The sequence below is a fragment of the Mobula birostris genome, chromosome 6 (genome assembly GCF_030028105.1).
Source record: "Mobula birostris isolate sMobBir1 chromosome 6, sMobBir1.hap1, whole genome shotgun sequence".
In the NCBI taxonomy this organism is placed as follows: domain Eukaryota; kingdom Metazoa; phylum Chordata; class Chondrichthyes; order Myliobatiformes; family Myliobatidae; genus Mobula; species Mobula birostris.
Genome location: NC_092375.1, coordinates 30,631,201 through 30,703,289, shown reverse-complemented (window position 1 = coordinate 30,703,289; position 72,089 = coordinate 30,631,201). Strand labels below are relative to the sequence as shown.

General features: G+C 40.4%; 1 protein-coding gene across 1 annotated transcript; it reads left to right on the top strand.

Moving 5' to 3' along the window:
* The first annotated feature begins 12,856 nt into the window (after nt 1-12,856).
* Nucleotides 12,857-71,858, top strand: LOC140198898 (zinc finger protein 654-like). Its single transcript, XM_072260107.1, has 9 exons — nt 12,857-13,007; nt 23,478-23,623; nt 42,631-42,712; nt 42,899-43,034; nt 58,065-58,267; nt 58,506-58,642; nt 60,858-60,999; nt 65,230-67,705; nt 71,771-71,858. Exons 1-9 carry the CDS (start codon nt 12,882-12,884, stop codon nt 71,776-71,778), a joined length of 3,456 nt encoding a protein of 1,151 aa, XP_072116208.1. The 5' UTR covers nt 12,857-12,881; the 3' UTR covers nt 71,779-71,858.
* The last annotated feature ends 231 nt before the right edge of the window (nt 71,859-72,089 follow it).

Here is a 72,089-nt window from a genome sequence, read left to right as displayed (position 1 = left end):
GCAAAGGTAAGCGGTTTGTGGTCTGTGAACGCGGTGAAGGGCCTACCTTCTAAGAGGTACCTGAAATGCCGGATTGCCAGGTATAGTGCCAATAGCTCCAGTCGAAAGCACTGTATTTGAGTTCAGGTGGTCGTAGGTGTTTGCTGAAGAACGCCAGAGGTTGCCAGCGACCCTCGATGAGTTGTTCCAGCACTCCACCGACCGCTGTGTTGGATGCGTCCACCGCGAGGGCAGTAGGAACGTCTGTTCTGGGGTGCACTAGCATCGCGGCGTTTGCCAAGGCTTCTTTGGTTTTAACGAAAGCGGTTGCGGCCTCTTTGTCCCAGGTAATGTCCTTGCCCTTACCCGACATTAGAGTGAACAGGGGTCGCATGGTTTGGGCTGCTGAGGGGAAGAAACGGTGGTAGAAATTCACCATACCCACGAATTCCTGCAGGCCTTTGATTGTGTTGGGTCGGGCTGTCTCCTGGTCGAGTGAGCTCAGCACATAGTAGTAGCGAGTGGACTCCGAGGTTATCTGCCGAACGTGGAATTGTGCTTCTGCTTGTTCGAACCATAATTGGGGTCGCAGCGTCCAGAAGCTTGGCAGTTTTAACGAAACTGCGTGAACAGATGCAGTGTCGGTCATCTCTGGTCCAAATATCGTTTGGGCCGTCGGGGTCACCAATTGCAGCGGTGTGCTACACACAGCGCTAGAATAACCACACGGAGCCGGTGAGTTAGAGTTGCGATGAAAGAGATTTATTCAAACTTCGCAGCCTGCTTTAAAGCCTTCCCGTTCCCGCCCTCCCTGGGACGGGACTGCTGTGGGGAATGCATATTCCCAGACCCTTTCTGCACGCGGGATTTTCCCCCGCTGGTGAAGATGGTCTGGCGCCCTTTTTGGGGCCGGCCCTCTGCCTGCGCGCGCCGTTGTGAGCCGGTTCGTGTGTGCCAGAAAGTGGGTCGCCACAGTAGGGTGCTTTTCTGCTGAGAGATTCATGACCGGTGGTGTTCCACAGGGATTGCTCTTGGGGCATCTGTTGTAGGCAATACGTAAGTTACAGGAGAGTTACTGGCATGGTTCGAGCATGGGATGATTGGTAGGAGGCAGCGAATGGGAATAAAATAATCCTTTTCTGGTTGGCTGCCAGTGACTGGCAGTGTTCTGCAGGGGTTTGGGTGGGGATCTCTGCTTTTTATGCCGTTTTTCAATGATTTAGATGATGGGATAGATGGCTTTGTTGCCAAATTTGCAGATGATGTGAAAATTGATGGAGAGTAGTGTTGAGGAAATAGGCTGTAGAAAGGCGTAGACAGATTAGGAGAATGGGCAAGAAAGTGGCAGGGGCAAATGAAATACAATGTTGGAAAATGCATGGTCATGCACTTTGGCAGTAGAAATAAATGTGCAGACTATTTTCTAAATGGGGAGAAAATCCAAAAATCTGAGATGCAAAGGGACCTGAGAGTCCTTGTGTGGAACACCTTAAAGGTTTACTTGCAGGTAGGATTGATGGTGAGGAAGGCAAATGCAATGTTGGCATTCATTTCAAGAGGTCTAGAATACAAGAGCAGGGATGTGATGCTGAGGCTTTATAAGGCACTGGTGAGGCCTCACCTTGAGTATTGTGAACAGTTTTGGGCTCCTCCTCAAAGAAAAGATGTGCTGGCATTGGAGAGGATTCAAAGGAGATCACAAGGATGATTCCAGGAATGAAAGGATTACCATGCGGGAAACATTTGATGGCTCTGGGTCTGTACTTGATGGAATTTAGAAGGATGACAGGGGATCTCATTGAAACCTTCTGAATGTTAAAAGGCCTAGATAGAGCAGATGTGGAAAGGATGTTTCCCATGGTGAGGAGTCTAGGACAAGAGGGCACAGCCTCAGAAAAGAGGGGTGTCCACTTAGAACAGAAATGCAAAGAAATTGCTTTAGCCAGAGCCCAGTGAATTTGTTACTACAGGCAACTGTTGAGGCCAGGTCATTGGTGTTTTTAAGGCAGAGATTAATTAGTTCTTGATTGGACATGGCACCAAAGGTTATGGAGAGAAGGCTGGGGAGTGGGGCTGAGGAAGGGGAAGAAAAGATCAGCCATAATTGAATGGCAGAGCAGACTCGTTGGGCCAAATTGCTTAAGTCTGCTCCTATGTCTCATAACACTGGACAACAAATTTTTTCAAAAGTGTTGCTTCCTCAGAATTTGTTTTTGTTTATGATAGACTGCTTGAAGATGAACACAAATATAATTTCAGACTGCTTGTATCACATAGGAATTTGGAGAAACAACAAATTAACTTTTATTGAATATAATGTGTTTAATTTCATAATGGTGCTGATGCTTTGCAATATTCAACTGTTAAAAATATTTCGGACAACTCAATAATCAGTTGATATTGTAGAAGATTGCCAAAGGATACAACAGAATATAGATCATTTATGGGTGGAGAAGTAGCAGATAGTACTTAATCCAAGCAAGTGTGAGGTATTACACTTTGGAAGGTATGTATAATGTAATGGTAAGATCTTTCAGCATTGATGTACAGCAGGATCTTGGGATCTTATTCCAGATTCCACTGAAAGTGCCACAAAAGTAGATAGGATGATTTTTAAAAAGGCATTTGGCATGCATGGCATCATTGGCCACAGTATTGAATTCAGGCGTCAGGAAGTTGTGTTGCAGCTATATAAAACTTCGGTTAGACCTCATTTAAGAGTATTCTGTGCAATTCTGGACAATCCATGACAGGAAGGATGCAGAAGCTTTGGAAAGGGTACAGAAGAGGTTTATCAGGATGCTGCCTGGTTTAGAAGTTATGAAACATAAAGTGTGGTTGGACAAAATTTGCTTTACTTTTACTGGAGGCTAGGAGGAAACCTGATGGAAGTTTATAAGATTATGAAAGCCATGGATGCAGCAGACTGTCAGAAACTTTGTCCCAGAATCAAAATGTCAAGACTAGAGGACTTGCAGTTAAAGTGAGAAGGAGAAAGTTTAAAGGAATTATGTCAGGCAAGTTAGGGAAGGTGTCGAACAGGCTGCCAGGTGGAACGGTGGAATTGGAGATAATGATATCATTTAAGAGCCTGTGAGACACATGAATATACTGGGAATGGAGGTAGATTCATCATATACAATTAGAAGAGAATTAGTTTAGTTCAGTGTTGTATTCTGCAGACACATTATGGACTGAAGTGCCTCGTCCTGCGCTGTACTGTTCTACGTTCTATATACAACTGCTGCAAACATTTTTTTTTACCAGTGCTGTAAAAAGAATATGACCAGTATGTTATCTTTTAGTTAACAAATTATCTTCAAGCCTTTCTGTGTCAGAGAAATGAACTTTAAAACAATGAAAACTGCTTTTATTGAAACATACAGTGTTCTTGCAGCGTTGACAGGCTAGATGCATTGAATGTTTTTCCTTGCTGGAATTCGAGAGCTGGGGTAATAGTCTTGGAATATTTAGGACTAAGACGAGAGGAAATTGCTTCACTTAGCATAATGATAACTTGGAACTGTCTGCCACAAAAGTTACTGGATGCTCAGTTGCTGAATATATTTAAAAAGAAGCTAGATAAGAATTAAGACACGACAGACATCAAGGGGGATCTAGAAATGGCAGATGAACTGAGTAAGTATTCTGCATCAGTCTTCACTGTGGACACCAGTAGCATTCCAGAAATTCAAGTCTTGGGGAAAAAGTGAGTGTAGTTGCTTTTACTAAGGAAAAGATGCTTAGGGAGCAGAAAGCTCTGAAGATCGAGTAGTGAATATTGCACTGGCTTTGCTGTGACTTCTAATCTTAATCCATTATTTTTATAAAATTTATGCCTGATACGTCTGTAGTTATCCCTGCATTTTCAGAACCTTTATTTTAGTTTGTCTTTCCATTCCACTGTAACTATACCCCTTTGATGAAAGCTCTCATAATGATCATTTCTATCTCTTCAATCTCCTCACCAGATTCTCAAGTAAGATTTTTAAATAATATCTAACCTAGGAGATGTATTTATTTTCACTTTAATTGAAACTGTGAATTATTTCTCAACAATCCTAAGGTAAGGACAAATTCGGCATGTCTTTGTGGGCTGAAGGGCCTGTATTGTGCTGTAGGTTTTCTATGTTCTATGTTCAATGTTCTAATCTATATTGGAAATAACTCAGAAACTGTGTCGCTTGAGTGGCTGATGGTTTGTTTGAGGTGTTGTCCAATCTTGGCAATTTACTTGGAAACATTTCATCACCACATGAGGGAACATGTTTGCAAGTAAATTGCCAAGATTGAAAAACAACTCAATCCATTCTATACTTCTAATGTTTAAAATTTTAATTAAAAATTTTGCTTGTTACATTCCTATTTGTTGTCCGTGTTAATTTGACAGTGGGTTGGCTCATTACTATCATTATGATATCACCATTTCAGGATGCCAGGGATCCTTTCTCCTAAAGTTTGACATTAACTGCAACCAGAAATGGTAAAACCAAAACCCACAATTCAGTGGGTAATTATAGGCAATATCTTTTATTGTCAACAATGTTCTGCCATTGATTGCAAGATTAAAGCCAAGAACACAGTTCAGCAAAGTTCTCCAGGGAAGAAGATGACCTTCTGGAACCCTAGAACTTAATTGTCTTAATTGTCTTCTGACATGGAACAAGCTACTCATCTGAGGGTAATTAAGGATGTGCAAAACACAATGATTGCTACTGAGGTTAACGTTCCATGAACAAGTTAAACAATAGAGGCCTCTTCAGCCTTCCAGACGAAGATAAAATAAAACACTTGTGTTAATTTGCAATGGCAGTATTTATTTTTCAAATCACATCATTGATAATCACGTTGCATACTTATTACTGTATCATAGTTTGTGGGATCCTTCTGTGTGCTGCTTTCCAGCAGTGACCAACAACAAACAAAGTACTATCTGCAAAGCACGCAAAGGCACATAGGATGAGGTGTTCATCTTTAGTCATAATTCCTTATGAGATTGAATAAAACAATTTGGCCTATTGAGACTAGGCCGGCTCTCAGCACAATCCCATCATTGACGTCTACCCTCTTACCCCCCTGTAACCTACCTTCTCACTGGATCCTCATACTACAATGAAGGGGTGATTTACAGTAGCAAATTAATTGAACAACCAGCACACGTTTGGGATGTGGGAGGAATTGAGGGCAGTAGGGTGTACCGTCATGCATTTGCAGGGAGAACCTGCAATACCACCAGGGGCCAAAAGCAAATCTCAGTCACTGGTCCAGTGAGACAACTGCACCATCTGTAGCACCACAGGATTACGTAAGTGCAACCTATTTTGTGTTTAAACAGCAATGAAAGCATTTTAATGGGGTGGAGCGGGTGGTAAATTCTAACCTCCCCCATCAATCAATCACCCATTAGCACTAATCTTACATTAAAAACATTTTTTTATTCTTCCCACCATTCTCATCATCAACTATTTGCCTATGTGTTAGGAGCAATTTAGTGCTACATAATGGTTACTTTTGTCAATATAGAAACTGGACCTCAGCTGAGTTTGATAGCTACCAATGAATCTTTGCTTGTTGATGAAAGTATGCCTAACCAATCAGAAGGCAAGATGGGAACTAAATATAGCTTCAGAAGTGTTGAAAATAATGTATTCGATGCTGCCACTGGTAAGTTGAAAGATGAAAAAAAACACGAAGTAAATTTATCACTGTTCTATCTGCAGAGAGGTGTGGTGAGAGCAGAAGTGAGTGAAACTTTGGGGATGTGAGTGAGGCTATTAGCACAGCAGAGGGAAGCCGTGCTTCCTGAAAAAGGAGCGCATCCCAGATATCCTGGAATGGAAAGGCTCATTGTTAAGTTTTGTAACCCCAAAACGTCAAAAAAAAGGAGTCTGGAATGTGAGTCCAACTTCATTTTTACTTTAAGCAAAGTGCACGCGTATGATGTGGCAGCGTAATGACGTATGCTATTTACATATAACCCGCGATACATGATGTAAACAAAGAATGCTTAATCAAACAATATATTTACAGTATTACTCAAATATTACTGAAATATTAAATACACAACACTCTTCACTGCTTAGATATAAACTCCGACTCAATATAGAATGCATCTCAGCCTGTATACATACAGTGTGTACACATGGTATGTAAAACACATGCTATAAAATACAATTACTATATAGACATCTACAGATTAGTTAAATTCAAATTGTCCCATTCAGGCCTAAATCTATGGAGGATTTCTTACTCTTGTGGAATAATGTCTTTCCTGACAAGGGAGGCAACAAGTTCTGCAGATTCACCACCCTTTGGCTAAAGAAATTTCATCTCATCTCCATTCTAAAAGGATGATCTTCTATTCTGAGGCTCTGTCCTCTGGTCACAGACTCTCCCACCATAGGAAACATCCTCTCCACATCTAATAGATCAAGGACTTCCACCATTTGCAAGGTTTCAATTAAGTCATACCTTATTCTTCTGAATTCTTGTGAATACAGGCCCAGAGCCATCAAATGCTCTTCATCTGACAAGCTGCTCAATCCGAGAATCATTTTTGTGAACCTCTTTTGCACCTTCTCCAGTTGCAGCACATTCTTTCCAAGGGGCCCAAAACTGCTCACAGTACACCAAGTGAGGCCTCACCAGTGCTTTATAAAGTCTCAACATTACATCCTTACTTTTATATTCTAGTCCTTTTGAAATGAATGCTAACATTGCATTTGCCTTCGTCACCAGACTCTACTTGCAAATTAACTTCTAGCGAATCCTGCACAAGGACTCCCCAGTCCCTTTATGCCTTAGCTTTTTATTTGTATTTTCTCTCCATTTAGAAAATAGTCAACCCTTTATTTTTTTTTCTACCAAAGTGCATGACCATGCACTTTCAACATTGTATTCCATCTGCCATTTCCAGCCATTGCTGCTCTGCCATCATCCCTGCCAGTGTTCTTTTCCAATAAATTCTGGCAAACCCTCTCTCATGCCTGTTTCCCTTTCCTCTACTGTAATACTCATGCATCTAACTTTAACCCCCTTCTTCTCAAATTTCAGGCTGAATGTGGTAATATTATGATCACTTTCCCCTGAAGATTCTTTAACCTTAAGCTCTCTAATCAATTCCTTGGAATTTCACAAAACCCAATCCAGAATAGCTGATCCCCTTGTGGGATCAACCATGAGCAGCTCTAAAAAGCCATCTCATAGGCATTCTAGAAAGTCCCCTTCTTGGGATCCAGCACCAACCTGATTTTCCCAATCTACCTGCATATTGAAATCCCCCACGAGTACTGTAACATTTCCCCTTAGACATGCATTTTCTATATCCCAATGTAATTTGTAGACCACATCCTAACTACTTTTTGGGGGTCTGTATACAACTCCCATCAGGGTCTTTTTACCCTAGCAGTTCTTTAGACCCATCCACTATGATTTACACCTTCTGACCCTGTGTCACACCTTTCTAATGATTTGATTTCATTTTTTACCAACAGAGCAACGCCACACACACAATAAATGGACATTAAGCTCCAGCTGTAACTCACCTTCTTTCAGCCATGACTCAGTGATGCCTACAATATCATACATACCAATCTGTAACTGTGCATCTACCTTATTCAGTATACAGTCCAAATGTAATACCTTCAGTCCTATTTTCTCCCTTTTCAATTTTGTCCACTTTTTACATTGCAATTCATCTTGTTGACTACAATTTTGCCCCATAATCAGTCTCTCATTTCTCGGAGTCTCACTACACAATACCTCTGTTTGTAAACCAACCACCTCATTCTCAGCACTATCCGTCTGGTTCCCATCCCCTTGCCAAATTAGTTTAAACCCTCCCAAACAACTCTAGCCAACCTGCCCCGAAGGATATTGGATCCCCTCGGGTTCTGGTGTAACCTATCCCTTTTGTACAGGTCATAACTTCCACAGAAGAGATTTGAATGATCCCATAAAACTGATCCACTGCTCCCTGTGCCAATTGCCCAGCCACACTTTCACCATCCAAATCATTCTATTCTTACCCATACTACTGCATGGCACAGCCGGCCATCCGGGGTAACTACCCCTGGAGTCTTTGTTTTTTAGCTTTCTACCGAGCTCCCTAAAATTTCTCTCCAGGATCTCCTCACCTTGTCTGCCTATGTCATTGGTGCCAGTATGCACCAAGGCTTCTGGCTGCTCACCCTTGCCCTTGAGAATGCCATGGACCTGAACCAAGGTACTCCTGTCCCTGGCACCAGGGAGGCAACATACCATGTGTGTGTGTCTCTATTGCGCCCACAGAATCTCATTTCCATTCCTCTGACTGTAGAATCTCCTACCAACACCGCAGTCCTCCACTTCTCTGCTCTTCTGAGCCACAGCACCAGAGTCAGAGACCCAGTCTCTGTGCCTCCACCCCCATTAGGTTATCCCCCTCAATAGTATCTAACGTTGTATATTTATTATTGAGGGAAATGGCCACGGGTGTACTCTGCACTGGCTGTGCATTTCTCCTCCTTCTCCTGGCAGTCACCCAGTTACCTGTCTCCAGCAACCTAGGGGTGATTACCTCCCTGTAGCTCCTGTCTATCACCACCTCAGTCTCCCATATGAGTCAAAGATCATCCAGCTGCAGCTCCAGTTCCTTAATACATTCTCTCAGGAGCTGCAGCTTGCTGTACCTAGTGCAGTTGTGCTTACTTGGGAGACTGGAGGTCTCCCAGACTTCCGACATCCCACACACAGTACAATACACTGCCCCTGGAGCCATTCTCACTACACTACTATTCCCTAACAGATGTCGAATGAACAAATGAGAACAGAAAGAGAGAAACTTGCCAGATACTTTACTTCACCCAAGCCTGATGAGCCAAGGCCATTCTAAATACTGGCACACTCACAAGAATGGCCTTTTAAATCTCATGCATTAGGCAACTCCAGTGAAGGGCAAGCTCGTCCTAGCACTGGTAAAAATGAGGGAACTAGAGTTACTGCTGCCCATCCCAGCTATTTTGGGTGGTCATGTAGGTCTACAACAGTGTGGGGGTACTTTCTGGTTTTCCTTCACAACATCCCTGTCATAAGAGGGAGACAGATATTTACATTAGGTCAAATATGTAAAGAGGAGTATCATCTTTTGTACATTTTCAGGTATTTCCTATTCCAAGAGTAATTAGGACAATCTATCAACATTTCCATGATTGGGCATCCACCTGAATTCAATCTTGTAATTGTGTCCTCCAAGAAACAGAGCCCATCTCTTCATTTGTGCTGCTGCTGTCAGTGGAACACCCTTCTGTGGGTTGAAAATGGACACCAGTGGTTGATAACAACAGGAATTCTGCAGATGCTGGAAATTCAAGCAACACACATCAAAGTTGCTGGTGAACGCAGCAGGCCAAGCAGCATCTGTAGGAAGAAGTGCAGTCGACGTTTCAGGCCGAGATCTCGGCCTGAAACGTCGACTGCACCTCTTCCTACAGATGCTGCTTGGCCTGCTGCGTTCACCAGCAACTTTGATGTGTGTTACCAGTGGTTGATGATCGGTAACAAGGGTAATCTTGCTCCCATACAAGTACTGGTTGAATTGTTTACACCCCAAACCAGACTCAAAGCCTCTTTATCAATCTGTGCGTAATTTCTCTCTGCAGTGGTAAGGGAACATGGTGCATACACTACGGGCGTACACTTGCATCATTCATAACATGTAACAAGACTGTACCTATCCCATAAGGTGAGGTGTCACAGGCAAGCTTCACTGGATGATGTGGATCATAATGTATGAGCACAGTGCCTGACATCACCTTTCCTTTGTCTTTTTGAAATGCTTTGCCCAGTGACATTTTTTCCCAATCTGTATTAATGAGTTCAAGGGGTGGAGCACAGTAGCCAGGTTTGGCAGGAACCTGTTACCGTGGTTGACAAATCCTGAAAAAGGCCACAACCGAGACATGTCCTTTGGACTTGCAGCATGCAGATTAGTGCTCTTTTTGAAATTGCAACTTGACTTTCTTTTTCTTTTCCCTGTGCAGTACATTTATTTTTGTCTACCTGACGTTTTTTGCATGTATCCATTTTTGTTGCATTTTTCACAAGTTTCACCTTTAACTCTGCATTGGTCTCGCGTATGTGAGCACCAGCCACAAAGGTAACACAATTTGTTCAGCCAGGCAGGTTCTGTTTAGATGTTGCATTTGGTTCATGCTCACTTCCATTCCTGACTGCAGCTCAAATGGGTCTCTTTCTGCTGTTTCCATTGAAGTAGTTATTTCAACTGCTCTTTTCAATGAAATGTGTGCTTCAGTTAGGAGCTGTTTTTGAATGCCTTATTGTGATATTCCTCAAACTAATTGATCTCTCAGTGCATTGTTAAGCCCATTGGTGAACTGATAATTCTCAATCTCTTCAATTCTACCACGTACACTGAAATTAACTCTCATTCCTTTTGATTCTGCTTATGAAACCTAAAGGATTCTCCAACTGGCTCTGGTTTCAGTTCTAAATGTTCCTGTATTACTTTCATGATATCCGCAAAGCTCATTTTGGCTGGTTTGGATGTAGCAGTGAAACTTCTAAGCAAAACGTTTGCCTTTCAACCCAATGCATTCAGCAAAACTGTGGCTCGTTTCTCATTGGTGATTGTGTTTGCTTTATAATACAGCTCAATTTGATCAGTGTACAATTACCTGTTGTGTAATCAAAGACGTCAATCTTTCCAATGCAGTCAGCCGTTTCTGCTTTTTTATGATTATTATCACCTGGTAGTCACTGTTTATGAACCAGTGAATACATCCTTTGTTTGCCTTTTTTTTATCTTGACAGTCTTCTCTTGCAATGATACATGCTACTCCAAAGGAAAAAAAATTACTGTGCTTTTCTTTTAACTTGAACGTCTCACTGTGCTTAAACAAGCAGAGAGTTGTCTTGGGCTCATTTAAAATTTCCTCGTTGTCACAATTATGTCTTATAACTCCAAAACATAAAACACTAATTGGAAGAAAAACAAGGAAGTCCAGAGTGTGAGTCTAATTTCATCTGTACTTCAAGTGAGGCATGCACGTTTGTATAACACAGTGGTGCAATTATGTATGCCACTTATGTACTTTTACTATAACCCACAATACAATATGTTTAATCAAACAATGTACTTACAGTATTACTCAAATATTACTGAAATATTAAAAACATAACACTCATCTTGAGAATAGGTGAGGCAAAGGTGAAGAGATTGAAAGGATGCCATGCTCATAAGAGACCGGGTGGAAGGTGGTGTAGTCTAGGTAGTTATGGGAGTCAGTGGGTTTGTATTTTGTAGTAAGTAAGATGGCGACAGAAAGTTCGAAAAAAAGGATGGAGTTTATCAGAAGTGGTAGAAGTGAACTTTAGTGAAAGTTGGAAGTTATCAGTAAAGTTAATAAAATTGTTAAGTTACACATGAATGCAGGTGCAAATACCAAGTCAATTGAATTGAATTGACTTTATTACTTAAATCCTTCATATACGTGAGGAGTAAAAATCTTTACATTACATCTCCATCTAAATGTGCAATGTGCAACTTATAGTAATTTATAATAAATAGTATATACAACAGGACAGTCAATATAACATAGAAATACAATTGTGTCAGCATGAGTTGATCCGTCTGATGGCCTGGTGGAAGAAGCTGTCCCAGAGCCTGTTGGTCCTGGCTTTTATGTTGCGGCACCACTTCACATATGGTAGCAGCTGGGACAGATTGTGGTTGGGGTGACTCGGGTTCCCAATGATCCTTTTTTTCACACCTGTCTTTGTAAATGTCCTATTGTAGTTGTAGCAGAGAAAGAGTTATTTAGCTGTGCCACAGTAGATATATGCCCGACATATAGCTATTGGGAAAGCAGGGATAGCTAGAGAGAACGTGAGTGCCCATTGTCAGACCATTGATTTGTTTGGAAGTGAAAGGAATCAAAAGTTTTTTCAGGATAAGAACAAGTGACAGCTAGAGGAGAATGTTAGTACAGGAACTTGGTTGGATCTACATTCCAGAATGATAGGGTTGAAAGTCAGAAACCTTTTTCCCCAGGGCGGAAGTGTCAAATAGTAGTGCACATAGATTTCATAAGAGTGGAGAAAAGTTTAGAAGAGATTTGCAAGACACATTTTTAAACAGTGAGTGGTAAATGCCTGCAATGTGCTTCAAGAGAATATGGTGGTAACAACATTCAAGAGACATTTGGGCAGGCACGTGAAAAGGAGGAGCTTGAGGGATTTAGACCACATGCAGGCGATAAGATTAGTTCAGATTGGTGTAATTGCTTGCACAGTCATTGTAGACGGTAGGTCCTGTTCCAATGCTGTACCAGTCTATGTTCCATACACAATGGAGATGAAGGCCTTCTTGATGAGGGATGGGGTATATACAGACTGGATGCCAATGGTGACAGCCACAGCATTGGAAGTTGTCAGAAGGGTGGAGAGCCTGTGAGAAGGGACTGGATGCTTGGAGATGTTCAGTGGAAAACTGGATGTTTGGAGATGTTCAGTGGGGCAAACATAAGCCGAAACAATGGGCATACTAGGATAGTCTTGTATGTGAACCTCGTATATGAGCTAGAACCCGGCAAGACTAAGACACATTTCCCAATTTTGCAGCAATGTTTCCACTTTTTATGGTGGTTTATGATTATTGGCTGACTATGCGTCAATCACCAGAGAAACCACCCCCTTTTCCCGTAAAGGCCAGTAGAACAACTCGGGCGTCACTGCGGAGACACGTCACGTCCTCGTGCAACGCAGCGGCGAGGGGGAACCAACTGGAATATGGGGGATAGGAGACGGCGGGGGCGGGACCATGGATGGCAACGTACGTGCCCGAGCGTGGTGCGGTGACGGAGGCGCGTCCGTACGTTGGGTACGCGCAGGTAGGGCTGAGAAGCATGGCGGAAGAAGAGGAGTTGGAGGGAGCGAGTCTGAGGAAAGAACTGGAATATATAGAGAACGAACTGCGGATGTCCCTGAGTCTGGTCGCTGCGTCCAACGAATACTGCCTGAAGTTTTGTCGAGTGAGTGCGCCTCACTGTAAGGGTATTTAATTTTGTGGGGGGGAGGGGGGTGCTAGGGAGGAATTCAGTGATGTGGGAGTAAGCTGCCTGACAGCCCCCAGTACCCCTCCCTCCCTCCCTCCCTCCTTCCCATCGCTGGGCAATGCCACAGTTGCAGTACTTGATGTGTCTTGTTCCTGGCGGAGCTGTTTGACCCTTTCCTCTACCTTGCTTGGCTATTAATTGTGAGAGTTTGAAGGACGATCTTCATATAGGAAACTTTTTTTTACCCCCCCCCCGGAATAGAGTTGCTAAGTCTCATCTGAAACTCCTTTTTTGTAAGTGCGAGTTGTGATCGCTCTCTCAATCTTGAAGGCAGCATTTTATTATCACTGTGTATCAACAAAACTGTCAGGCCCTATGATGATAACTAAAGTTTTGGTGAAAGATGGTAAGGTGTTATCGACTGGATAATCGTTGGCCTATCAGTTAATTGGATTCTGGTAACTGGAGAGGGTTTGCTGTCCTGAATAGGGCGAAAGGAATAGATTGTTTGTTTGACTTCAGCTTTTCAACCTGCAGTTAAAATATTGTGCTAATTTAAATGCATTAGTTAATTTTTTTAAAACTCCCAGAATTTATTACATTAAATAATTTAGGACTGATATAGAACCTGACCTGTGTAACATGTAGATATTTTCTCTCCCAGTATTTGGCTATATATAATTGTTTTCAGGCCACTTGGGCCAAGCAGTCTGATGTTTAAGTGCCTCCCAGCTGTATATGTAGGTAAATATGTCAATGGGGTACCTTAAATCTGCAATATTAGCATTTATATGGTTGATACTATAAAGGTACATAGTTCATATTTTGTGTTTGTATGTAGGCACATGGTGCAGAGGCTGTCAGTGAAGCACTGACTGTTGTCAAACCAAGCCAAAAGACACATGAGACCCTGCAGATACTGGAAATCTTGAGCGCCACACACAAAATGCTGGAGGAGCTCAGCAATTGATACAGCATCTATGGCAGGGAATAAGCGGCTGGCTGTCCTATTCTCTATCCTATCAGGTTCCTCCTTCTGCACTTTATCTCTTCCACCTATCACCTCCCAGCTTCTTACTGCATCCCCTCTTCCCCCCACCCACCCATCTTCCCCTTCACCAGGGCATTTAATCCCCTGCTGTTTGTCCTCCGTCCCCTCCCTCTACCTTCTTATTCTGGCTTCTGCACTACTTCTTTCCAGTCGCGATGAAAGCTCTTGGCCCGAAATGCAGGCCAACTATCACAACTGTTTATTCCAGTCAATGGATGTTGCCTGACTTGCTGAGTTCCTCCAGCATTTTGTGTGTGCTGCTTAAACTGAGGTTTAAACTGGGCAGGGTGAAAAGCATTATCAAGGATGCATCTCACCCTAACCATGGACTTTTTACTCTCCTCCTATCCAGTTGGCGCTACAGGAGCCTCCGCTCCCACACCAGCAGACACAGGAAGAGCTTCTTCCCTGAGGCTATGACCCTGCTGAACCTCATATCACAGCGCTAAGCAGTATTGCACCCATATTGTTCTGACTCAGTGCTTTTATATTTGTGTGCTGTAGCACTTACTTTTTATTCGCAGTTATTTTATAAATAACACTATTCTTTACATTTCTGGCCAGATGCTAACTGCATTTCATTGGCTTTGTATCTGTATTCAGCACAATGACAATAAAGTTGAATCTAATCTAATCTAATCTAAAATGGGGCCAAGAGGAGACAAAGATGACTCTTGAGACTCTTACCAGCAAGAAGGCAGGTGGTAAGGTAAGCATGCCAAGTAAGGGAGTCCTAGGGTTGAGAGGAAATTGACAGCAGATGCTTTTTAGGGATTTGTACATTTGCAGCATTCCACTTCCTGGTATTCCAAGATAGAATGCATTTTACAGTTCTGCACTTGTTTTTTGCTTCCAAACTGTGATTTTACTTTACAATTCCTGTGGCTTGTTAATCTGTAGCTGAGACCATGTTATATCTATTGTAGAGAATAGCTAAGCAAAGTTGCATTGTAAGAGTGAAACATAATTGATGCAAATTTTCTTGCCTTGCTGGGCCATTACAACCACTTCAACACTGCCGTAGTTTACTCTTGATATTAATAATTCTTGCACTGATTATTTTACATTACAGCATAAATGTTGCTACTTGAATTTACAACATATTTGTTTTTAACTGAGTGTTTATAGTTATTATGGGAAGACGTGTTGTATATACAGTAACTTTTTTCCCCTTTGGATTTGCGTTTGCATCGTCGATGTTTAATGTGGATTTTATCACAACAGTTTTTTAATAAACCACTTAAGATTTGATCATCCAAGTAGCAACTATTTTCTATTGCATGCAATATGGAGATTAGTGATTGCCCTGGTTTGTTGCTCAAATTATATTTTCTGAAAGGGTTCGATGTTGAGAAGACACCTAAGGGGCATATAGTGTAGTTCATAAAGCAGTAGTGTTCTTTTAATAAATCAGAATCAGTTTTAATATCACCAGCATATGTCATGAAATAGGTTAACTTTAAAGCAGCAGTACAAAGCAATACATAAGAATAGAGAGAATAAAGAAAACTGAATTACAGTAAGTATACATATTTTAGTTTCAATAACTAGGAATTGAAAATAGTAGTGTTGTTGATGGGTTCAATGTCCATTCAGAAATCAGATGGTAGGGATCTTGGAAATTATTTTTCAGCAAGTTATCCTTTTTTTTTCTTATAGAGAACAGCATTTCTGAATCTTTCATCAAAAAGTTACAAAATTGACCAAGGAGATATGAAATACAAATAGACAATACTGGAAACACTCATCAGGTTAGGCAGCATCTGTGGAAACAGATAATGTTCTGACAAATGTTAACTTTGCTCTTTCCATGGGTGCTGCTTCATTCACATGCTGATTGTTGGGTGCTGCTTCATTCACATGCTGATTGTTTCTAGCAGTTTCCTTTTTATTTTGGATTTTCTGCCTCTGCATTTTACTTGATGCGGAAGGAGGTGTGATGGTTTATCCGGTCTGGTCATTACATTACTCATTACATACATGTCTAGAGTCTGCGAAAACTAGCAAATATTTGCGTTACTATATCAGGGCCCAAAATGTTTAAGAAGTCCCAATGCTGAATTTTGTGTGACGTAAGTGTAAGTGATAGTTTGCCTTTTTTGTTTTTGAGAAGAGTACAAACAGGTTTTGCTTTATATTTTAGCAATCATAGATTTGCTCATGATTGACATTTAACCTGATTTGAGCATATCTAATAAAGTTTTCTCCTGATAGTTACGATATTGTGCTTATAAGAATGTTTGACATTGGAATCGGAAGATAAAAAATTAATACAGCAAGGATAAACTCAATGTTCTTTATTTTGAAATAATAAGCAAAATAAAGTAGACAATAGACAATAGGTGCAGGAGTAGGCCATCCGGCCCTTCGAGCCAGCACCGCCATTCACTGTGATCATGGCTGATCATTCACTGTCAGTATCCAATTCCTGCCTTATCCCCATAACCTTTGATTCCATTATCTTTCAGAGCTCTATCCATCTCTTTTTTGAAAGCATCCAGAGACTTGGCCTCCACAGCCTTCTGGGGCAGAGCATTCCATATATCCACCGCTCTCTGGGTGAAAAAGTTTTTCCTCAACTCCGTTCTAAATGGCCTACCCCTAATTCTTAAACTGTGGCCTCTGGTTCTGGACTCGCCCATCAGCGGGAACATGCTTTCTGCCTGCAGCGTGTCCAATCCCTTAATAATCTTATATGTTTCAATAAGATCCCCTCTCAGCCTTCTAAATTCCAGAGTATACAAGTCCAGTCGCGCCAATCTTTCGACATATGACAGTCCCGCCATCCCGGGAGTAGCTTCTGAAGTAAACCAATGAAATCCATCTTCTGGACAATAAATTTAGAATTGAGAACGCCAATGTAGACTGTTTAAATGTGGAAATTTGATGGATTGTCCTGAATAGGAATAGCTCCTTTGGAAATATTTATATCCTGGATCATTCCTTCTCAGAGTTGGAAACTGTAATAACTCTTATTAGTTAAAGAGATAGTGACACACCAAGGGAAAACGTTGAGTATCTTCATATCCCTTTCAGAGTGCAGACACTTTAGATGGAGTATGATGTGTGTAACTGTCTATCATCAGGGTAAGGCAAACCATCTCATAACAAAATCTGATGCTGCACCACAGGGATAATGCAAAGTAGAAGTCCAGTCAAAAGGGAGAAATAAGGAAGCTGAGAAAAATTCTGGTTGTGTAGGATAAAATATGAAAAATAGTGTACAGGAACTCAATTGAGTGATAACTGGTATGTGGATCTGTTGGGAACATGCATGAGACTATAATGAATACCAGGGAAACTGCAAACTTGTTCATTAAAATGTTATAACATTCTGCCAGCTAAAAGTCAAGTTCAAAACATCTTCAGAGAGAACTTAAAAATTACTGTAGTTGCAAGGATAAAATCCTTAAGTTTTTTTTTTAAGTATTGAATATAAGAAAACTCAAGATTGACAAATCTGTAGATCTTGATAGAAAGGGTGCAGAGGAGATCTACAAGGATGTTGTCTGGATTGGGGAGCATGCCTTATGAGAATAGGTTGAGTGAACTTGGCCTTTTCTCCTTGTAATGGCAGAGAGGTGAACTAATAGAGGTGTACAAGATGATGAGAGACATTGATCGTGTGGATAGTCAGAGGCTATTTCCCAGGGCAGAAATGGCTAACATGAGAGGACACAGTTTTAAGGTGCTTGGAAGTAGGTACAGAGGAGATATCAGGGATAAGTTTTTTTACACAGAGGGTGGTGAGTGTGTGGAATGGGCTGCCAGTGACGGTGGTGGAGGTGGATACGATAGGGTCTTTTAAGAGACTTTATGGAGCTCAGAAAATTAGAGGGCTTTGGGTAACCCTGGTAATTTCTCGGGTATGGACATGTTCGGCACAGCTTTGTGGACCGAAGGGCCTGTATTGTGCTGTAGGTTTTCTATGTATCTATGTTTTGCAGACCAGGATGGTTCAAGAAATAGCAGAGGAATTCTGGATCGCTGCTGATTTTAATTTTTCCAAGCAATCCAGTTGCAATTCAGAATTCTGTTTTTGGAATAAAAAATTAAAATACTGTAAAACTATGATTATTTATTAGATACTGATAGTTTGGCACCTGATACACCTGGTTCTGTTTCCCATACTTCCTTTATATTCACTGGTGCCCTTTTTCTGGTGTTTGTCTCAAGCTCATTTGGTTCACTGACATATACATATTTTTTATATTTCTTTGAAACTAGTGACTTGTCGGTTTGCCAGCAGTGTATGCTTGCAGTCTATGGACAGTGTAACTGAGTTCTTAAATGTATATCAATGTCAAAAAAGCAGATCGGTATTGTGAAAAAGCGGAATATTTTTGTGAAGATTTATTTTTGATAAATTCTATTTAAAATAATAAGTCATATATGAGGCATGTCCATTGATGTCTTTTTAAAACAAAAACAGAAAACACTGGAAATCCTCAGTAAGTTGGGTAGTGTCAGTAGACAGAGAAATAAGGTTAATGAATCTGTACTTCAGACTTCAGCTATTGATGTCTACATGGATTTTAAGAAGGCAAACGAGATGCTTCCAGTAAAAAATACATGGGTTAGAGGTGATATGATTTGATTTGGGGTAGCACTGCGTGTGGCCAGCAGAGCTGCTGCCTCACAGCTTTTGTGTCCTGATATGTGGAGTTCACATGTTCTTCCTTTGCCTACATTGTGTCCTTTCTCATCTCAAAGACTTGCAGGTTAGGAAATTGTAAATTGCTTGTACCATGTGGATGAGTATCAAAAGCTGAGGGGAGTTGACAGGAATGTGGGAGATTAAAGAGGGATTCATAGAAGTGAATGCTCAAACGGCAGCTCAAATTCAGTGGCCAAGGGGTTTCTCCATGCTGTATGACTGATTCAACAACCTTACAACTGGCTGATAACTGTTTGGGTGAACCTTTTTAACAATGATTGAAATGCAGGAATAGGGAGTTGTAAATTGAGGATTTTGAATGATGGTCAGTTGGAAAGCAAAACAAATTGTTTTGTTGGGAGGAGGAAATTGCATTAAAAAACATAGATTAGTTTACCATGCAGAAGTATTGTAGGCTGAATATAATATGGGGAAGTGTGATGTCATTTCACGCTGGATATGAGGAGTAAAGATAAGTAAGGATTTTTTTTTACTGAAGTTAAGAGTTGCAAAGTACAAGATGATTTGGATGTACATATGTACAAAGTAATCACAAAACATATGGAAAGCTTGCTTTGATTTTGGAAGTATAAAGGTGTGGAAGCCATTCCTCATATGTTGGGCTTGCCCTTTGTCCTTGCCACTTCAGTTACTTTATGCTCCTGAGCATCTTGCTGCCATCACTGTTTCTTGAAACAAAGTGTCTGACTGCTGATGAGGTGACTCAGCCACAAACAGCAGGTTCTCGGCCCTTGCCACCACACTATCCTTTGACAGCTGGCTGCTGTCAGAAGTCAATGAGCCATATAAAACAGTTAATAGCATTAAGAAACTACTTAAGTAATAGCAAACCCTTAAGTTTGTAAAATGTGCTGGAAGAAAAAGTACCTGTGCTTTTCAATCTAGGTCAGTGACCCTGTTTATATGAATAGAATTGTGTTACATTTCCATCTATGACTGGCATAAAGCTGAGGGGCCAGACACAAAGTGCACTTAGCCTGGCAGCTCAGTGTGACTGAGTTCCTCCCATGAACATGCTAAATCCAGCAATGGAGCGAGAGATCAGATTTCTGTGTATATGGTCTCCAGCTTATTTCACTTCATGAATCACTATATGAAGCATCTATGGGAGTTGGAGTCATTCTTTTTCATGAAGAGCACCTTATGGGTGGTTTAGCAGTAAGTATAATTTGGACTGTTCAGTTGTAGGTACTGCATTTTGACATTGTCTTAATCACAGCACAGTGTAGATTTACCTCAGTGATACTAAAGAGTAAAGGGTTAACATCTGTTGACAAGGTTGATTGACAGCTCTTGTTTTCCTCTAGTTGAGGTTAAAATGCAAAAGGAAATGTGTTTTGAATCCAGAGCATGAGACCAACCTTAAAATTACTTCGAAGAAATTGAACTGTTATAGTGATTTTGCCACCCCAAACTAATGTAGAGGCTGGTTCATTTAAAATGTTCAGTTCCATAGTTATTTGTTAGATGTGTGGTACAGAGGTGGATAGCTGGATTTGAGGTATACATTGATCAAATGACCAATGTCACTTGGACACTTGTCTGAATGGGACAGGTCTGGGGCCTTTAGATGGGTTTTATTCGATTATAAATTATGTATCTTGTAGTCAGGCTTTAAAGAATTATTTAAAGAATTAAAACATGGCTACGACTTATTAAAAATTATATTGTCGAGTGGTCAGGTGACAAATAAGGTGCATTTTTGTCAAATACACGTTTAGATGTTCAAAATGCTTATGCATAGTTCAGAAAAAAATATTCGTGAAACATTTTTTACTGAAGAATATATGGGAGTTGCAAAGGTGATTTGAAATGCTAAATTACCTGTAGTTGATAGTTGATATATTAGCTTTTGATTGCCAATAGCTTGGTTTAAATACAGTGGAATTTTATCATCTGAGACAAAGTTCAAAGTGAAATTTATTATCAGAGTACATACATGTCACCACATACAACCCTGAGATTCTTTTTCCTGCGGGCATACTCAGCAAATCTATAGAATAGTACATGTAAACAGGATCAATGAAAGAACAAGCATCGAAGACTGTTAAAATGTAACTATAAATAAATAACAAGAACTTGAAATAACAAGATAAAAAGTCCTTAAAGTGAGATCATTGGTTCTGGGAACATCTCAATGGATAAGTGTAATTATCTCCTTTTGTTCAAGAGCCTGATGGTTGAGGGGTAGAAACTGCTCTTGAACCTGGTGGTGCGAGTCCTGAGGCACCTGTACCCTCCTCTACCTGATGGCAGCAGCGAGAAAAGAGCATGGCCTAGATGGTGAGGATCTTTGATTGATGCTGCTTTTCTACGGCAACGTTTCATGTAGATGTGCTCAATGGTTGGGAGGGTTTTGCCCTTGAAGTACTGGGTCAAATCCACTACTTTTTGTAGTATTTTCTGTTCAAAGGCATTGATGTTCCCATACTAGGCTGTAATGCAACCAATCAGCATACTTTCCACCACAAGCCTATAGAAGTTTGCCAAGGTTTTCAATGACATGCTGAACCTCTGCACTCTCCTGAGAAAATAGGGGCACTGTTGTCCTAACTCCACAATAATATTTATATGATAGCTGGTTCTCTAAGATAGTAACACCCAGGAATTTAAAGTTACTGTCCCTCTCCACCTCTGATCCTCTGATAATTACTGGCTAATGGGCTTCTGGTTTCCTTCTCCTGAAGTCTACAATCAGTTATTTGGTCATATTAACACTGAGTAAGAGGTTGTTGTTATGACACCACTCAGCCAAGCGTTTCATCTTCCTCCTTTGTGCTGATTCATCACCCCCTTTGATACAGCCCACAACAGTGGTTTCATCAACAAACCTGTATATGGTGTTGGTGTTGGAGCTGTACTTAGCCACACAATTTGTGAAGTGAGTAGAGCAGAGGTCTAAGTACACATCCCTGCGGTGCTCCTGTGCTGATGGAGATGTTTTTGCCAATCCAAACTGACTGGGGTCTACAAGTGAGGAATCCAGGATCCAATTGCACAAGGGGGTATTGAAGCCCAGGTCTTGGAGTTTACTGATTAGTTTTGAGGGAATGATGGTGTTAGGTGCCAAGCTGTAATCAATAAAGAACATCCTGATGTATGCATGTTTGCTATCCAGATATTCTGTCTTTGTGTGAAGAGTCAACAAGATAGCAACAAGTCTACAGCAGTTGCTTTGGTAGGCAAATTGGAGTGGATCCAGATTGCATTCAGACAAGGGCTGATATGCTTCAACACCAGTCTCTCCAAACACTTCACTGTGGATGTAAGTGCCACTGGGCGATTGTCATTTAGACAGGTTCCCATGTTTTTCTTGGATATCTGTACAATTGAAGCCTGCTTGAAGCATGTAGAAACCACATACTGCTGGAACGAGAGGTTGAAGATGTCTGTGAATACACCAGCCAGTTGGTCGGCGCAGGTCTTCCGTTCTCGGCCAGGTACTCCGTCCAGACCAGATGCTGTCCTTGGATTCACTCTCTTGAATACAGCCCACACGTCATCTTCAGACACTGAAACCAAAGGATCATCAGGGGACATGGTGGTGTATGATGGTTCCTCCCTGTTCTGGTGATCAAAGTGAGCATAGAGACATTAAGCTGATCTGGAAGTGAAACTCTGCTGTCGCCCTATGTCGTAAGATTTAACTTTGTAGGAGGTTATGGCATTCAAACCTTGCCACAGCTGTCAAACATCCCTCACTGGTTCCAGTCTAGTCCGGAATCTTCACTTTGCCTGAGAGGTGGCTTTCTGGAGACCATACCTGCACCTCTTGTAGCACTCTTGATCTCCAGTTATGAATACCTCCGATTTGGCTCTCAGCAGGTTACAGATTTCATTGTTCATCCAGGGCTTCTGATTGGGGAAAACCCAATAGGGACACACTCATCCACACCTGTTTAATTAATAAAGTCTGTAACTACCCTGGTGTCGTCATTCAGGTCCTCAGTTGAGTTCTTGAACAAGGTCCAGTCCACTAACTCAAGGCAATCCTGTAATCGTTCCTCAGTCTCCCGCGACCACCTTTTGGATGTCTTGATCTCTGAGCCTTGCATTATTCATAGCTATATATCTGTATCCTTAAAATTAATAAGGTACTTAGCGATAGTAGAGTCACTTGCTGCTGAGCAAGTTTAACAAAAAAGTAAATCCTTATCCTGTAGAACCCCCATGGAAATAGTTGAGCAAAAATTAACCACGTGTTAAAAGAAAAAACTTTTGTAACATGAAGGGTGTTTGTCTGACTTGATGTTTGATTATAATCTTTGTTGCTGTGATCAACGTGGGGCAAAAAAGATAAAACTTGCTGGATTGTTTGTCAACCATTTAATATTGCAAAACCATTTCTTAAATATAAAATATTTTTTATTGAAAAAGAAAGATGGTACAGTATATAAAAGATACCAGATTGCATTTTACTGTATTTTTTCACTCTGGATTACACTTCAACAGATTGTGTATTTGCTTTTATTCTTGGATTTGTCACAGCATTGGTCTATTGTGCCTGTACCAATCCATTTATCCTGATGCCTCTTTCAGGATAATATATTTTTTAACTCTTTCAGTCCTAATCTCTACATTTGACAATTGAATTGTGAACTATGCAAATAGAGATTTGGATTGTATCTGCAACATTTTAGTAACTGTTGTAGAAAGCTAGAAAAGTGATGGCCAAAGAAGTCAGCATATAACCCTCTGTCTTCTCTTCCTCAAACAGGTAACTGAATGGCATGCTGGGAAATGGCAGGTGCCTTTGCCACTACTTCAAGTGCTTAAAAATGCGATTTGCTGTTTTACCAAAGCAAGACCACTTCTCGCTGCAGAATGTGAACACGTTCAATATGTCTTGAGCCGGCTGGCTTTGTAAGTAGTTTTTAATCTTTCTATTTTAGTATATCTGGCTTTAATATCATTGCAGTAATACTCTTAATCTGGCATACTTGGGATTTCTATGGTGCCTGCCTGGCTGCCAAGTTTTCTGGACTATTACCCCAGCATACTTTTTAAACTACTTAACTTATTTTCTAGTGAACACAGTAAGAACCTGTAGAGTATGAGGGGATGGCAGGAAGAGGGCCTGTGGTGAATTTCAAGGGAGTGCAGGAAATGGGACTTGGGTGAGTTTCCCAAGTCTCCCAACTGCTTAATAGATAATCAGAGTTACTGTGAAAAGTGAAATTGATAAATGTAATTGTTAGTGTTGGTTACTGTATCTGCTGCTCTACAGTTTTATACAAATTAATTGTGCAAGACTTATGGCTGACAGCTGCCCATGAGTCTATCTTGGTATGTATTCACTGGATCTTCAGATAAACATGCATGCCTATTGGAGCAACACACACAAATGCTAGACGAACTCAGCAGACCAGGCAACATCTATGGAAAAGAGTACAGTTGCTGTTTTGGGCAGAGACCTTTCAGCAAGATTGGAGCTCTTTTTGTGTTAGATGTATGCTTTCCTTATTTCTCTTCCCAGTTGCATCTTATAATACAAACTGTCGCACTTAAGGGATACTGCAGAAACTGGAAATTTTGAGCAACACATGAAATGCTGGAGGAACTCAGCGAGTTAGACAGAATCCATGGAAGGAAATGAACAGCCGAATTCTTGGACCTGGCTCGAAACGCTTGTGTCTAAGGGTCTCGGCCTGAAACGTCTACTGTCAATTTCTCTCTAGATGCTGCTTCAGCTAAGTATGAACTGTTGTCTGCCAGGCTGTTCTGCTTTGCTCTTGGCTGTCTGCTTAACAGTGTGACCTTGCTCTTTTCTCCTTTCCTTTGGGGATTATCATATATTTCCTAATTTCTTCAGCACAGTAACATGATGCAGTTTAGAAATCTGTAGACACATTTGTACTTGGTGTTATCTCTGGGGAGGCTAATGTTAATTATGATCCCTGCAATTTAGTTAAAACTTCAAGTGGATAGTAGTCGGTAAACCTACAAAGTTACTATTTGGCTTTTTAATTCATGTCAAAAAAGAACGATCAGGATTTTTAGTATTGTCATGGGATTTATTTAAGTGTTTCAGTTCATTACTCGGGACTAGTATGTACTATTATAAATTTAAAATTGCCTACTCACCTGCGCCATGCACCAGTGTTAACGCTCTAGCTACTAAGAACAATAGTTGTTACAGATGAAAAATTATAGTGAATAGTGGACTTCAGTTCAAAGTAAATTTATTATCAAAATACATATGTCACCATATACTACCCTGAGTTTCAAATTCTTGTGGGCATTCACAGTAAATACAAACAGACACAAATGGATCAATGAAAAACCACACACAACAAAGACAGACAGCCAACCAATGTGCAAAAGTCAATAAATTTGCAAATGCAAAAAGGGGGTAAAAACAGAATAATAATAAATAAGCAATAAATATCAAGAATATAAATTATAATCCTTGAAACTGAGTCCATAGGTTCTGGAACCAGTTCAGTGTTGAGGTGAATGAAGTTGAGATAAGCATTTGACCTTAAGTTTTTTCACCTTATTTCTGTAGGCTGTCTCATCGTTGTTGGTGATGGTCCCCAACACTGCTTATGGAGAATCAATATCAATGGAGAATGAAATGGTTCCATTTGTGAGAACTAGGAATAGCTGGAGAGAAAAAAAAACATCCATAGTACTTACTAACTTGCATTATCTTCCAGTTTGTTAACAAAATATTTTTGAAATCCTTTAATTTCAAATTACCAGCCCCTGCTTTCTAGCTTGCTACTAGACAGTAGGATCTGTCCTCTAAATCCCTCTGTGTTTACTTCTCTTTATTCCTTTTAAGATGGGTAATACTTTAATAATACTTTATACTTTATTGTCGCCAAACAATTGGTACTAGGACGTACAGTCATCACAGCAATATTTGATTTTGCGCTTCACACTCCCTGATTACAAATATTAAATATTAAAGATATTAAAAATAGTTAAAAATAGTAAATATTAAAAATTTAAATTTTAAGTCATAAATAGAAAATAGAAAAATGGGAAGTAAGGTAGTGCAAAAAAACTGGGAGGCAGGTCCGGATATTTGGAGGGTACGGCCCAGATCTGGGTCAGGATCCGTTCAGCAGTCTTATCACAGTTGGAAAGAAGCTGTTCCCAGACATCATTTAATAAAAAGATGTCATTTAATTCCACCATACTGAATCAGAATTAGATTTAATATCACCAATGTATGTCGTGAAACTTGTTAATTTTGCGCAGCAGTACAACGCAATACACGATAATATAGAAAAAAAACCTGAGAATTAATATATTTTTTAAATAGTTAATTAAGTAGTGCAAACATGGCAGTAAAAATAATGAAGTAGTGTTCATGGGTTCATTCAGAAATCGGATGGCAGAAGGGAAGAAGCTGTTCCTGAATTGTTCAGTGTGCGCTTTCAGGCTTCTGTATCCACTTCTTGATGAGAAGAGGGCATGTCCTGGGTGGGAGGGGTCGTTAATGATTTATGTCACCTTTTTGAGGCACTGGCCCTTGAAAATGTCTTGGATATATGGAGGCTAATGCCTATTATGAAGCTGATTAAGTTTGCACCTCTCTGCAGTTTACTTTGATCCTGTGCAATAGGCCCCCGCCCCCCCCCCCCCAATACCAGGCGGTGATGCAGCCAGTTAGAATGCTTTCCACGGTACACCTGTAGAAATTTGTGAGTGTTTTAGGTGATAAACCAGATGTCCTCAAACTGTGTATGTTCTCTCATTTGACCCTTTCTGAAGTCCACAGTCAGCCCTTTGCTTACTGATAGACGCAGGATCTCCCCCTCCCCCTCCCACTTTCAAATCTCTTACTAGCTCTTCTTTCAGTTAGTCCTGATGAAGGGTCTCGGCCCGAAACGTTGACTGTACCTCTTCCTAGAGATGCTGCCTGGCCTGCTGCGTTCACCAGCAACTTTTAGGTGTGTTGCTTGAAATTCCAGCATCGCAGATTTCCTCGTGTTTACTTACTGATGTTGAGTGCAAGGTTGTTGCTGCGATACCTCTCAACTAGCTAATATATCTCGCTCCTGTACGCCCTCTGGTCACCATCTGAGATTCTGCCAATAAAGGTTGTACATCAGCAAATCTATGTATGGCATTTGAGCTGTGCCTAGCCATGCAGTTATGGTTGTAGAGTAGAGCAGAGGGCTAAGTACACATCCCTGAGGTGCGCCTATGTTGATTGTCAGTGACGTGGAGATGTTCTTTCCGATCTGCACAGATAATGATCTGGTTAGGAAGTCGAGGATCCAATTGCAGAGGGAGGTATAGAGGCCCAGGTTCTGCAACTTTTCTGTCAGAGCTGTAGGAATGAAGGTGTTAAATGCTGAGATGTAGTCATTGAACGGCATCCTGACCCTTTCTGAAGTCCACAATCCTTGATCATCTGAGTTTTTTTTTGATCAGTAACAAAAATGCTTTAGTTGAGTAACATGGGATATTTTGCCTGGTTAAAGGTACTGTATAAAAGTGTCCTATAAAGAGTTGTCAGGGAAAATAGTCCTTGCATCCACCTTCTAGTATGTATATGGTGCGCACTTCTGAAAACTTGTGTTCATTGTTAAACCTGGCTTGTTTAAATTTCTGCTCAATATTGACTCATTTGCTGCATGTTGAAATTTTGATTGTAGTACCAACATCAGGCAAAGGTTGTTTCATAATTTTTGGAATTGTGAATGATAGCAAGGATATGTAGTTAACATCAAACATGTTCCCTTCTCATTGTGTAGTTGATTAAAAATGGTTAGACCAAGGACAATTCCATGAGAAGTGCTTAGAGAAAAATCCTGAGGCTGGGTAGTTGGTCACTTCTATGTGGTAGGTATGATTAGAGCCATTGATTTCATTGTTACTAAGATTCCATGATTTGCATTATTCCAAAACTGTCTTGTGACCAAAATAAGGTATTCTTATGTAATCTCTGCCGTGCAGATCATTTATCCATATTTAGGAAAATAAAGATTAGTTAGAGCACATTTGACTTGATGGAACTCTTGGGGAGCATCCTTGAGCAGGTGTTGAATGAGTACAGGTTAAATGAAAATCCATCACTCATTTCTTTGATTTACTTCATTTACATATTTAATGTGAACAGTGATCTGTTTTCTGTGCTTTAAAGGACTCAACATTTTAAATTTAATTAATTCATGCTAGTGGTTATAGCAGTAATAAGTAAAACAAGAAAACATCCCAGAATACTCAAAACTGAGAATGAAAGCAGACTCTTAAGTACTCCAGTAGTTTTATATACGTTAGATAATTTTAAGGAAAATCTGGGTGAACTATTTGAGTTTTGCAGTTCTGCAGATTTTATTCCAATACTGTACTGCTGTTCAAAGAGGGAAAACCCAGTAGATCCTGCAGTTGCTGGAAATCCAGGGTGCAAAACACAAAATGTTGGAGGAACTCAGCAGGTCAGGCAGCTTCTTTGGAAAGGAATAAAGAGTTGACGTTTCAGGCTGAGACCCTGATGAAGGATTTTGTATGTTGCTCAAAGGGATAAATGTTTTATACGTGGTATTAATAGAATTTGAAGAAAAAATAACAGTTGAAAACTTACTAATTATATAATTGGAGACTTCCGATGTTGATGGTCTCCCTAGAGACCCCAAGCTGTTCCCCCACTGGGCCTCCACTAAGTTTCCCGACACCTCTCTGATCAGCTGAACAACTGAAGGAGGGGCATGATCCCCTGAAATGATCCCCCTGGCGCTGCATGCAACTTAGCTGCCCTCCTAGCTAGAGAAGACACACTGAAAACTTTCCCCCCTCTTTCAAATAACTGACAGCTGTCACTACGGTGTAAGTGAACCTGACAGCTCTAACACCGTCACCAGCCTGCCTACTCAAACTTTCAACCAATCCCTGTCACTGTCCCTCAACCGAGCACTGCCACTCATCTAACAACTGAGAGATCCGTTCCGCCCATGTCTCCGCCCCTCTTGGGGTAGACACTATCCCAAACGCCAGGCGGAGTCTACCAGAGCTAGAACATTTATTCGCAGACCCGACTTCCAAATCAGACCACTCTTTCCTCTCTCTCCCAACCGCATGGATAGCCCCGAGTGCCACCTCCAACTCGTCAATGCCAGCCTGAACTCGAACAAAGACTGCACCCACAACGCATACAGCAATCACCAGCAAATAACCCACAGAGACACACATTACAGATTTAAACAGGGCACCCACACAGCATACCAGTAGACCCAATCCTGGACAAAGCCCGCACAATGTAGCCCCCCTGGCCACCCTCAGGGTCGCTCGGCTCGCTGTCGTCTAGGGAAACAGCCCTCGGCCCCGCCAAACTGGGTAATAGTTTATGTGGATGCTGTGTGATGTACCCCACCCCGCCCAAATAGCAGACAATACACCAGATAGGATTAAATGATTTACAGTTTATAGATATTACTGGAACTATATAATTAATAGAGAATAAAATATAAAAGGAAAATAAAAGGCGCCACACTTATCAAAGTTCAATCTCTTCGTGCACACATGCAGTTGGAGCTCAGGACCCTTCTTCTTCACCCTGCGACCCCTCGGACCACCTTGACCGACCACCTGGGACCAACAACGGTGGTCGACCAGACGCTCCACATGAGTCCATCTCCATCTCCTCGCTGAACGCCCTCCTTGGGGTCCGACTCCGTTAGTGGACATCACAGCACCTGGTCCATCCTCTGTCTCGCTCTCCCGCCTTCTGCCCCAAAACCCTGCACATACAATATCTTACAGATACACCAAAAACATAACAATTATCCCAATTGGTTCATAACACCTTCTTATCAGTAACGTGATTCAACAAACTGCTAGCGGGAGGGCTTTCTCAGCATTTAACATAACAAAGAAGCATTCCCAAGTATAACATAACAAAGAAGCCATTTTAATTAGCCTAGGCAGTAGAGACAAACCCCCCTTACAATGGGTTGCAAAGTAATTTCTGATTACAAAAATTTTGTTTATCTTTAAAATTAATATGTAGGATAAAAGTGATTACAAATTTTAATTTGTGGTGTAAATATGATCTACACAGCAAATGAAAGTGAAATGATGTACATTAAACTGAACAGCAAAATGTAACTTGCAGCTTAATATTAAGACCATTTAATAGGCATCAAATTGGAAATAAAACTTGACAATTTAATTAACTGGCCACACAGTGAAATTCACTTTGAATGTATGTGCCTTGTAGCAGTAGGACAGGATGGTACGGAAAAATGCACAGAAGTACAGTCAGCCCTCTGTATCCACGGGTTCTGTATCCGTGGATTCAACCAACCGTGGATCGAAAATATTCAAAAAAAGTTCCAGAAAGTTTCAAAAAGCAAAACTTGAATTTGCCGTGTGCTGATCACTACGCAGAATCCACGTGAATGAAGTGATGTGTAGGCATACCCTGCTGTAGCCTCCCGCCATTTCACAGATCCTCAGTCTCCAGCACTCGTTGTTTGAGCATTGTTTGCCTCACATCTCGTTTGTTCGCTACTTGTGTTGTGAGCGAGAGGAAGGAGTTTAAGGCTATTAAGGGGTGGCTGGCTGGCTATGTAAAGCGCTACAGCCTCAAGAACTTAAAGATCGGGGGGTGGGGTGGGGGGAATCGACATCAGCTGATGCCGAGGCAGCATCAGCGTTCCCAGAAGAGCTACGATGGTTGCGTCTGTACTGAACATGTACAGACTTTTTTCTTGTCATTATTCCCTAAACAATACAGTATAACAACTACTTACATAGCATTTATATTGTATTAGGTATTATAAGTAATCTAGAGATGATTTAAAGTATACGGGAGGATGTGCGTATGTTATATGCAAATACTACGCCATTTTATATAAGGGAATTGAGCATCCACGGATTTTGGTATTCGCGGGGGGTCCTGGAACCAGTCCCCTGCGGATACCGAGGGACGACTGTACTCTGGTTGTAGCCTTGGCTGTGGTGTCACCAAGTTGCTAATTCTGCTGAAGAGAACAGAGCAGAGCATTTGAATATTTGACATCAGTTGGGACATTAATATCCTTGTGTTAGTTCTGTCTGAGTGAGAGGAGGGCATCTATCCCAGTTTTCCTGAGCAGCTAGAAGATGTAACAATGGAGCTATTGGCTGCAATTCCATCTTTTACAAACATACAGTATTTATGCTAAGATTCTTCTTGGCATATGTGTCATTGGGGCAAACGTTAGAGAAAAAAATACATAATGTTTCCAGGTAATCTTGGTTATCAAGTCATTGATACTGCTTCCTCAATTTTTGCTTAAGTTTTTGCTAGGTGTATGATGTATATGATCTTCTATTTTGTGGATGGAATATGCACTCTTAACTTGAGCTGTTTAGCTATTTGGAAGAAGTGTATGCGGAGGATCCATACATTGCGAAGGCAGTATAATTCTTCTCAAAATAGACGAACCACTCTGTAATTTGCATGGATGGATTTAACTGCTTGTTTAAAATATGAGGTGCTCTGGCAGGCTCTGCTGTTCCAAGATCAAAGGAGGAGAAGGTGAATTTGTGCCAGAAGTTCCTCTTTGCCAAGGTAGCAACCAGACAGAATCTCCAAATATGTTGTGAAATAAATCAAGGAGGCTAGGATCAAAGACAGGCTTGTTTTAAGGAGTTCTTCCAAGTACTACTTCCAGTGGGTGCTAACTATCTCTACTGTGAAGTTTGAAAGAGTTAAGTATTGAAGAATGACTCTATGAAGAAACATGTTACTTGTTTTACTTGCCACAGTTCACATACAACTTCTAAACTGGAAGGAGAAATTAACTTTAGGTTATTATCAAAAGTACAGTGAATGAGAGAGAATTCATCTATGTAATTCTCATGAAGTATCAAAGTTCAAAGTAAATCTGTTATCAAAGTATATATGAATGTTTGAAGATTGTATCTGATGATGACAAAAGACCTATGTGGCAGGGTTTTTAGAAGTGAAAAGAAACTGTTGCATTGCAGCAGTTCCACTCTCACAACCTCAGAAGTCCAGGTCCAGTGGTATGAGTAAACTTCACAACTGGAGTCTCTCTTGGTTGGCGTGGATGACCATGTTGTCTTCTGTGTCCCATTCTGCCCTTCGCTCTCCATAGAGTGTTGCAGAAGCACCTCCCTGGCCATTGGATCTTACTGTATACCTCATCCACCCAGTCCGCTGGAGGTGACTGCATGCTAGGACATGCATGTCCATATCTCACCTGGGTATGAGGCCCGCCTGTTGAAACTATTTGCTGGGGTGCGGCCGCTGTCACATCCAAACAGCGACTTGGAGCCACAGGTGGGTGCTGAGTGTCTGGTATTAGCTGATTTAACACCTCAAGCTCCTTCACCAGAGGTGGTATCCCTTCCACACACCCTAATCAAAGTACATAAATGACACCATATGCTACCATGAGATTTTTTTTCTTGCGGGTAAATGCTAACAAACTATTGTTTGGCAATTTAGGTTGCCAAAACTCCCACATCTTTACAGATTATCCTGGAATAACTTCAAGCTATGAAAAAGGTATTTTTTTTCCTTTCTAACTGGAAGGAAGCTCGGGGCCTAGGTTTGTTTTTGGATTTGTAACTTAGCTAATGTATTTTCTAAAAAATAATCCAATATTTTGGAGTTGTTGTTGAAACTTAATATATTTCTGAAAATAGAACAATGTAATAAACTTGTTTATTACTTTTTCTTTTAAGCTTTTTCTTCCAAAAAATTGTGACATTCTCTTGCTCCCTTTGGTCTTTCAGTAGAAATTGAGTAACTTCCAATTAACAACACATGCATTATAATCTAATTAAATCCTTCTCCCCTGTCTCCTCTGCCCTTGGGTTTTATATTTATTCTCTGTATCTGGGCATCACTGGCTGGGCTAGCATTTATTGCTCATCCCTAATTACTCCTGAACCTCAATAGTTCTGCTGAAGTTACTCACACAGTGCTATTGGACAGAAATTCCAGGATTTGGACCTAGTGACGAAGGACTAGTGATTATAGTGCCGAGTAAAAGTATTCAATCCCCAACCCTTCATTCACATAAATGAGTATAACAACCAGGGATTTTGATCAAGTTAACTGAGAATTTTTATTTGTGAATCACATGCTCCTTTTTCACAGAGCCCCCAAAACAGGGAAAGTTGTAAGGCATGAAAAATTAAAAATTCAAAAGCTGAAATGTCAGCAGTTTAAAAGTGTTCATTTTCCCCCCTTTGCTCAGTTACTTATTTGAACCAACTCTCACAGCTAGTTTAGTCAGTAGCCTTTTTGTATAAGTCTCTACAGTCGGCCCTCCTTATCCGCGAGGAATTGGTTCCAGACCCCCTCGTGGATACCAAAAAACGCGGATGCTCAAGTCCCTTATTCAGCCTGTCTCGATGCGATGGACCTTAAGATCCAGTGGAACCCCGGACCTTATTTAACCTGTCTCAGTGCGGTGGACATTAGGACCCGGCGGCGGAGCTCTGAATCTGCAATGTTTCTGTTCACAGATATAATCATGATTGAAAATAAAGTGGAAATAATAAAGCGATCGGAAGGAGGTAAAACACCATCGGTCATTGAAAAAGCATTAGGCTACAGTCGGTCAACAATCGGAACAATTTTAAAGGATGAATTAAGAAAGGCCCTGCCCCAATGAAAGCAACAATTATTACAAAGCAACGCAGTGCTTTAATTATTGGATTTTTGGGGTTTGGGGTTTTTGATCCTCACATCAACCCGGCATGGATAGAGAGCGCACTCGGGAGCGGTCTGTCACTGGATCAAACTCGGGAACTTCCGTTCCCAAGCCCGGTGCTGAAACATGCGTTTCTTAAGTGTTTTATATGCATAGAAAGGTGAAGTATATACTATATGCTAAGACAAACATTTGACTAACTGAGGCTAAATAATACCAGATGTACCTGTTCCGACTTACCTAGTAAGAGAACTTACATTTTTTTCGATCCCAATCCATGATAACCTACACACATCCTCCTGTATACTTTAAATCATCTCTAGATTACTTATAGTACCTAATACAATGTAAATGCTATGTAAAATAGTTGTTATACTGCATTGTTTAGGGAATAATGACAAGAAAAAGGTCTGTACATGCTCGAACAGTAAGTGCTGGAAGAGCAGTTCCGGGTTTTCTCAATTCGCGGTTGGTTGAATTCGCGCATGCGGAACTCGTGGTTAAGGAGGGCCGATGGTATTAGCTTTGCACAACGTAATGGAGCAAGATTTTCCCATACTTCCTTGCAAAATTGCTCAAGCTGTGCTAGGTTAGTTGGGAATTGATGGTGGACAGCAATCTTGAGATCTTGTCCGAGATTTTGATCAGGAATTGAATGGGCCATGCTAGGATATCAGTTTTCTTCATTTGAAGCCACTCGGTGGTTGCTCTGGCAGTGTGCTTTGGGTCGTTGTCCTGATGAAAAATGAACTTCCTCCAAAGTGTAAGCTATCTGGCAGAGGCTAGCAGGTTTTATCCAGGATCTCCCTGTATTCAGCAGCATTCATCTTCCCATCAATCCTGACCAAATTTCCAGTCCCTGCTGCAGAAAAGTCTCGCTATAGCATGATGCTACCTTACCTGGCTGATGTGCAGTATTAGATTTGTGCCACTTAGTGTTGAGGCCAAAAGTGTCCCACTTTAGTCTCATCCGACAACAAGGTCTTCTCCAACGTCTTTACAGTACAGGTTTCCCCCGCCATCCGAAGGTAGAGCGTTCCTATGAAACAGTTCGTAAGTCGGAATGTCGTAAAGTGAAGAAGCAATTAACATTTATTTGTACGGGAAAAATTTGTGAGCGTTCGCAGACCCAAAAAATAACCTACCAAATCATGCCAAATAACACATAAAACCTAAAATAACAGTAACATATAGTAAAAGCAGGAATGATATGATAAATACACAGCCTATATAAAGTAGAAATACTTTTCTACAATCATTGCCGCACTATTCTCCGTAGCAAAAATCTCACGCAAGCGCTGTCGGCAGAAACACGGCGCAAGCGCTCACTGCAGAAACACTCTCTCCAGTAACCTTTAAGCTATGAAGCTGCTAAATCATACCAAATAACACGTAAAAATACACAGCCGATATAAAGTAGAAATAATGTATGTACACTTACCGGAATCGAGAAGTCAGTGCCGAGCACACTGATGATGGTGTGTTAGGCTGAGTTGTTGGAGGTTGGGGTGGTGCAGTGGTCCCCAACCCCCGGGCAGCAAACTGATACCGATCCGCGGAGAATGCAGCGGTAGCCGGGATGCACCCAGCACATCTTTAAGAAAGAAAGCCAAAATGAACAAGCTAATTAATTAGGTGCCGCCCAGCACATAAATGTTGGCCCAGATCAGAGGCAACGCAATCGGCAATCGCCTCTGATCTGGGCCGACATTTACGTGCCGGGCAGCACCTGATTAATTACAATGCGCTGGAGGAACTCAGCAGGTCAGTCAGTATCAGTTGAAAAGATTAGCCGACGTTTCGGGCGGAAACGTCGACTAATCTTTTCAACTGATGCTGACTGACCTGCTGAGTTCCTCCAGTGCATTATGAGTGTTCCTTTGACAACAGCATCTGCAGATTATTTTGTGATTACCTAATTAATTAGCTTGTTCATTTTGGCTTTTTTCTTAAAGATGTGTTGGGTGCGTCTCGGCTACCGCTACATTCTCCGCGGCAATGTATCGGTCCGCGGCCCGGGGGTTGGGGTGGTGGGACACTGGGGTGTCATCTCATTGTCGTCTCTTTCCATCAGGGCAGGCAGGTCATCTTCTTCTGTGTCTGCCTGCCTCAGTGTCGAAGTTTGAGGTTCGTCGTCTGCTGTGGCTGATGTGGAAGGCTTGAAAAACAACAGTATGCTTGACTGCTTAGCCTCGCACACTTTTCTGTCAAACAGTTCTTTATAAGCACTCAAAACATCTTGCAAATATGCCCTAAACTGACGTACCCTTTCAAAATTAAAGTCGTACTTTTCTGGCAATAATTGCGGCGAAAATCTCACAGAGTTGCTTCACGTTCAGTTCCTGGACGACTTCACTTTCAGTCCATTCGCTACTGCATTCGGTTTCGATTGTTATCCTTTCCTCTTCCAATTGCATTAGCTCTTCATCTATCAGTTCTTGATCATTGGATGCCAAAACCTCTTCAACATCACCTTTGTCAACTTCCACAAGCCAAACTCACTTTGTCCTTACTTCGTTCACCACGATCGAAACGCTTAATTATGTCTAGTTTTATGCTAAGTGTAACACCCTTACGAGCTCTTTTACGCTTTTCCGATACCTTAGAACTCATCTTGCTAACGGCTGCTCACAGGCACATGTTTAAGCAGTGCTGGCTAGAATGTAGTTCTGGGGGAGGAGCTTGGGTGCTCGGGGTGCGCGCTGCCTTTTTTTGTAACAGCGAAGGACACCTGTTAGCGAAAACAGGTAACTAATGTAGGTCTTTCGTAACAGCGAGGTTTCATAAAGCGAACGTTCGAAAAGCGGGGGACACCTGTATCTTCTAAGTGATGCTTTGTAAAGTCTTTATGGGCAAGGATGTGCAATTTTTTTTTAAGTCAAGGCTGCTTCTTTGTGACTGTTTCATGAATACCCTTTTTGTGCAACTTCTTAGAGATTGTGGAGCCATGATCTTCATTTCCATTTGTAGCCACTCAGTCTCAGAGTGACTGTTGGCATCACAGTAGCCTCTTTTACATGTGCCTCTCTTCTCCGGCAACCAAGTTTAGAGGGGCAGCCTGATGTAGGTAGTGTGGCTGTTGTTTCATATTTTTTTCCCACTTTTTCATGATTTGACTGCACTGAGTTCTAAGTAGGACTTTACAGAGCAAGGAATATTTATTCTTATGAATTCATTGAGAACAGATGATTTACAGTTTTCTACCTCAACAAGTTAGCCGGCTGGTGGCAGAGTGACATCAGCACCGGACTCCAGAGCGAAGGTTCCGGAGTTCAAACCCAGTTGGGCTGCTCCCGAATATGCTTTCCATCCATGCCGGGTTGAGTGTCAAGCTCGCAACTCAGCCTTGTAAAAAAAAAAAAAAAAAAAAAAAGAGACTGCGCTGTGAGAAGGACGTGGGGGACCACTCACAGAATCTTTCCTCCAAGCCAACCACTTGGGAAAAAAAAGTGGTCGCGGAGGCTCTGGCAGAGTATGGCACACAAAAAAAAACTCAACAAATTGAGTGAGTTGTTAAGGTAATATACAGTGTTGCGCCTAAGGAAAGTTAGTGTAGCTATTAACAAGGGGATGAATACTTTTTCAACCTTACAGGTTTGGTTTTAATTTTCATTAAATTAAGTGTTTAGAATTTTTCTTTTGATTTGACATGATGCACAATGTTTTGTAGATTAACTCAAAAAGTCCTAAAGAGAAATTTTTAAAGAGAAGCAGTTGTGGAGGCTGAGTACTTTCTCTTGGTACAGTCAGCAGCCACTTTATCAAGTAAAGGACTGGAAGCAGGTGTGGTCTTCTGCTGCTATAGCCCATCCACTTCAAGGTTTGACCTCTTATGTGTTCAGAGATGCTCTTCTGTACACCACTTACACATCTTACTGTCCTTACACATCTTACCGTCCTTACACATCTGGAGAAGAAGGATGCTAATGTGAGAATGCTGTTCTTAGACTACAGTTCAGCATTCAACACCATAATTCCATCCAGGCTTGACAGGAAGCTGAGAGACCTTGGCCTTCACCCTGCCTTGTGCAGCTGGATCCTGGACTTCCTTTCAGATCACTAGCAGGTGGTAAGAGTGGGCTCCCTCACCTCCACCCCTTTAATTCTCAACACAGGAGCCCCTGAGGGCTGTGTACTGAGCCCCTCCTTTACTCCCTGTATACCCTTGACTGTGTCGCCACCCACAGCTCTGACCTGCTAATTGACTTTGCTGACGACACTACATTGATTGGCTTGATTTCAAACAATAATGGATGTCATCTCTCTGGCACAGTGGTGTCATGAAAACAACCTCTCCCTCAATGCCACAAAAACAAAGGGTCTAATTGTGAGTTACATGAGGAACGGAGATGGGCTAACCCCTATTGACATCAATGGATCTGGGGTTGAGAGGGTAAACAGCTTTAAGTTCCTCGGCATAAACATCACTGAGGACCTCGTGGTCTGTACACACCAGCTGTGTGGTTTAAAACAGCGGTCCCCAACCACCGGGCCGCAAAGCATGTGCTACCGGGCCGCGAGGAAACGATATGATTTGGCGATATGAGTCATCTGCACCTGTCCTCATTCCCTGTCACGTGCACTGTTGAGCTTGAACGCGCGCGCGAGGTTATTATGCGCGCAAGGTCATTACCCGCGCGTCATCCATGTCAGCGCGGGAAGGAGATCAACTCCTTGAGCTTGCAAATGATGACGGGCTGAAAAGTGTGTTTGACATAACATCTCTGCCGGCATTCCGGATCAAAGTCAAGTCTAAATATCCTGAGATAGCCACGAAAGCACTGAGAACTTTGCTTCCATTTCCAACATAGCTCTGCAATGAATGCAACGAAAACTAAATTGCGGAATAGACTGGACATAAGGAACCCCCTTCGAGTATCGCTGTCTCCCATCACCCCTGATGGGACTGTCTTGTTGCAGGAAAACAAGTATTCAGCCCAGGGCTCCCACTGATTCAGCGATATTGTTGCGTTGCAATGATTTTATATGTTCATACGGGGAAAATATGCGCTGTGTGTTTAATATCCAAATGTTACTTAAAATGTTATGATATTATTGACTTATAATTGACTTATATAACCATATAACAATTACAGCACGGAAACAGGCGATCTCGGCCCTTCTAGTCCGTGCCGAACGCTACTCTCACCTAGTCCCACCGACTTGCACTCAGCCCATAACCCTCCATTCCTTTCCTGTCCATATACCTATCCAATTTGTCTTTAAATGACAATATCGAACCTGCCTCTACCACTTCTACTGGGAGTTCGTTCAACACTTACTTCAGGCTCCCCTGGTAATTGACATCACTATATTCATGCGAGGAAAATATGTGCTGTGTGTTTAATATTAAATTTGTTAGAGAAACCGTTTTAGAAATGAAATTGAGTGTATTAGCCACTTATCACCAATATTCCAGTCGTGATTAACACTCCGCCCCCCCCCCCCCAACCGAACAGAGTCACCAAAAACGATTTGTAGGGGAAAGATAGCGGCACACGTACACGCATGTGCACTGGTGCCCGTGCAAGGCTTCATGGTCATTGTAGTCTTTCTCGGGGTAGACACAACGGATTTGACTGCTACTTTTGTCCGTTGGCAACTCTACCACCCCACCCCCGGTCGGCCAGTCCGCAAGAATTTTCTCAATATTAAACCGGTCCGCAATGCAAAAAAGGTTGGGGACCCCTGGTTTAAAAGGCACAACAGCACCACCTCTTTCACCTCAGATGGTTGAGGAAGTTTGGTATGGTCCTCCAAATCCTAAGAATTTTCTACAAGGGCACAATTGAGAGCATCCTGACTGGCTGCCTCACTGCCTGGTTTGGGAACTGTACCTCCCTTAATTGCAGGATTCTGCAGAGAGTGATGCGGACAGCCCTGCGTATCTGGTTGTGAACTTTCTATGATTCAGGACATTCAGAAGGATCATTGGGGACCCAAGTCACCCCAACCACAATCTATTCCAGCTGCTCCCTTCTGGGAAACGGTACCGCAGCATAAAAGCAACAGGCTCCGGGTCAGCTTCTTCCACCAGGCAATCAGACTGATTAACTCATGCTGATTTGAGTGTATTTCTATGTTACATTGACTGTTCTTTTTATTATGTTATTATAAACTACTATGATTGCACATTTAGACGGAGATGTAACATAAAGATTTTTACTTGTGTATGTGAAGGATGTAAGAAATAAAGTCAATTCAATTTAATTCAGTTCAATTCACTGTTGTAACAATTGGTTACTTGAGTTATTGTTGCCTTCCTGTCTGCTTGAATCAATCTGGCCATTCTCTTCTGAACTCTCATAAACTAAGTGTTTTTGTCAACAGGACCACACTCACAGGATATTTTCTGTTTTTTGCACCATTCTCTGTAAAATGTGTGTGTTAATCTCAGGAGGTGAGCAGTTTCCGAGATGGTCAAAGCACCCCATCTGGCAACAATCATTCCACGGTCAAAGTCACTTAGATCACATTTCAACCCTATTCTGCTGTTTGGTCTGAGCAACAACTGAACCTCTTGACCATGTCTGGATGCATTGAGTTTCAGCCACATGATTGGCTGCTTAGATATTTTCATTGACAAGCAGGTGTACCTAATAAAGTAGCCACTGTGTGTATTTCCACGGTGGTAAGTTGCACATGTTGGAGAGCAGTCTGCCGGTAAAGGTGTTTCCATTCATCTGCTCAGTTCGTGTTGCTGGTGGTTATGAATTTGGGTGAAGCTGTGAGAGTAGGCTGGGCAAATAGCAGCAGTGTATTTCGTAGATGGTACATACTGCAGCTAGTGTGCATAAGTGGAAGTATGTGATGGGCTATTGGCTATGTGGAATGGAACTTCTTAACTGTTAGTGACTTTGAACTTGTAGAGTCAAGTGCACAATATTCCATTGTGCTCCTGATTATTGTTTTGCATGTGCCTTTTTGCACCCTCTTCTTCCATACATAGATATCTGGCATTTGTAAATTTTTTAAAAAGGAATTGTGTTGCTTTCTGTAAGGCTGCTGTTGGTTTTGTGTTTAGATGTCTTTTGTAATTTTGGTGCAAGTTTCTGAGAGCCAGCCTAATTGAATACTGGATATATATTTGAATATTTGTAGCTAGATTCAGTTTCCATGTAGAAGCGAGAACGTGCATTACAGATTTGTCAATCATATCTTCAGGTGCAATCATATGGTGCAAAAGTATCACATGCCAAATGGTCCAAAATGTAATAAAACCAGTGTTACCAGAGATGTGCTAAGTTATTTCAAAGAATAATATTCTTTAAAGGGACAGAAAGTGTTAAACTCTTTATGTGAACAAGGTTGGATGTAGTTTTTTTTATTGGCTATTATTATTTTGCATTTTTTTCAATATAGCTAGATGATAATTTTAAATATTTGTACTTTTTTGATCAATTTTGTAAATATTGCTGGAGTAATATTTCTGTAGCAGTGCTGGGCCTTTATTCGGTCAAAATACCTGAAGGCATTTCGCAAGCATTATCAAAAACTCAATTTATTGGGTAACTTCAGCTGGTATCAAAACATAATTTACTCAGTGAGCCTGTTCAGTAAGCTTGTTCTCTCTTCTGATTTCTCAGCCACAGGACCATTATCAAAAAGGGAACAATGTCCCAAGGGATTGAAAAAGCTTATTAAAGAAGAAAGGTGCATAGCAAGACAAATATGTGAGCAGAATGAACATTAAAATATCCATGAAGTAAATTTGAAGGAATCGGGCTTGCTGGGTCTGGTTTGGAATTAAATGTCTGATGTAATGATGGATTTGGCCTTGAATAATCACAGAAGGATTCCATCGATTCCTAGTTGGAATGACTTCTTTGGCACCAAAGGATGTCATTTGGAAGAGGCAATTGTACTGTCTGATGTTCTTCCTGAACTCGTTTGCAATAGGTTTATCATTGCTGAACAAATTGAGGAGTTCATTAGGTAGAGGCTGCAAATTGCCTATCCTTTCCCTTCATACAGCAGAAATGTGCAGTTTCTCCAGTGAATAGGAAGGCACGACAGTGAGGGCATACTCTCATCGTCGAAGCAACATCAGCAGAAATGTGCCGGCATGCGAGTCGTGCATTTTGCCTTGCTCTTTCTTTGTCGAGGTATTGTCGTCGAAAGCGGCCGTTGTCGTCTTCAGCAACTCTCGCAATAATTACTCTGTGCTGCACATTCTCGAGTTGATCTTTCCTTTTCTCCTCTGTCTCTTCCTCTCTCCTCCTCCTCTCCCTGTTTTTGTCATTCTGGAGACACGCAGCCCTTTCATCCTTCGTCTCTTCATCTCTTCTACCATTTGTTCTTTCTCTCTGATCCTGGAGCCGTGCAACCCTGGCCTGGTCGGATTCTTGTTCTCTCCTCCGTCTGTGCCTATTGTTGTCATTTTGGAGACGTGCATGCCTGTCCTCCTCTGTCTCGTCTTCTCTCATCTTTTAATTGTTCTGACTCTTTGATCCTGGAGTCGTGCGGCCCTGGCTTCATCCGATTGCTGTTCTCTCCCTCTCCTTGCCGCTTCCCGACGACGTTTGGCGTCAACTCTTGACCATAATGTCCCCCTTCTCTTTCCATGCGGCATAATTAGGCTATCCATATATTTTTACCCTAATGCTTGGTAGAAGATAGGAAGCAGTAACACCAAAGCCTCTAAGCTGCTGAGGCTGGCTATGCGCATGCGTCAGGCTGTGACGTCGCGGTCTCCATGGAAGGTGGGAGCAGCTCTGTGAGTATCATGAGGTGCTGCTGAGGCTGGCCGTGTGCATGTGTCGGGCTGTGGCGTCACAAATTCCACGATTGCCGATCGGGTCTAGGGTGAAAGGCAACCTGTTGATTTTTGGTGAATGAGCAATTTTATACAAATATAAACTTTGCCTGCATTCTGTAAGTTAGTGCATCTTAATTCGATTTAGCTAAAAAAAAGTGCCGCTGTAATGCGCTAATTGGAGGTCACAGACAGACAGACAAAGCATGAGAGTTTTAGTAGTATATAGATTACCATTCCTGATCCTTACCAGAAACATTTTGCCAGAAGTACGTTTGTATCCACTGGCATTATATGGTTGCATATGCTTGATATTACGTACACTTCCTACATGATGGTAACTTGAACAAGATACTAACTATTGATATTGGAACTTGTTGAACATTATAACTTAAATATTGCAGTATCCTTTAGGGTGTGGTGATAAAAATAACCTAGCCACTTCTTCACATAATTCTGTTTTCAATGTGCATTTTTTATAGGAGCTGCTTTGAAGTATTGCTATACTGTAGAGAGGATGACTCGCCAAAAGTGTTTTGGGAAGAATTTTTAAAAACTATTCAGGTAACGTCTGCAATTTTGTGTCTCAAAACTATTGATGACAGTGGTCATTGTAAACCACATTTCAAGGAGAAATGTGCAGTTTATTTATAGCTGCTGAATGTCAGTTTTTATAACACCTCTTCTATATTAAAATCAACATAACTTTCATCCTTTTTCACATTTAACTTATTTTTCTATCTTTTACAGGAATGTTACGTTGTTTTACAGAAGGACTTGAATGCAGAACTTGATGTACTTATCAGGATGAGTAAAAATGGAGGGCCATGGCAAAATCCAGTTCTGATGTCCATCCTTAACCAAGAGTTAGTTACTCAGGAATTAGGTACGGTAATTGACGTCCTGAATATAGCTTCTCAAGTAATGTCCTTTTTTTTCTCTCTTCGTTGACTTCACAACATTGAGGAGTTTAATCTATTGCAGTAAAACCTAGTTTTTATTTGTATGATTGTTATGACTAACAGCAAATGTTGATTAACATGCTTCAGAAAGAAAATGACACAAATGTGAGATGCTATTGCTTGTGTTGCTTAATTTTCTGACTTAGAAACCTGGAAATGCTTCACAGGTGGATGTCGGGGCAGACAGGTTACAGTGGACTGCACAGATGTTGCCTGACCTGCTGAGCTCTTCTAGCACACTGTGTGTATTGCTCTAGATTTCCAGCATCTGTTGTACCTCTTGTGTCAGTGGACTACTATTAATCGGGAGTTTCATGTTCAAGTGTTGATTGGGTAGTGTCCTTTTTGCAGACTTTTTGACTTCTTTGGAATTGAATTCGCTGCAATGTTTGACATAGAACATGGAATAGTACAGCACGGTACAGGCCCTTCGGCCCACAATGTTGTGCTGACCCTCAAACCCTGCCTCCCATATAAGCCCCCACCTTAGATTCCTCCATATACCTGTCTAGTAGTCTCTTAAACTTCACTAGTGTATCTGCCTCCATCACTGACTCAGGCAGTGCATTCCACGCACCAATCACTCTCTGAGTAAAAAACCTTCCTCTAATATCCCCCTTGAACTTCCCACCCCTTACCTTAAAGCCATGTCCTCTTGTATTGAGCAGTGGTGCCCTGGGGAAGAGGTGCTAGCTATCCACTCTATCTATTCCTCTTATTATCTTGTACACCTCTATCATGTCTCCTGTCATCCTCCTTCTCTCCAAAGAGTAAAGCCCTAGCTCCCTTAATCTCTGATCATAATGCATACTTTCTAAACCAGGCAGCATCCTGGTAAATCTCCTCTGTACCCTTTCCAATGCTTCCACATCCTTCCTATAGTGAGGTGACCAGAACTGGACACAATACTCCAAGTGTGGCCTAACCAGAGTTTTATAGAGCTGCATCATTACATCACGACTCTTAAACTCTGTCCCTCGACTTATGAAAGCTAACATCCCATAAGCTTTCTTAACTACCCTATCCACCTGTGAGGCAACTTTCTGGGATCTGTGGACATGTACCCCGAGATCCCTCTGCTCCTCCACACTACCAAGTATCCTGCCATTTACTTTGTACTCTGCCTTGGGGTTTGTCCTTCCAAAGTGTACCACCTCACACTTCTCCGGATTGAGCTCCATCTGCCACTTCTCAGCCCACTTCTGCATCCTATCAATGTCTCTCTGCAATCGTTGACAATCCTCTACACTATCTACAACACCACCAACCTTTGTGTCGTCTGCAAACTTACCAACCCACCCTTCTACCCCCACATCCAGGTCATTAATAAAAATCACGAAAAGTAGAGGTCCCAGAACAGATCCTTGTGGGACACCACTAGTCACAATCCTCCAACCTGAATGTACTCCCTCCACCACCACCCTCTGCCTTCTGCAGGCAAGCCAATTCTGAATCCACCTGGCCAAACTTCCCTGGATCCCATGCCTTCTAACTTTCTGAATAAGCCTACCGTGTGGAACCTTGTCAAATGCCTTACTAAAATCCATATAGATCACATCCACTGCACTACCCTCATCTATATGCCTGGTCACCCTCTCAAAGAACTCTGTCAGGCTTGTTAGACTTGATCTGCCCTTCACAAAGCCATGCTGACTGTCCCTGATCAGACCATGATTCTCTAAATGCCTATAGATCCTATCTCTAAGAATCTTTTCCAACAGCTTTCCCACCACAGACGTAAGGCTCACTGCTCTATAATTACCCGGACTATCCCTACTACCTTTTTTGAACAAGGGGACAACATTCGCCTCCCTCCAGTCCTCCGGTACCATTCCCGTGGACAACGAGGACATAAAGATCCTAGCCAGAGGCTCAGCAATCTCTTCCCTCGCCTCGTGGAGCAACCTGGGGAATATTCTGTTAGGCCCCGGGGACTTATCTGTCCTAATGTATTTTAACAACTCCAACACCTCCTCTCCCTTAATATCAGCATCCTCCAGAACATCAACCTCACTCATATTGTCCTCACCATCATCAAGTTCCCTCTCATTGGTGAATACCGAAGAAAAGTATTCATTGAGGACCTCGCTCACTTCCACAGCCTCCAGGCACATCTTCCCACCTTTATCTCTAACCGGTCCTACCTTCACTCCTGTCATCCTTTTTTTCTTCACATAATTGAAGAATGCCTTGGGGTTTTCCTTTACCCTACTCGCCAAGGCCTTCTCATGCCCCCTTCTTGCTCTTCTCAGCCCCTTCTTAAGCTCCTTCCTTGCTTCCCTATATTCCTCAATAGGCCCAGCTGATCCTTGCTTCCTAAACCTCATGTATGCTGCCTTCTTCCTCCTGACTAGATTTTCCACCTCACTTGTCACCCATGGTTCCTTCACCCTATCATTCTTTATCTTCCTCACCGGGACAAATTTATCCCTTAAATCCCGCAAGAGATCTCTAAACATTGACCACATGTCCCTAGTACATTTCCCTGCAAAAACATCATCCCAATTCACACCCACAAGTTCTAGCCTTATAACCTCATAATTTGCCTTTCCCCAATTAAAAATTTTCCTGTCCTCTTTGATTCTATCCTTTTCCATGATAATTATAAAGGCCCCGGGAGCGGTGGTCACTGTCCCCCAGATGCTCACCCACTGAGAGATCTGTGACCTGACCCAGTTCATTACCTAGTACTAGATCTAGTATGGCATTCCCCCTGGTCGGTCTGTCGACATACTGTGACAGGAATCCATCCTGGACACACTTAACAAATTCTGCCCCGTCTGAACCCTTGGAACTAATCAGGTGCCAATCAATATTAGGGAAGTTAAAGTCACCCATGATAACAACCCTGTTATTTTTGCAGCTTTCCAAAATCTGCCTCCCAAACTGCTCCTCTGTATCTCTGCTGCTACCAGGGGGCCTATAGAATACCCCCAATAGAGTAACTGCTCCCTTCCTGTTCCTGACTTCCACCCATATTGACTCAAAAGAGGATCCTGCTACATTACCCACCCTTTCTGTAGCTGTAATATTATCCCTGACCAGTAATGCCACCCCTCCTCCCCTTTTTCCGCCCTCTCTATCCCTGAAATCCAGGAATATTGAGAATTCATTCCTGCCCTGGTGCCAGCCAAGTCTCTGTAATGGCCACTACATCATAATTCCATGTATGTATCCAAGCTCTCAGTTCATCACCTGTGTTCCTGATTATTCCATATTTGCAATGTTGTTTTTGTTAGGTTGTGTGAATTGACAGAGTGAATGAAGTGGTTGATGGTTGGGCGATTACCAGAACATGTCTCGACACAAATGGTATGGATATGCCTGCTGCCCCTCACTAACGACAATGAAGGTGCAGGCCCTTATACTTTTGGATGTTGCCATCAGGCCTTGTGGCTATGGCAAGATTATGTTCCAGGCATTTTATCAGAAGAAGGACTACACTAAAGTTAGATTTCTCCACTCCACCGCTTGCCAAATGAAATTTTCCAGAGTTTCATGTCCTTTCCAGTTTTAGTACTGTAAGAATATAATTGACTTTGACCTCATCTGTTGCTTCCTAAATTAGAGTTGTAGTATGCTGGATCCATATTAAAAAGAGCAGGACGGTCACAAGATATTTGATTATTCCACAGGATTAGTCATCAGGATCCCATCATGCTTGATGTTGAAGCCAATCTGAAGATTGTATTCATTTTACAGTATAACCTTCCAAAAGAAGATGTTTCTGCTGCCTTGTTGTTTGAGCTGCTCTTCTCCATTGTTTCTCACTTGGGGCAGTTAATTTATTGGTGGAATTCTCAGCAGTTATCACTGTGGATTATCTACAAGAAGCTTGGTGTTCCAGGTTGCAGGCTTTAATTTGGGAAGTAAATGCATTTGTCTTGACCAATACAACATTGGCAGTTAGTCGGTTCAGATGATAGCAATGGGCCAGTGTTGACATATTATTGGAGCCCTCTGCTACACATGGCTATCATTTTCCTAGGTGCATTCATAGACAGCCATATTGTACAAACAAAACTTTTTACTTTGAAATGAAGTGCTAAAATGTCTTTGTTGAAAGACTTTGAGCTAGAAGTCAGATACAGTGCCTATAAATAGTATTCATCCCCCTTGGAAGTTTTCATGTTTTATTGTTTTAGACATTGAATCACCGTGGATTTAATGTGACTTTTTTTTTACATTGATAAACAGAAGACTTTTGTGTCAAAGAGAAATCAAATTTCTACAAATTTACCTAAATTTGTTACAATTATTAAACACAAAGTTGATTGCATAAGTATTCACCCCCTTCAAGTCAGTATTTAGTAGATGTACCTTTGGCAGCAATTACAGCCTGTGTGGATAGGTCTCTATCAGCTTTGCGTATCTGGACCCTACAATTTTTCTCCATTCTTCTTTACAAAACTGTTCAAGCTCTGTCAGATTACATGGTGATCGTGAGTAAACAGCTCTTTTCAAGTCCAGCCACAAATTCTCAATTGGATTTTGGTCTGGACTCTGACTTGGTCACTCCAAGATATTAACTTCCACAAACGAGAAAATCTGCAGACGCTGGAAGACCAAGCAACACACACAAAATACTGGAGGAACTCAGCAGGTCAGATAGCATCTATGGAGAAGAATACAGTTGACATTTCGGGCTGAGACAATTCAGCAGGACCTGCTGAAGGGTATCAGCCTGAAACGTTGACTATACTCGTTTTCCATTAATGCTGCCTGGCCTGCTGAGTTCCTCCAACATATTGTGTGTGTTGCTAAGCCGTTAACTTTGTTGTTTTTAAGCCGTTCCTGGTTAGCTTTGGCTTCATGCTTGGGGTTGTTGTCTTGCAGGAAAACAAATCTTCTCCCAGGTCACAGTTCTCTTGCAGACTGCATCAGGTTTTCCTCCAGGATTTCCTTGTAGTTTGCTGTATTCATTTTACCTTCTACCTTCACAATCCTTAAAGAGCCTGCTGCAGTGAAGTATCCTCACAGCATGATGCAGCCACAACCATACTTCACGGTAGTAATGGTGTGTTTTTGATGATGTGTGGTGTTTGGCTTATGCCAAATACAGTGTTTAGTCCAGGAGTCCCCAACCTTTTTTGCACCATGGACGGGTTTAATATTGACAATATTCTTGTGGACTGGCAGACGGGTGTGGGGGGGGCGGGGTGTTCAAGTAGGGTTGCCAACTTTCCCACTCCCAAATAAGGGACAAAAGTAACAGTCAAATATGGGACACTTGTGTTTACCCTGAGAAAGACTACCATGACCATGAAGCCTTGCGCGGGCAACTGTGTGCGCATGCGTGACGTACGCATACATGACGTGCACATGCATGTACGTGCCAATTTTTTTCTACAAATTCGGTTTTGGCTTAATCTTCCCGATTCTGTTAAGTGAAACTACACTGTACATACATTATTTCTACTTTATATAGGCTGTGTATTTATCATATTAATCCTGCTTTTACTATATGTTAGTGTTATTTTAGGTTTTATGTGTGTTGGCACGTGGCCAAGTGGTTAAGGTGTTCATCTAGTGATTTGAAGGTCGCTAGTTCAAGCCTTGGCTGAGGCAGCGTGTGTGTCCTTGAGCAAGGCACTTAACCACATATTGCTCTGCGATGACACCGGTGCCAAGCTGTAAGGGCCTTCCCTTGGACAACATCAGTGGTGTGGAGAGGGGAGACTTGCAGCATGGGCAACTGCTGGTCTTCGATACAACCTTGCCCAGGCCTGCACCCTGGAAACCTTCCAAGGCACAAACCCATGGTCTCATGAGACTAACGGATGCCTATAAGGTTTTATGTATTATTTGGTAGGTTATTTCAAGTTCAACAGTGCGTGACAGGAAATGAGGAAAGGTGCAGCTGACTCATTGTTTCATATCGCCAAATCATATTGTTTCCTCGCGGCCCGGTAGCACATGCTTTGCGGCCCGGTGGTTGGAAACCACTGGTTTAGTCTGATAACCAAAAAGCTCAGTTTCGGTTTCATCAGACCATAGAACCTCCTTCCAGCTGACTTCAGAGTGTCCCACATGCCTTCTGGCAAACTCTAGCCAAGATTTCATGTGAGGTTTTTTCAACAGTGGCTTTCTCTTTGCCACTCTCCCATAAAACTGCGACTGGTGAAGCACCTGGGCAACTGTTGTATGAGCAGTCTCTCCCATCTCAGCCACTGAAGCTTGTAACTCCTCCCGAGTTGTCATAGGTCTCTTGGTGGCCTCCATCGCTTGTCCCCTTCTTGCACAGTCATTTGAGGATGGCCTGCTCTAGGTAGACTCACAACTGTGCCATATTCTTTCTATTTGATGACTGACTTATCTGTACTCAAGGATATTCTGTGACTTGGAAATTTTCTTGTATCCATCTCCTGCTTTTCATAACCTTTTCGCAGAGTTGCCTGGAGTGTTTTTTTTTTTGTCGTCTTGGTGTAGTTTTTGCCAGAATTCTGACTCACCAGCAGTTGGACCTTCCAGATACAGGTGTCTCTTTACTACAATTAATTAAAACACCTTGACTGCACACAGGTGATCTCCATTTAACTAATTATGTGATTTTTAAAACCAGTTGGCTGCACCAGTGAATCAATTAGTTTGTTTTATAATTGTAATTAATTTAGATCACTGTCGAGATCTGTTTTCACTTTGACACGAAAGAGTCTTTTTCCATTGATCAGTGTCAAAAAAAAGCTAAATTAAATCCACGGTGATTCAATGTTATAAAACAGTAAAACATGAAAACTTCCAAGGGGAGGTAAATACTTTTATGTTACTGACAAGACAAACCCCTAGATATATTTAATCTCTTCAAAATTATTAATCTACACCGAGAATTCCTGTCAGTGAAGGTAGAGGCAGTGGTGTATTCGAACTGATAAAAGATATCACAACTCATCTAGTTCAGCGTTTTTAGATTTTTTTTTCCTTTGAAGTGATCAAAATTTGTTTCTACCTTGAAATTTGTTAAATTGAAATTTAAACTGATGTTTGATTTCCTTTTAAATTTTGCATCTTATTAGTTTCTCCATTGAGTTGTAGAGCTAAAAGTAAGATACAAGCTGAAATAGGTAAAGAACAATGTGGTTTTGTGAAAGGCAAAGGTACAAGAGACAGAATATTGATGTTAAGGATACTATCAGAACCAGCTATTCTTTCTTTTTCAATCTTTTTATTTCATAAAATATAAACATAACATAGCAATATTACAAATTGTTGGAAATACATTGTTATACTTAAAATGAGTAATTATAAAACCAAATAGTATAAATTGACAAAACTCCCAATCGTGTAGGATAACAATGAATAATACAGGACAAAAAAAACTGGAGAAAAATCATGAAAAAGAAAAAAAATAGAAAAAAAACAAACCCCACCCCAAAAAGAAACTAATCTAAACAGAATTAGTCAACTAAACTAAAAAGACTTGGGCAATTCTAACAATGTAAAAATGGAAGAGAAGAAAACCTTAGTGTCGACGACTCCATTCCTCTCAACCAGCAGTACAGAGAGATAAAATAAGTTTGGAAATGGTCAAATTACATCATATGAAAATGCTGAATAAATGGCCTCCAAGTTTTTTCAAATTTAATGGAAGGGTCATAAACCACACTTCTAATTTTTTCCAAATTCAAACGCAACATAGTTTGTGAAAACCAGTGAAATACAGTAGGAGGGTTAATCTCTTTCCAATTCAGCAAAATGGATCTTCTAGCCATTAAAGTAAGAAATGCAATCATCCGGCGTGCTGAAGAGGTTAAATGATTTGAGTCTATCATTGGTAATCCAAAAACAGCAGTAATTGGATGAGGCTGTCTGTATTCAAAACCGTTGAAATAATATCAAAAATATCTTTCCAATATTTTTCCAACAAAGGACATGACCAAAACATCTGAGTTCAAGAGGCTATCTGGGAATGACATCTATCACATATAGGATTAATATAAGAATAATAACGAGATAGTTTATCTTTGAACATATGAGCCCCGTGCACTACTTTAAACTATATCAACACATGTTTAGCACATATAGAGAATGAATTAACCAATTGAAGAATTTTTTTCCCATTTCTCAATCGGTATAATAATCTTAAGTTCTCTTTCCCAATCAGCTTTAATTTTATTGGAAACATCAGGACATAAATTCATAATTATGTTGTAAATAATTGCTACAACACTTTTCTGAGAGAGATTTAGATCTAAATTTTTTTCCAAAGTATCCATTGGATATGAGTGTGGAAAATTAGGAGAAGCAGTAATTAAAAAGTTTCTAATCTGTAGGTATCTAAAAAAGTGAGATCTGGGTAAGTTATATTTATTAGAAAATTGATCAAAAGACTTAAAACAATTATCCAAAAATAAATCCCGAAAACGTACTATACCTTTGGCTCTCCAATCAAAGTAAGCTTGATCCATAGTGGAAGGTTGAAAACGGAAATTAGATATAATAGGGCCTGCTAAAATAAATTGATTGAACCCAAAAAATCTTCGGAATTCAGAACGAGCTATTCAAGTGCAAAAAGATTTGTGTGTTTTATCGACTACACAAAAGCATTTGATAAAGTGAAGCACAATAAGTTATTTGAAATATTACAGAAAACTGTAGATCTAGATTCGAAAGACCTCCGCCTATTCAGAAATCTGTACTGGGAACAAACTGCTGCTGTAAGAATAGATGGAGAAGTGAGTCAGTTTATGAAAATCAAGAGAGGCGTTAGACAAGGGTGTATTTTCTCCCCTGATTTATTTAATATGTACAGTGAAACAATATGACAAAAAATAAGAGACATCTTGGGAATCAAAGTTGGCAGTAAAAACATCAATAATTTCAGATATACGGATGACGCTGTGTTAATTGCAAGTAACGGAAGAAGAACTACAAAACTTAATTGATATAGTTGTTGAAGAAAGTGCAAAAATGGGTCTATCTATCAATTGCAAGAAGACAGAATGTATGGTGATCTCCAAAAAGAAGGAGAATCCTATCTGCAGGCTGAGAATAAATGGGGAAGACATAAAACGTGCAGAACTTTTGCTACTTAGGAAGCTGGGTGACATCAGATGGCAGGTGCGACATGGACATCAAAAGAAGAATAGGGATGGCAAAAGACACCTTTACAAGAATGAGGAGTATACTGACCAATACTAAACTAGGCATGACAACCCGCCTCAGAGTACTGAAATGTTACGTTTATCCAGTTATGTTATATGGCTCAGAATGTTGGACAATATCTAGTAATATGAAAAAGCGAATTGAAGCAGCAGAGATGTGGTTTTTGAGGAGGATGCAAAGAATATCATGGACGAAACGAATATCTAATGAGGATGTCATGAACAGAGCAAACACAAAAAGAAATAATATGAGATCATGAAAAGGCAACGTAACTTCATCGGACATGTGATTAGGAAAGAGGAGTTAGAATGCACGGTAATTATGGGAAAGATTGAAGGGAAGAAAGCAAGAGGAAGACAAAGACAAATGATGATGGAGACAGCAGCCAGAGAACTGGAAATGAATACCAATGAATTGATCCACTTGACCGGAAACAGGAGTGTGTGGGCCATTGCAGTCAAAACTCAAACTGGGCATGGCACCTGATGATGATGATTGAATTGTAATGTATAGAATCCCAGAAGTTAGATGGATACAGAAAGAGAAAGACAATGAAAAGTTTAAAGACTTAGATAGTTGCAATGATTAAATATTCAAACAAATTAACCTTTTTTTCCAAAATAAAAGTTCTTGACAGAGATATGCATTCAATATTGATTGATGAAATGTATGATGTAGAAGAGAATTGCTCTATAAAACTATAAATTTTATTTTGTCAGTGAACAACAATTGGCCAACTTAATGCACTAATGCAAAGAAGACAAAATTAAAATTCTCACTGTAAAGAGGTCATACAAATATTGAAACCAACTAAAAGAAGTTCCACATCTGTTTTGATAGGCAACTGCATTTGTCAGTTTGAGGATTTTTTTTCCCAATTTAGTCACCTGCATCACTCTCAGAAAATGACAACTGTGTAAAAGCAGACATAAAATCAAAACAAATAGATACAGTTGCTTATTGTCTTAAAAACAATAGGGTAATCTTGACCAAGCACTCCCTGAAAGGGTCCTATACACACTTGTGGAAAATCCAGATATTTCACTAAAAGCAAATATTTAAATGTACTGTTGAAATTAACTTGAGTGCTACTTGCAGCTATACAAATATCCTGGTTTAAAAAAACGAACTTGATCTTACCACGATTTTTCAATTTATCCAAGTACTAGTGCTTAGTAAAGTTTATATAGGGTCTATTTTAAAATAAGATGTTACTTTAAAAGGATTTAATTACATGATTTGCCTATGGAGGGAAGGAAGTATAAAGTCTGCCTTGTTCCTAATTCACCATAATTTCAGGTGATTATGTTGTCAGTTTGGATGATGTGGCCTTTGATTTGGAATTTTAAGTCTCAAGATGTGTAGTTGGATAAGTTGCTACAAAGTATGTTCACATCATTGTTACATATTCTTAGGAAGATCCTGTATGTACAGCCCCCTGCTGTACTCTCTGTGCACCCATGATTGTGTAGCCAAGTTTCCATCGAACTCAATATATAAGTTTCCTGATGACACCAGAATTGTAGGCCGTATCTCGGGTAATGATGAGTTTCAATACAGAGAGGAAATTAAGAACCTGGTGGCATGGTGCGAAGACAATAACCTATCCCTCAACGTCAGCAAGATGAAAGAATTGGTTGTTGACTTCAGAAGGAGTAGCGGACAGCACAACCCTATTTTCATTGGTGGTACGCGAGTGGAACAGGTCAAAAGCTTTAAGTTCCTCGGGGTCAGTATCACAAATGACCTGACTTGGTCCAACCAAGCAGAGTCCACTGCCAAGAAGGCCCACCAGCGCCTTTACTTCTTGAGAAAGCTAAAGAAATTTGGCCTGTCCCCTAAAAACCTCACTAATTTTTATAGATGCACTGTAGAAAGCATTCTTCTAGGGTGCACCACAACCTGGTATGGAAGTTGTCCTGTCCAAGACCGGAAGAAGCTGCAGAAGATCGTGAACACGGCGCAGTGCATCACACAAAACCAATCTTCCGTCCGTGGACTCACTTTACACGCACGCTGTTGGAGCAGTGCTGCCAGGATAATCAAGGACACGACCCATCCAGCCAACACACTTTTCGTCCCCCTTCCCTCCGGGAGAAGGCTCAGGAGCTTGAAGACTCGTACGGCCAGATTTGGAAACAGCTTCTTTCCAACTGTGATAAGACTGCTGAATGGATCCTGACCCGGATCTGGGCCGTACCCTCCAAATGTCCAGACCTGCCTCTCGGTTTTTTTTGCACTACCTTACTTTCCATTTTCTATTTTCTATTTATGATTTATAATTTAAATTTTTAATATTTACTATCGATTTGTACTCCAGGGAGTGCAAAGCGCAGAATCAAATATCGCTGTGATGATTGTACGCTCTAGTATCAATTGTTTGGCGACAATAAAGTAAAGTATATAAAGTATCTATGTTTTCTTCCAATGGTTATTGGGATACTACAGTATCTGTACCTGAAGAATTCAGCACCATTCTTGATGCTCATTTGACTAATATGTTTGATGTTTGAGTTTAGTTGGCTTTGACAGCATTGGAAAAACTGAATATGTCAGCAAATTGCTGAGTGCTCTCTCTATTCCTTGTCATGGGTTTTCAGCTGAATCTCTCATTTCAGATGTCTGTAAAATCCTTCTTTCTAGGAGTGAATGAGTTACAATCCAGGAAGGCCTTGCATTTGCAGTTAATTAATACCTCCTGACCATTATCTTCAAACCAGTCCTAATTCTTTGTGGTGCAGAAGCATATAAACTGTGGGTACTATGCAAGATGCTGATTGATAAGAGATATCATAGTTGTGTTCTTGAGCTTTGTCGTTGATTTTATTACAACAGCAGTTTTGTGATATTGATGCTTTGGGTCTGTGTTGCCTCAACCAGCTATATATTAGGCCAGGCACATTGTCATTGTGCTCACAATGACTCCCAACACAGACAGTCTGTTCTGAGCACTGTCATGGGAAAAGTGTATCAGATGACTGGAAAAAAAAGATCAAACATCTAGAAATCTTTGCTCAGTTGGTGAAGGCGTTTTAAACATGAGAAAGTCTGCATTCTGGAAATCCAAAGCAATACATACAAAATGCTGGAGAAACTCAGCATATCAGGCAACATTATGGAAATGAATAAACAGTTGATGTTTCAAGTGGAGACCCTTCTTCAGGACTGGAAAGGAGGAAGGTGCCTCCATAAAAAGGTGAGGGAGGGGGAAAAGGATAACTGGAAGGTTATAGGTGAAGCCAGGTGCGTAGGAAAGGTAAAGGGCTCGAGAGGAAGGAACTTGATAGGAGCAGGGAGTAGACAAGTTCCCATGAAGGATACATGGCTGTGGTAGCAAGTCTGGGTGAGTACATGGAGTTGGTGGGCAGCAGAGATGTCAGAGGGAGAGCAGTAAAAGAGGGTCTTATTGAACCCTCATTGAAGCAAAGATTTAAACGTATTCAGGGTAGGCATCCCTTGAAGAGACTTTGCAGTGGAGCAACAAATCCTGAACATGTGAAATTCTGCATATGCTGGAAATCCCAAAACAGGATTGGGCACTCTTGAGGCATGAACCTGAGGCTCTCAATAACAATGTTCCTGTATGAATGGTGAAAGTCTAATCAGCCAACTTGGAACCCTCAAAAGTCATCCTTACTCCCAAAGGACTGTTTAAGAAAAAGAGTTGCAAAAGAAAGTTATTTATTGTTCAGTCAGTAACAAGCTGAAACAACTGTGTAGATGTCTTTTTAAGATTGGGAATTGATGTGAGAAATGTATTCATAGAACAGCAAAATAGAGGAATGAAGAGATGAGATTTATATGGGAATAGGTATAATTTACAGTGGTAATATACTAAAACACCCTAACATTTTCCATTCTGGATGTTGATGGTTCTCATCTTCTGCTGGAACCTGGATCCTGCATATCAACAGAACATCTCAGCCAAAAGAAATTCTATTTAACTTGATTCAGAGTTGGAAGTAAATTTATTATCAAAGTACGTATATATCACCCCATACTACCTTGAGATTCACCTTGTTGCGGGCATTCACAGTAGCATAAAGAAATGCAATAGGTCACCATGTTCTTCTTGGGTACTGGTATGATTGAAGCCTGCATGAAGCAGGTGGGTAACTATCTACTTGTAACTAATAACTATATACTTGAATTTTTCAGTGAGAAGTCTTTGAATAATGAATTGAAGCTTGAATTGTGGCTGATTATTTTGATCCAGCTGCCATTAGTGATTATGGTTGTTCTGCCACAATCTGCTGTGCTCAGCTAGATCAGTTCATGACAGAAATTGACCCTTGGACATTTTTATTTATAAACTATATTTGTCTTCACCAGTTTGTGAGAAGATCATTAAACTTCAACTCCTAAAATCAGCTTCTTCTAAAATAAAACAAAATCGTTTCCAAAGGTTTGAGCACCCAGCTTTTCAACTAAAAATTTGAAAAGTAACAATGCTGTGCAGAATTAAAATTCCCTGAAAGTGTAAGCAGTCATGGTTAAAGCAGCAAAGGGAATTGCCTCAACTATTTGGATTTAATGACAAGCCTGCTTAGTATTTGGGGATGGTGCATATTTATTCATGCAAGTTAAAATCATTTTGATTTACTCTGCCTTTTTGTTTAAATTGTTCAAAAAATCTGAATAAGCAGTTGCACATCCAGTTTTGTATTTTAAGTGTACAATTAACCAAAATGTTTTTGTGTTCACATGTGCATATTATTTTAACTGTAGTTTCTCGAAGGGGTGTGTATTAAAACTTTATCTTCAGAACAATTCTGATGTATAGGATACTAATTGTTATAGTGGCATGCCATCAACAATCTATCAAATTGAAAGAACTGTCAGGAACTGTATTGCCAAAAATGTCATTTTATCAAATGGATTGTAACGATTGCACATTTGCAGTTTCTTTCCATCTTTCAGCCAACTGTAGAACAATGATCAACTTGCTTTACAGTTCCATCTGCTATTCCATCTGCTGATCCAATATATTTAAATAAGCATGGTAGGGCTGTTGTGTTGACACATCCTTTGCCTTGCTTTCATAGTGTGAATTTACTTTGGAAAAATACTGTGTTTTATAAATGTATTTTTTGCAATTGCAAAACCCTGCTGGACATTAATAACTTGGAGTACTGCAGGTCTACCCCATCAGCGAGTTGCCCGTATGCAGAAAAACTGAATGAGCAGGATTTGGTGCGCGTCATGCTGCTGCCTGCGTCAGAATGGGTGTGTAAAGGAGGTGTTGCAGTCTAACAGCGAGTGATTGTCTTAGTCACTTTTCTTGTGATTGCAAGACCCTGTTGGACATTAATGTGAAATATTGCAAGTCCAATTCAATGGTTCATTGGCAGCCAGCACACAGTGTACATGCTGGAGTTGGTGCTGCTCTTCAGTGTTTGCTCAGCAGAAGACAAGATGTTTTCAACTGCAGACTGTTGCAACATTCATGGACTCAGGGACTTGGTCTTTTTTGTGTGACTGTATTTTACTGCTGGCTTGTATGTGCTATGTGTGACTGATGGTACTGTGTTTTGCACCTTGGTCCCAGAATCACGCTGTTTCATTTGGCTGTGTTGTATGGTTGAACGCCAATTAAACTTGAACTTGAATATTGCATGGAAACGTGCATTGATTTCTTTTTATAGAAATATTAGTTCATGGCATGTACCACATAAGTCAAATTGAAGAATTTATAAATAGGTTCATTGATGTTGATATTGTACCAGTGTTATAAATTGTTATATTTGCTGAAACTGCGTTTTCATTATTGATTTGACTGCATAGAATTAGACTAACAGGAATGATCTGGTGGACTTCATTTTGTGTTCCTGTCTATTGTGTGCTTTTTACAGTAGATGAATATTTGGGATCAGAATCTCCAGTGTTCTTTGAATATAGAGTGAAATACTTGATGAAGTATAAGCATATCAAAGAAGCAATGACGCTGACCAAATACTGTGTGAATCACCCGCAAACTGGCAAAAACAAGTATTTTCTCCACTTATTTTTAACATGGTTATGCCGTTCATTCCCAGAAGAAATCATGTTGCAGGAGGTAAGGATTTGTATGAGATTTTGTAAATATCAACAAAAAAAGTGTTTATTAAATTTAACATACATTGTGATGTATTTTTGTCAGAAGATGTGACTATGAAAGGAGTAGGAAGATAAATATTTCAAAGGAAAGATGCACTTTACAATTGCAATTAGTTTTCTTGGCTGTTTGCACAACTTTGCAAATTTTAGGGGAATATGAGTTTTTTTAACTTTTTTCCATTTGTTTTCCCTCAAAGATTTCTAGAATTGACTGCCAGGAAGCCCTTGATGTTATTTGCAGACTGGATTCAGAAGGGCAAGTGGAATTGTCGTGGATATTGTGTGTGGCTTTTCTTACTCAGCAGCTAAGAAATGGAGATATGTATTGTACAAGGTAAATATTCTTTTTCTTTGTAAACGCCATTCCAGATAGTAAGCAAATTTTAAATGGATCTTAAATCCGTTTAAATTTTAGATCTGTTTACATCTTATATTTGTCCTTGCTTTGTATGGACATGTTGTAAATCCATTTTAAAATTAGTTATTTATTATTTGTAATCAATTTCTGATCTGTGGCTATTATTTACTGGATTCCATTTAAAAAAACTAAAATTTATTTGTTATGTAAAAAAACAGAAAAAAATTCAGGTCAGGTTATTTTAGTTAATGGGGAAACAGCTTTAATAACCGTCAGAGATTCTGCAGTTGCTTGAATTCCAGAATAACTTGCACAAAATGCTGGAAGAACTCAGCAACATTATGTAGTATCTATGGAGAGGAATGAAGGGCCTTGGCCTGAAATATTGACTCTTTATTCCTCTCCATAGATGTTGCCTGACTTGCTGAGTTCCTCCAGAGATTTGTGTGTGTTGCTCAGCCTTAATAATGTAAATTGCTATAAATTTGATTTTTTGTGTTATTAACTTCAATATTTTAGGTGGTTTAGTTTTGAATGAATTTGTCAGTAATCTTTTTTTAATTACTATGTTTCATGTTGTTTAAACACACGTTTGAATTTTGTGATTGTTGTGATATCATAAGTAATAGATAATGTAGTATTAGCCCAGATTTTTTTCTGCATGTTCGTATGGTCCCACCATTTCTTCAGATTAGTGCCAGTGCATTTCAGAACCGCAATATAACCATGAAAAACTGAAGTTTACTAACAGTTTCATGGGGACTTACTAAGATTTCTCAACATTTATATTTGCATTTATGTAAGGAAATCTGCTTTTGAATATTCTGACAGTTAGTCCTTCTGTAGGATCCATTTACCCATTCTTCGAATAGTGGTTGCATTTCTGTCAGAAACTAATGTGAGCTCTCATTTTAAATGCTTTAGGATAAATTTCATTTTCAGATTTTTAAAGCTTTAAAGTTATTTAATTTTTAACATTTTTGAATGTCATGGATATTTAGAAGCACTGGATTTTTTTGATGGCTTTGACATCATTCAAGGCCCTGTTGTTGCTAAGGACTTTGTTCCTTGTCTGGCTGAGCCAGCATGTTGGCATGCAAATTCAGTCTGCGGGGCTGGGGAACGTAGTTGCTGAATGTGGATTGCCAGATCCATTCAAGGAAAACCCAGACTTCAGAGAAGTCTATGTAAAGAAATAGCCTGAACCAAGTCTCCATTATTTTTATTCCCCAGACTTTTGTTTACACTTTCCCACTATAACTTGAGTATAGTTCTCTATTCAAAATTTACGAGGGGTGATTGATAAGTTTGTGGCCTAAGGTAGAAGGAGTCAATTTTAGAAAACCTAATACATTTATCTTTCAACCTAGTCCCCTCCTTACATGTACACACTTAGTCCAGTGGTCGTGGAGCATACGGATCCCTTCTTTGTAGAAGAGGTCCACAGCAGGGGTGATTGATAAGTTTGTGGCCTACAGTAGAAGGAGATGAGTTATTAACTTCAAACTTTCTGCATAATCACTCAGAGTTGAACTGCATATGCATGTAATGAGAGCGTCTTGGACCTCCAGGTGGTCCACAGCAGGGTGATTGATAAGTTTGTGGCCTAAGGTAGAAGGAAATTAGTTCTACAGCTCTTATTACTTGCACATGCAGTTCAACTCTTTGAGTGATTATGCAGAAAGTTTGAAGTTAATAACTCATCTCCTTCTACCTTAGGCCACAAATTTATCAATCACCCCTGCTTTGAACCACTTCATGGAGGTCTAAGACGCCAACTTCTACAAAGAAGGGATCCGTGCCACGGCCACTGGACTAAGTGTATAAATGTAGGAAAAATAAATGTGCTAGGTTTTCTAAAGTTGACTCCTTCTACCTTAGGCCACAAACTTATCAATCACTCTTCGTACTTTCTAAAGGTCGCTGAGCCAAATGATTTCATAGTCATTCAATAAACTTGAGTTTGGTATTTCCCCTGTGCATTGGTTTGTAGAATTATTAACTTTTGTTTTTTTTTAATGGAGAACAACAATTGGGTTGAAAAGTTGTATTCCTTTAAATTACTTGCTTAAGTCCTAATTGAGCATGCCAAACCAGATACATTCAAATGATATGCCACTTAGTTAACATAAGTATGTAATTATCCCACAGTAACTTTGTAATTTAATGATATCTACTTCATCTTACTTAGGGAGTTGATATTAGTATGGAGTAAGCTGCAGCTGAAACTTGATGCATCCAAGCAACACTTTTTAGCGAAGTGTCATCACCTTCTATTAACATCCAGAAATGTCAACCATATCTTTCTTTTTATCAGGGTTATTCAGAATGAGGTGAGTTACTGCGCTGCATTGTAAATGAAAGGTTGTGTATTTTAAGTTTATTACTTTGGATAGTTTTATTTTATTAAGCTTGGATCATCCTCTGCAGTGAATAAGAGATGGTGTACCTAATAAACATGACAAAGCACATAATTGTTGATTTCTGGTGGGCAATATTTTAAGAGTTGCTGTGCTAAAATTTATAAAGCTCTATTAATCATACTTTGAATACATTGTTTAATTGTGTACACCACAGGAAGAATATATGAGCTGTAGAGGGAAAGCAGCAAACATTTATTACAGTTTTGTTTGAATTAGAATGAGGTGTTACACAAATCAGAATTATGTTCTCTTGCATTTGGAAAATTTGTATTGTGTTTTGAATTTTGAAAATACAGGTTGAGTACCCATATCCAAAATGTTTGAGCCGGAAGTGATTTGGATTTCAGATTTTTATCAGATTTTGGAATATGTAATAAGATGGCTTGGAATCACCATTATTTCTGACTCTGAATGTATGTGTTACCGATAAGCAGTCTATGTTCGTCACACTTATGTACTGATGCAGCCATTCTGTGTGTTCGATTTTCATCAGTGATGACCTTGGCAACCTCATCGATGAAATTCTCTGCTGCTTTGTGATCAGTAGACACTTTATCACCACAAATCTTTAAATATTTAATGCTGTGCCTTTTCTTAGGCTACTTCCACACTGTCTGTCTAGGTACCATATCCGATGCAGACTTTGGTGACCATGGTTTTCCATATAGATCTATCCTTCGTTTTTTAGATGACTTCCATTTCCTCGATGTGTAGCCACCTGGCTATGCTTTTGATGTACATAATCGGAGGTCTTCCTCTAGGTTTACTCCACTCAGTCTTTCCAGAGAGTATGAATTTTTCCAGTTCATCTTTCCGCATAATGTGTCCTAGGAATCTGAGTTGTCTTTCTCTTATTGTTGGTATGAGTGATCGAACTGCTTGGGCTCTTCTCAGAACTTCTTCATTTGATGTGTGTGTGGTCCATGATATTTTTAACATTCTCCTGTAGAACCATAATTCAGCTGCTTCTAGTCTTTTTTCCATTGCTGGAGAAATGGTCCAGCATTCACTTCCATAAGTCAGGATAGAATAAATGTAGCACTGCAGTATTATGTTTTTAGTGTACGTGCTCATCTTTCTGTCTGTTAATATGGGCTTCATTTTTTGGAAAGCTTCTTTCGCCATTGCTATTCTGTATTTGATATCTGTGTCGCACCTGCCATTACTTGTTATTAGGCTGACAAGGTATTTGAATTTGTTGACTTGCTTGATGTTTGTATTTCCAATTTTGATCATTGTGGGATGTTTGTCGTTCTGGAGATGACCATGCTTTCTGTCGCCTTTGTGTTGACTGAGAGGCCTCTGCTATTACTTTCTGCTGCCACTATAGTGAGTAGTTCTTGAAGTTTTGTTTCTGAGTCAGCTATTAGTACGATGTCATCAGCATATCTGATGTTATTTATATTATGACCTCCAATTGTGAATCCTTTGATGTCTTTGATACTTCTCAAGATATTTTCTCTATGCAGGTTAAATATGTCTGGCAAAAAGACACAACCCTTGCCTGACTCCTCTCATGATATTCACATACTCACTCACTTCTCCTTCTATTCTGATGGATGCTGTCTGGTCCCAGTATAAATTTCTTAAGAAACATATATCTTTCCCATCTATGTCAAGATCTTGAAGCATTTCCAGAAGATCTTGCTGTCTGACAGTGTCAAAAGCTTTTGTATAGTCAATGAAACATAGGTAGATGTCTTTTTGTACCTGGATGGCTTGCTCACAGATCATCCGTAGCATGAAAATTGCTTTTCTGGTTCCAGTGTTTTCCACAAAGCCGCATTGTTCTTTACTGATTTCTGGTTTTATACAGCGCCTTGCTCTCATCATGATTACTCTGAGAATAATTTTTGCCACGTGGCTCATCGGGCTTATTGTACGATGTACCTCATTCTGTTGCTTCCTCTTTCTTTGGAAGTGTGATGAACACTGATTTACTTAAATCATCAGGTATCTCCCCATGATCATAGATTTCATTTCCTATTTCTGTTATTTTCTCTATTCCAAAATCGTCCACACTACGCCGGATAATTTTGAAAACGAAGCTTTTTCTCTTGGTTTTGACCCTCCGTCCACATTGAAACGGAGTTTTCATCCCCCGAAAACGGAGCTTTTCTAAAACACTCTCCAGAGTGTGTAAATTTGAAAACAATTGTTTCGCATTGTAGTGTGGACGGGGTAAACGGAGATACTTAAAAATGCTGTCATGACAACACCACAACAACAATGCTTTTTCTGCTTCTGCTTGGTACTGCTCAAGCACTGCCGGATGGCTGTTATAACGCACAGTCGGTGTGAACAGCGTGAGAGTTAAATTGTAAAGTGAGCTTTTTTGACTATTTAAAAACGCTGTCATGACGTGCCGGAACAGATGGCGGCAGCGTGGCGTTTCATTGTTTTCTTGAACACAACCTAACAATTTCAGAACAGACAGCAACCAGACTGAAGCTAGAAGAGTTGGAAATGTACTCACCAAATACTTTGACCCATAGCTTACTGAATAAGTAAGTATACTCACTTCGCCCTGTTTTCTGTCCTTGCTTGTATGAAGGTGGTTTACCTATTTATGCAAGTACTTCTCTGACAATAGATGTGTAACAGCCTAATGTAACGTTGTATGGAAATACAAGATAACACTGATGCAGACATGTTTTATACATTTAACAAGGTGTTTTATTAATGTAACAGAGTTAGTCAGATTCTTAATGTTCGTCGTCAGCCGGGTCATACTGTCCATGAACTCTCTATCGGTTGCCTCCACACGCTCCAGTATTTGTTGTTTTTTAGTTTTAAGTCCTCCTGCGCGAGAGCCAACAGCAATTCCTTTGAAGTTTTTCTACTCTGTAACTGGACAAATGCGCACCAAGTATACCATTTCCTCTTCGCTTGTTTTCTGTGTGTCCTGCGCATACCCAGTAGGTGGAGATTCGCCCAAATATCCGTTCTAATGTGGACAGAGATATTTTGAAAAACGCTTGGTGTGGATGCCTGTCATTTTTACTTGAAACCGGTGTTTTCAAAATTATCCAGTCTAGTGTGGACATAGCCTCAAATTTCTGCAACCAGCCTGCTGAATATTCGTAATTACCTTCAATTTTCAGTTCATCATGATAGATCTTTGCTTGCTTCATGTTCAGCATACTGTTTAGTGGCATATATTTACTCTGACGCTGACAAATCAACTCTTTCAATACACGATTGAGATTTTTATTTTTCACTATGCAGTGTTTTTCTATTTTTCATTTAATTTTGTCCATTGCATTTGTGATCAATTCTCAGAAACTTCTGTGGTGTGCGCATTGCATGGGAACCTGTTGCCTTGTGGAATTTTCTATTTGTGACATCACGTCAGCACTCAAAAAAGTTTTGTATTTTGGAATTTCAGATAAGGGGTATTCAACCTGTATTGGGGGAAAGCATTAGGGTAAATTGAACTGTAACTTTGGAACTGTCTTTTGCAGATTGAAATTGATATGAGGTCAATTGTTACTTTTAAATTTAGAATTATTTTTTCCTCATTTCAGATATTAAGGGCAAAGTTGCTCTGTGGAATTGAATCACACATCTTTATCCAATTGATCCTATTGTGTGACACCTTCAGCTTAATTGTAATGAACAATGCCTACTAATATGCACTTGTTTATTTTGGAGATTTGGAGATTTTTCTTTTGTGATCAACATTCCAGGGAAGCATGATAATTGCATACCCTGTAGGTGATAACTTTATGACCTACTTATTTCACAACTGTAGGTCCTTTTAATTTAATGTCTGCATGTTAGATTCTTGAATTCCTAAACCTTTATTTCTTGTGGAAGCTTTTGGTTGTTGTTTGAGCTTTTATTTTGAGTGCTAAATGGTTGAATTGTTCAGAAGAAAATTTTGTCCTTCACTGGTTTGTAGAGTGTTAAGTTATTTCATTAGTGGAGTGTATTGGGGGTATAACAATAGTACTACTCTTCTTAAACTGTCTAGCATTATTCCTTATTGAAATAGTTTTATATGATGATATAAATCAGTGTCTCATTGGAAGTCTATGGAGAAATATACTTTTGCTACTAGATAATTTTACATTTGTTGTCTTGTTTGTAATGTGAATATCTCTAAACTTGTGAATATGTAATGTTGAAACATTGTAGGTTGGAGCTGAAGGTCTGCAATTCTGCGTTGAGCTCTGTGCACGTGCTCTACGGATGGATTATCAAGATGAACCAAATACAAAAACTTTAGTGTGTAAAACGCTGTCATATCTGCTGCCAAATGATTTGGATTTCTGTAGAGCATGCACTATTACAGTTTTTTTCTCTGAGTGTACATTAGAAACTTTTCATGCTGTTGAAAATCTATACAGTCAGCCAGATCAGCCATACACTGAAGATACCAGCTCAGTTCCAAGCTTCCTTCGTTGCGAGCTGCTGCTTGTTTTAAAGAACACTTGGCCTTTTGATCCAGAATTTTGGGACTGGCGGATTTTGAAGAAAAACTGTCTTGCTCTAATGCGTGGCAAAGTGGCCTTAATTAAAGCTCGTGGAAGAGATTTGCTTGTAAAGTTTGGAAACAACGTGTCAGTTAATAGCACCACAGATATCAAGACCACGGAGAAACCCGATAGGCTGCTGCTCAGCCGAGGCACGTCCCGGGCAGACGGCCACAGTGCCGTGATGCATCGTTGTGTGTTGTGTAAAAAAGAGTTCCTTGGTGGACACATTATGCGACATGCACAGGTTCATCAGCAAAAAGGTGCCTTTCCTTGTCTCATTTGTGCAAGGAAGTTCAGATTGAGGGGGCAAATGCTGAAGCATTTAAAGACTCATCTGAGGAAGATTCAAAAACAAGAACTTGCTGCATACAAAAATACTCAATCTTCTAGTGCTGCCAATGACACGCAGGAAACCGATCCTCTCACAAATGGGATTCTTGATGCAAAAGTATCAACTACTTCAGAATCTGCAAATGCAGATGAACAGACTTGCTCTAAAACGTTTACAGAAAAAGAAGATATTAAAATTGTTGATCTTCCAATTGAGCCACACAGTTCAGCTGGTCTGGATGGAGCACTGAATGAAAATTTCAAAACTCAGGAAGATCCTAACAAAGATGTTGCTCCTGATACAGCTGCTGATGATGCTACAGGTGCTCAGGTGGTAAAAGAAGAGTCTGCTTCAGATGTGTCTGCTGTTCCAACCAAAAAGAAAATGAAGAGCAGTTTTCTTGCCAAGCAAAATTCAATAGGTCACAGACATAATGGAGCTCTATGCAAACAAGAACAGGTAGAAGATAAAACTATGTCAAAAGAAAAAACAGGAAATGATACAGAAAGTGATGGTTTCCTTAATTGTCCAAGCCATGGCTGTTCAAAGGTATTTACTAAGATCCATTTTTTGATTAAACATGCACGGAAATTTCACTCCTCCGATGAAAATGTACGAGATTACCTGATGGAGTGGTATAAAGGGAAGTGCCGTTATTGCCAAAGAAAATTTATTCACTCTCAACATTTAATTGACCATCTAAAAAGGCACGTGTATCCCAAACTATTCTTCTGTTTACAGTGTGGTTGTAGTCAGAGGTTTAAATCAGCTTCAGAGCTTTTAACCCATTCTAAAAGTCATGAAGTTTTTCAAGCACAGTGCAGCTTTGGTGACTGTGACAAGTTGTTCGATAGAGTTGATGTGCTTTATGAACATGAGGCACAGCATTACTTAAGTAGCAAACCTATTCACATCACAGATTGTGACGGCAGTAAAACTGAAGCAAACAAAATACTAAGCCATCAAGCAAAGGCAAATGAAGATGCGAGCTTGGAAAATGAACAGAACGTTGTGGAATTCCCAGTTCCATCGTGGAAGTCACGGAAAGAGTTATTAGAACCAAAGACTTATCTTCACAGTTTGTCTGGCAAGCAAAGTGGAAATCAAAATGAAACAGGCACACTTAATGATACTCCACATGCTTCCATTGAATTGGAACAAAAATTGTTGACTGTTGATTCAGGCAATTTAAATTGTATTAATAATGAACAAATTATAAACGGACATGATGAATTAAAAGGGAATTTCAATAATTCAAATGCAGATACACTTTCCTCAGGTAATATGCCAAATGATGGCATTGCTGATTTGGATAAGACCGGTCTTTCAATGGATGTTTCAAGATCAGAGTCTACATCAGCAGTGTTGAATAATAGCATTTCAAAAGAAGCTTTAAGGGAACAAGCTACAGGAGTGTCACAAAACAGTGGCTGCCCGTCACAGCAAAACAAGACTCCTTCAGGTTTGCAGTCATCCTCCAATCAAGAACAGAACGGCAGTAGTAGTAAGAATAATAGCAACAGTAAGGGAGAATCTGAAAGCGGTGGCAGGCAGCACAAGTACTATAGGCCTCAGCCACCAAGCTACCTGGATGAAAGGTATATCAGTATGCCAAAACGAAGGAAGTTGGCTACTAATATAAACCAGTCTCCCACGTCACATGAGAATGCAGTTAATGTAATAAACGATCGACACATATGTCGGAAATGTTTCAGGATCTTCAACAGCATTGAAGCACTGGAAGGACACAGCTCCCAGAAAAATTGTAGACCACTCTTTGTTATGGAATCAGATAGTGATGAGGGTAAGTACATGATTAAACTTAATTTATCAAATATAAGCAGGTAATTCAGTTAATAAAATTCATTGCATTTTGAAATGATAAGCAGTGCCTCAGTTACAATTTTCCAGTTAAACTGTGTTTGATGAAAGAGTTGAATAAAATTTACATGTGGTTGTATACATTGCTTAATAAAGATTCACAGGTGAATCAAATCAAAGAGTTCCACTGCCTGTAACATAGAAAATAAATCCAAAGCTCATTTGAAAACCATACAGTATATGTAGTAATTCTGTAGCTTCTATTAATTTTGAACAAGTCTGTTCTGATATTTCTTGCAAAGTTCATTTGTCTAGATTGAATGAAGTGGAAATGCAGCAGACCAACTGCTGTTGCTGTGGTTTATTACTGATATAATGTTGTGAAATTTGTTGTTTTGCAGTAACAGTGCAATGCAGAAAAAAATGGATGTTACAATAAGAAATGCACAAAAAAAGGTGCAAAAAGAGAGCAAACAGTGAGGTAGTGTTCATGGAAGATTCAGAAATATAATGTCAGAAGGAAGAAGCTGTTCCTAAAATGTTGTGTGTGTGTCTTCAGGGTCCTCTACCATCTTGCTGATGGTAGTTATGAGAAGAGAGCATTCCAGGGTGATGGTGTTCCTAAATGATTGATACCAGCTTTTTGATGCATTACCTTTTGAAGATGTACTTGATAATGGGGTGGCTAGTGTCCATGATGGAACTGGCTTGAGTTAATAGCCCTCTATAGCTCTTTCTATATGGTGACGCATCCAGTTAGAATGCTCTCCACAGTACATCTGTAGAAATTTGCTAGAGCCTTTGGTGACGCACCAAATCTCCTAAAACTCCTAATGAAATAGTGAAAAATTTGTTCTGCTCTGATCGGCCTTACCTGTATGGCAACCCCTCTTCCATTTTCAGGTACATCAACATTAAATGTAGTGTGCTTAAGCATAGAAGTGTCAGCTGTTTTCATTCCAACCAATTATATTCGTCTTCAGTGAACTGGGTTAAATTGCTTCAAGTTGATAACCTGTAACAAATGTTTAAAGGTACACTATATTTCTCAACTGATTCCATTAAGAAATATAAACTCAGAGTTATAACAAAAATTAGTTGAATAGATCAGTAATACAAACCAATGATTTAAAGAAAGGCTTGAAGATTAAAATATGGTTAAAAGTACTCCCAATAAAGTTGGTAAGCATGGGGATTGTTAAATTTGAGAGTCAGTAATGGATGACCATAAATATCTGATGAAATAGAAATAGAATGAGAATAAGTTTTACAGAAATGTAATAAATAAAGATTAAGATCTGCTACAGTGTAAAAAGAGAATAGTAAAAAGATGTTTAAGCCACTGAAGACGAAGGTAAAAGCAAATATAATGGAGAATAATGGAATGATTTAAGTATTAACCAAGGATTTTGTATCTGTCTTTACTGTGGAAGACACAAATATAAATAATGAAGTAGTAAAGATCTAATGATAATGAAGATTCTAAAAAATAAGAAATACTCAAAATTAAAGTAGTCAAAATGTGTTAATTCCTTTTGCTCTAATAGCTTGCATCCCATTTCAAAAAGATACAGTGATGACGATCTTACAAAATTCCATATTTCCGGCTGACTGGAAGGTAGCAAGCATAACAATGGTGTTCAAAAGACTTCAAAAGCATAGAATAACAACTCCAACAAACCATTCACAAACAAGAGAAAATTTGCAGATGCTGGAAATCCGAGCAACACACCCAAAATGCTGGAGGAAGTCAGCAGGCCAGGCAGCATCTATGGAAAAAAAAGTACAGTTGACGTTTCGGGCTGAAACCTGAAAAAAAAGCTGAGGAGTAGATTTAAATCTGGGGGAGGGGAGAGAGAAGCACAAGGTGATGGGTGAAACCTGGATGGGGAGGGGATGAAGTAAAGAGCTGGGAAGTAAATTGATAAATGAGACAAAAGGTCATGGAAGAAAGAAAAGTGGTAGTGGGGCGGCGGGGGGAGAAGGGGCACCAGAGGGAGATAATGGGGAGGCAAGGCGATAAGGTGGGAGAGGGAAAAGGGGCTGGGGAATGCTGAAGGAGGTGGGAGGAGGGGCATTACCAGAAGTTGGAGAAATCGATGTTCATGCCATTAGGCTACCCAAACGGAATATAAGGTGTTGTTCTTCCAAACTTATGTGTAGCCTCATCACAGTAGTGGAAGAGGCCATGGATAGACATATCAGAATGGGAAGTGGAATTAAAATGGGTGGCCACAGGGAGATCCCACTTTTTCAAGTGGATGGAGCATGGGTGCCAGGTGAAGTGGTCTCTCAATCACATCAGGTTTCGCCGATATATAGGAGGCCATACTGTGAGCAACGGACACAGCATATGACCCCAACAGACTCACAGATGAAGTGTCACCTCACCTGGAAGGACTGTTTGGGGCCCTGAATGGTAGTGAGGGAGGAGGTGTAAGAGCAGGTGTAGCACTTGTTCTGCTTACAAGGATAAGTGCCAGGAGGGAGATCAGTAGGGTGGGACGCAAGGAAGTCGCATAGGGAGTGATCCCTGCTGAAAGCAGAAAATGGGAGGCAGGGAAAGGTGTGCTTGGTGGTAGGATCCCGTTGGATATGGCTGAAGTTTTGAAGAATTGTGTGCTGGACGCAGAGGCTGGCGTGATAGGTGAGGACAGGAAGAACCCTACCCCTGGTAGAGTGGCAGGAGGATGGGTTAAGAGCAGACATACGTGAAATGGAACTGATGCAGTTGAGGGCAGTGTTGATGGCGGAGGAAGGGAAGCCCCTTTCTTTGAAAAAAGGAGGACATCTTCTTCATTGTAGAATAAAAAGCCCCATTAGAGAGCAGATGCGGTGGAGATGGAGGATTGAGAGAAGGGGATGGCGTTTTTACAAGTAACAGGGTGGGAAGGGGTATGGTCCAGGTAGCTGTGAGAGTCCATGGGTTTATAATAGACATCAGTAGATAAGCTGCCTCCAGATACAGAGACAGTGAGATCCAGCAATCCATTTTTGCTTGTATCAAATGGCCTGGACCAAGCTGCAACTATTTCTAGTTTTAGTGCAGAGAAATTGTGGAAAGCAGTGGAACAAGATTTGCAGTTGTATATTTCTGTTCTGTTTTTTTTTTGTTTTAGATACATGTATAAATTAACCCTTGCTGTTATAATAAATTGAGACTGCATTCTTGACTTAATTGTAGAAAGCAAAATAAATGTGTTTTTATACGCTGGTGGTATGAGCAGTTTATAGGAAAGCACATATGTAATATATCTGCGTAAACAGCAGCAGCTGTTGAGTAACTTAGCATACCAATTAACCAATTAACCTTTAAATTGCTCAGGAAGACCCTGGTGTTTATTTAACCTCAATAGAAAGTGAGGACATATACAGATATTAAACTGTTTTAACAGAAGAACCTAGTGCAATTCTAATTCAAGTAGATTTTACCATCTGGTATGAGAACTACTTACCAAAAATAATGTACCCTCAGTGACCAGTTTATTAGATACTTCCTTTACCTAATAAAGTAGCTACTGAGTTTATGTTCATGGTCTTCAGATGTTGCAGACTGTCCACGTCAAAGTTTGAAGTGTGTGTTCAGAGATGCTGTTCTGCACACCACTGTTGCAATGCTTGGTTATTTGAGTTGCTTTCCAGATAGTTTGAACCTGTCTAGCCATTTTCCTGTGACCTCTCATTAACAAGACATTTTTGCACATAGAACTGCCACTCATTGGATGTGTTTTTTTCACCATTCTCTGTAAACTCTAGTGACTGTTGTGTGTGGAAAAAGTCAGGACATCTGCAGTTTCTGAGATACTCAAACCACCCCATCTGGCACCAACAATCATTCCATGACCAAAGTCACTTAGATCACATTTCTTTCCCATTCTGATGTTTGGACGTTGAACCTCTTGACTATGTCTACATGCTTTTCTGCATTGAGTTGTTGCTACATGATTGGCTGATTAGATATTTGCATTAATGAGGAGGTGTACAGATGTGCCTGATAAAGTGGCCACCGAGTGCATGTGAATAATTGTGAATAATTTCTGCCTTTCAGGTGACTAGGAATTCCTTGAAAGTGAATGGCCGCTCCGACATAGCAGTTGACAGTCAAACAAGGGAATCAACTTGCAGAGTTCACCTTCACTTAATCCAAGTGCCATGTAAGGACAGAAAGGATCAAAGACAACAAAATAGCAAGCTTCTGTCTTTAAGAACATCTTTTTAAAAGTGGTAGCACTTATTCAGGAAGGGCTGTTACACTGAAGAGTCTGGAGAAGTATGGAGAAAAGTGTGATGCCTTGTAGAAATGGATTTGAAGTGCAGAACCTTTGTTTTACCTCCTCAGATTGGAAACTCGTATGTTTATTTTTCAT

Excerpts from the sequence above, each read along its gene's own strand:
- LOC140198898 (XM_072260107.1), top strand. The coding sequence starts at position 12,882 with ATGGCGGAAGAAGAGGAGTTGGAGGGAGCGAGTCTGAGGAAAGAACTG. Across the intron at positions 23,624-42,630 it reads GTCTTGAGCCGGCTGGCTTT|GAGCTGCTTTGAAGTATTGC; the intron begins GTAAGTAGTTTT and ends CATTTTTTATAG. Across the intron at positions 43,035-58,064 it reads GTTAGTTACTCAGGAATTAG|TAGATGAATATTTGGGATCA; the intron begins GTACGGTAATTG and ends TGCTTTTTACAG.